The sequence below is a fragment of the Euleptes europaea genome, chromosome 2 (assembly GCF_029931775.1).
Source record: "Euleptes europaea isolate rEulEur1 chromosome 2, rEulEur1.hap1, whole genome shotgun sequence".
Classification (NCBI taxonomy): Eukaryota; Metazoa; Chordata; class Lepidosauria; order Squamata; family Sphaerodactylidae; genus Euleptes; species Euleptes europaea.
Window position 1 is genome coordinate 14,912,936 of NC_079313.1, and position 71,788 is coordinate 14,984,723.

The following is a 71,788-nucleotide window of genomic DNA, read 5'->3' on the forward strand; positions in this document are numbered from 1 at the left end:
TTACAGAATAAAACTTTGATCCTGCTGCAATGGCCGCCAGAATTTCATTGTATTTTGCAACCACGAGGGCTACTGGAGGGGTGACTGCATTAAGGGCATGAAAATCGACTGTCATCCTCCACGTGACTCCGTCTGCTTTAAGGACAGGCCACAATGGGGCAGATAGACTGCATTGGGAGGATGACGTTCCATTTCAAGAGTCCCTGAATGGTTATGCCTATTCCTTCTTCTGCATCTGCAGGGTACTTGTACTGTCTTTGGGGAGGGGATCTTTCCCTTCTATGTGTCACGCCTCCCTGGCGCCGCCGTCGCCCTCGGGGTCTCTGCCCTGGAGGAGGGTCTGGCCAGAGGAGCCTCCTCGGCCTCAGACCAGTCCGAGGGGGAATCGGAGCTTGCCTCCCCCTCGGATGCAGCCAGGTTGCTCTGAGCCAGAACGGCTCCTACCACCCAGTGCTGCTGCTACTCCTCCTTGGCCCAGGCTCCTCTCTGGCCTTATATCCCCTCCAGGCCAGAGAGGTCCCGCCCCTTCCTCCCCTAGCCCCGCCCCTGACATTCCCAAATAAGGGTTGCGGTCGGGTCACATGGCTGCCTCTGAGGTAGCGGGCCGGCCCGCCCTCACTTGCCCCGCCCGCACCCGTCCGCAGCTCAGCTGTTGAGCGGGGCGGGGTGCAGGAGCGCGCGCCGTCTCTGCCGCGGCCGGCGCCGCGGCTGGGCGATCGCCGGCGTCGTCCCCTGGGGGCCCTGGGGGCCCTGGGGAAAAAAAACAGGGCTGAAACGCGGTCGTCACGCCGGCTGCCAGTGGGGCTGGCCACCCCGCCTTCGTCTTCCCTCCCTCCAGCGGTGAGTGGCGCCCCCCCGCAGGGTCTGGCAGGGTGGCTTATGACCCGGGCTGCACAGGGGGCTCGTCCCGGGACACTATGAGCGTGCAGGCGCCATGGACCAAGCCACACTCTGCCTTGTCTTTGATCCAGACCTCCGGGAACTCCTGTGCTCAAGAGTCCTCCATGATCGGGGTCAAAGGGAAGGGGGCTTTCATGGCGGCACAGCGATGCACCACATTTATAAAATCGGGTCCTCCTGGGATACGCCATAGGAGTCCGTTGGCTAAGTCAATGGTGAGCCTCATGTCCTTCAAGAAAGGTATCCCTAAGATTCCTTCATCTTCTCCCCTGTTCTCACAAGCCCTGATGGTGGACTGAATGGTTCCCACTTTAATGGGGATGTCTGTCCATGTCTTTGCCTTATGACTGCCTCCCGTGAAATCAGAGAGGCTGATTTTTGTTATGGTGGGCTGCCCCATATGGGCTAGCCTTGGGTGCAGTACATTGAGTACTGCCCCGGTATCAATCAAAAGGGTGGCAGAGTGCGCCATCCCAGGAGTCCCAACTCCTGCATCTCTTTCCTGCTCTATCTTAACAAGGGATGCAGTCAGTCTCTGTTTCTCGAGTGCCAAGCTTCGCGTTTCCGCAGTTAGCTGTTGTACTCGGGCAGTGAGTTGTTCGGCTTTGTCATACACTCCGCCCATTTCTTGCAACATGGCTACACTGTCTTAGAAGGCTGTAAAGATCCCCCATGCCATGTATCGATCTTTATTCGAGGAGGAGGGTTTGTTCTTGTCACAGAATACCTGTAACACTTCCTTTAGAGTGGCCAGGGGATCAGGACCTTTAAAGGCACCTGCTTCCCATGGACATTCTCCTTTTTTTGCCAGCCATTTTTCCAGGCGTGGGAGCCCAGGCTGTCTTTTGAACATGGTTTCGATGGAGTTCATTTTTAATGGGAACGGACTTGTTGTAGCCTTGATGGAGTAGTTGGGGTCTTGCAAAAAAGGGGGGGTTTCTGTATTGAGCAACCTAACCTCTGTTCTCTCAGCCCATACGAGCAACAGGGAGCCTTTCCTTAGCCTGCCTGTGCCTTGCGGTATGATGAAGAAAGTGGGGGGGGAATCCTGAGCAGCTGTGCTTCAGCTCACTCAGCCCTTGTGGGCAACAGGGAGCTCTCCTTTGGCCTGCCTGTGCCTTGTTCCTCGAGGTCTTTGTCTTTGGGTAGTCCTCACCCTAGGTGCTTACACTCACCTTAACTGCATTCCTTGTCAGGAGCGAGTGAGACAGTCACAGTCAGAGCTTGGCTCTGCCAGAAAAGAAGAGTGCCAGATCCACCTGGATTGTTGCATTATTGCTCCCCCTCATTGGGAGGGGCCGGCTACTCACCAGATTGCTGAGCATGACTCCACTCTTAAGAAGTTTCAAAAAGTTCCAACAAGACTTACTGTAGACAGTTTCAGAACGAAAGGAGAGAGTTTTTCCTACGGAATGTTCCTAAGGGGAATATTATATTTGCCTATGCGTAGTTTGTGCAGATGTCTAGGTGCGATCCTACACTACAAAAACCCAATCAGATGGTTTGGAATGGGGAGTCTCGTTGCCGAGATTTGATTCCCAAGACTTCACTGAAACGACCCACTTGCGATGTCAAAGATGGGCGTTTTGATCGTTCAGTTGAAGGAGGTGAAGGGGGAAAAGCCAACCCACAAGATAGTGCTCGCTAGAGCCAATCACCCAGTCGAACACATACACACGCTCTTGTGCCAAACCTTTGAGTCTCGGAAATTTCTCCTATGTGCACTCCGGAATACACGCATGTCGACTCACATTATATTCAGACGTGCAGGGTTATGCCCGCATTCTCCACCAATTCTGTTAGCCAAAATGCTCGGTTATTAATATTATGGGGGAAATTAGCATTCAATAACCGGCAGGGGCATAACCTTGGGATCTTAACCTGTGTCTACAGGAGTCCAATCCGAGACCCAATAAATGAGGCGAAGGCAAATGGATTTTAGTTTCAAACATTTACTTATTAATAAAGTATGTGCACAAGCACTCAAATAGCATACACACACCAACATACAGAGTCTAGGAGCAAAAGAGAGGAGTAGAGAGACAGTTGCCAATGTGGCAGGCCCTGATGACGGGTTATACTGCACCTGTCCTGAAGCAAAGTTGTCCTGAGTTCCGTAGGTTAAAATACTGGGAAAGTGGGGCAAGGAAGAGGGGTTCCCAGTGACTCGACCAGCGAGGCGGGAGGGGTGTGTGACCAGGCTGCGCAAAACCCGAATCACAGAGTGTTGGCAAGAAAGCCAAGGGAAGAACTAAGGTACCCTATGGACGGTGGGGACCCCAGATATACCTTTTTCGTGGGGCTGGGTAATGGGATTACCCTCGTGGTTCCCATTGTGAAACAAAAGGTGACAAAGAGATTAATGATCGGCTGCCAAAGTGGGGAAATGGAGCAATTGAGTAAACTATGCTGTTTCCATTGATTTGCGCAATTCTGGGAGGATCGGGAGTCGCTTGTAGATGGGATTACTGCTCATACACAAAGATGCACATCGCTGTCTCCGGGTGTCAGGCTGCTATCTCGGTTTCGTTATTGCCTCTGTCTCTGCGCTGTATTGTCTGCCCCCCAAGGTCGCATACCTAGGCCTGGGAACTCAGCTCCTGGGAAACTGTATTCAGCCTGTGCGTGTAATCTCCCGCCTTTCCTGCCTTATAATATCTCCCAGCTAGTGAGCCTCTCATAGCTGTCATTTTATTCGTTTGCACTGTATGCCTATTTGACCAGTAAAAGCCATCTGTTTGGACTCTATATGACTTTGTGGTGATTTCTGGTTCTGTGGGCCAAGGGCTGACATTATGACAGCTATCCCTTCTCTTCACCATTCTACTAGCCAGGCTGGAGCCCAGGGGGGTTCGCCTGCCACTTGGATGGGAGCTGTGCAGCTCTCCAGGTGATCTACACCCTGGAGCCCTTCTCTGAGGATCCTACTCTGTTACAAGACTTAATCGCTGAACTTTTCCGGACGACCCGAGAGGTTTGCCGCTTGAGGGGACTGGTACAGGAACAGTGGCAATCTCTTAAAGGACGTCTCTGGATGTTAACGTCGGAGGATACTGATGCTCGTCTAGATCTTCAGGACTTGGATCAATTACTGGACGATGCCCGATTGGCGACTGAGGATTTACAAATATTAACTGGACTTTTGGATAATCTTATTTCTCGAGAAACTCTTTCTACCATGGCGGGAGCCCCGCCGGAGGGTTTTTCCCTGATCCCGGATGCAGCCAGCTGTCAGGCTGAGGCCAAGCGAGTCGCTATTAGCACCGCTCTTCTCCTTGTGGAATGTACAAAGGACACCCCGGTAGCCACCTTGGCTCAAGTTTTGACCTCGACTTTTGGAGCCGAGGCACCCGCACTGGCGGTTCGAGTACAACCTCTGCTGGGCGGGGAACCCGACCCCCTACTCGCACTCCTGGAAACAGAACTTTTGCCGCGCATTACGGCAGAGACTGCCCTAAGACTTGAGAACGCCAAAGTTCTTGCGGATCAGCAAGCCGCCGAAGCGGCTAAGGTCGCAAGAGAGAGAGAGGCTGCAGAAGCAGCCAGGGCGGCTGCAGCAAGGATTAGGAATTTGGCGAACGTGGACACGCGCCCCAAGGACAATGTACTAGGGCTATCGGGTCTGTCTTATTCCCCGGCGTTTGTCCCGTCGCGCGCAACCCAACGCGCACGCCGTTTGGCTGACCGACGTCGAGACTCAGGAGAGTCTGAAGACGAGGATTTATATGGGGATAGCTCTCAATGGGCCACAAGCTTCCGGACCAGTAAGCCTCATCTTACTGGTGGCCCAAGTGAGGAGGTTCATCTCTTACGAGCCCAGAATCGGGAGCTCTCCGACCGTGTTGATCAACTCCAGGAAGTAATGGAACTTATGCTTCAAGAGAACAGGCAATTACAACAAACCCTGATAGCTCAGAGACAGCCCATTCCGATACCGGGTCAGGGGGTACCCGTACAGCCACCCGCTAATGTGCCTGCCCCACCCTTGCCTCCTGGAGCTCCCGTTGCTCCTCCGCCCGGACCACCCGTGCAACCACCCGCTAATGTGCCTGCTCCACCCTTGCCTCCTGGAGCTCCTGTTGCTCCTCCGCCCGGACCACCCGTGCAACCGGGTCAACCTGCGCCCGGCCCTTGGAAGCAACTCAAATTGAGGACTACGTATGACGGATCTCTCGAGACTTTGCCTTGTTTCTTGCATCAAGTGGACAGTTATATGCGAGAACAAGGACAACTTTTCCCCACGGAAGACAGCCGGGTGCGTTACGTAGCTTCCCTTCTGACAGGTAAAGCGGCTGACTGGATGGTCCTCCAGTTTGACACCCGCTCTCGTGCTATTCGTTCCCTCAACAACTTCATGACTGCCCTGAGAAGGAGGTTTGAGGACCCCTTCCTGGGGGAAAGAGCCAAAACGGAACTCTTACAATTAAAACAAGGCTCTGCTACAGTTCGAGAATTTGCCGATGAATTTCAACGACTGGCAAGTAAAATTGTAGGTTGGCCCGAGACCACCCTGATCCATCATTTCAGGGAAGCCTTGCATCCTGACATTCTGAACTGGTCTTACATGCGAGGCGATCCCGATACCCTCGAAGACTGGATCCTATTAGCCGAGGAAGTGGAAAGCCGCCGACGCTTCATTTCTCTCGTCCGTCAAAAGCACAAGGAAAAAGGCACCCAAAAGCCTCAACCCAAGGCACCACTGCTCGTCCCACGAAATCCCCCACGTCCGCCCCAGGAACGTGAAGCCCGATTTCAGAGGGGTGCCTGTCTTACTTGCGGAGAAATGGGCCACTTTGCAGCCGTTTGCCCACGCCGCCAGGAAATATTTCGTCCCAGCACGACAACCCGCGCCCGAGGTCGTCCACCACGCAGAGGCACCGCGGCCACCCGCAGCGCAGCTCCGGGAAGACCCACACCCTCTGCACTCCATGCCGGGGACCCAGCCTCCCTGCCTACTACCAACGACCCCGCCGGGTCTCGGATTACAAGTGCCCCATTGGGGGACGATTTTCCCTCTTCGGATGAGGAAAATCCTTGGATTTCTCCAGCCTTAAACCTGGAATCTCCCCTCGACTTGTCAAAAAACGGCTCCGGTCTGTGGTGAATGGAGCGTCTCCACAGACCTCTCAGGATCTTCCTATCAAACCGAATGCTCCTACCAAAATCAAAGACGTGGACTCCACCGTCTACGTGGATGCAGTTTTACAGCAACTTAACGGTGGCCCACAAATCCCCGTCAAAGCACTAATTGACTCCGGTTGCTGTCGCACTCTCATAAGCGAAACCACTTTTGCTGCACTCAGAGCCGACTCTGAGGCTTTACCCGCCCCCGTCCAATTTGCCCAAATGGACGGAAGCCATTTCCAGGGGGGTCCAGTTGATCACCGCACCATAGGGGTGGCAATGGGAATTGGTTCCCACTGGGAACAAATAGACTTCACTATGGCCCCTATCCGATTTGAAGTGGTCTTGGGAATTAACTGGATTAAAGGACATAGTCCCAGTATTGATTGGGAAACAAACACTATCTCCTTCGCTAGTCCCACCTGCGACCAGCATCGGCAAAACTTTGCTCTGCTATATCCGCCCGTTCCAGCATTAACCTCTACTGCCCCAGCACCACCGGCTCTACCCGCTGTATACCGGGACTTTGAAGATGTCTTCGACCTTAAGGAATGTGATGCCTTACCCCCCCACCGGGCCTCAGACTGTGCGATTGAAGTGGTAAAGGACTGCACATTAACCAAGAGTAAGATTTACCCTATGAGCGCTTCCGAGCGCACTGTCCTCCGGGACTTTTTGGACAAAAACCTCGCCAGAGGGTTCATTCGCCCTTCGAATGCCCCAAACTCGGCCCCCGCGTTTTTCGTCCGGAAAAAAAAGGGCGACCTTCGCCTGTGCATTGACTTCAGAAAGCTCAATGCGGTTACCCAGACCAACGCCTATCCTATCCCATTAATATCCGATATTTTGGGACAATTACAGGAAGGCCGTGTGTTCTCTAAATTAGACTTGGTGGAAGCTTACTACCGAGTCCGTATCCGCGAAGGGGATGAGCACCTCACTGCCTTCTCTAGCTGTTTCGGAATGTATGAATTCCTTGTGATGCCGTTCGGATTAAAAGGGGCCCCGGGGGTCTTCATGCAACTCATCAATGAAATCCTACATGACCTTCTATATCGTGGGGTGGTGGTCTACTTAGATGACATTCTCATTTATTCGAAAACTATGGACGAGCATGTGGCTCTGGTCAGGGAAGTTCTGCAACGCCTGCGTAACCATCAACTTTTCGCAAAACTAGCTAAGTGCGAATTTCACCAAAGCAAACTCACGTTTTTGGGATACATCATCTCCCACCAAGGTCTTCGCATGGACCCCGCCAAAGTCCAAGCCGTCCTCGATTGGACTCCCCCCACCAACCGGAAGCAAGTACAGCAATTTCTGGGATTTGCAAACTTCTATCGAGGATTCATCCCTAACTTCGCCCAGGTGGCTCTACCCATTACGGACCTACTGAAAACTAAGGGAAAAGTAAGCTCGGCTGCCTTGCCCTCCGCGAAAATCCTATGGACTGAGCAATGCCAAGCCGCCTTTCTGGCCCTCAAACGCCTCTTCACTTCGGAGCCGGTGCTACAGCACCCAGACCCAAATCAAATGTTCATTGTGCAAGTCGATGCTTCCGATGTAGCCATGGGAGGAGCTCTCCTCCAGCAAGGACCGGATGGTCTTCTTCACCCTTGCGCTTACTTTTTAAAAAAAATTGCGCACGCTCAATTAAACTGGCCCATCTGGGAGAAAGAGGCCTCAGCAGTTCATCATGCACTGACTCTATGGCGACAATTCTTGGAAGGGTCTAAAGTCCCCTTTGAGGTTTGGACCGATCACAAAAATCTAGCTGCCCTCACGGGGTCCCATAAGCTATCGGCGAAACAACAACGGTGGGCGGAGTTCTTTGCGCAGTTCCGTTTCACCCTGAAGCACATCCCTGGGAAGCAGAACGTTCTTGCGGATGCCCTCTCCCGTTTACCACAATATCCGGTAAAACTCGAAAGACCCACCAACTCTCTGTTCACCCCTATGCAACGTGGGGCTCTACCTATGCTGGCTGTACAAACTCGATCCCAGCATCAGCACACCTTACCCAACGTACAAGCTCCGCCAGCCCAACCGGCTGCCCAGCCGCCACCGCAAGAAACCGGAGTTCCCGCCCTTCCTACCCCTCCGACCGCCCAGCCGCCTGCAGTCTGCGCGCCGCCGCACGTAAGCACTAGCCCCATAACTGTTTCTAAGATCTCCATGGCCGACGGGGGGGCCCCCTCCAAAATCCCCATCTCCGAGTCCTTTTTAACTGTCCTTCGGGACCAGTGCCTTTTAGAACGTTCCGCTCATACCCTACCTCCTGGTGTTTTGGAACAAGGAGGATCCTGGTACAAGGACTCGAAATTGTATGTCCCCAAGGCTCTCCGGAAGGACGTTTTACATTTAGCCCATGGAGCCAAAACAGCTGGGCACTTTGGGTTTCTGAAAACCCTTCACTTATTGCGCAGACAGTTCTGGTGGGGGGGAATGCGTTCCGACATTGACTCCTTCATCCGCAGCTGTCCCGTTTGTGCCGCTGCGAAACGATCGCAGGGCAAATCCCCGGGACTGCTACAACCTCTTGAAACGCCCAGCAAACCTTGGGAAGTGATTGCTATGGACTTCATGACTGATCTCCCTCTCAGTGGGGGTAAAACTGTGTTGTGGGTTGTTACTGATTTGTTTTCTAAGCAAATACATTTGATTCCATGCGCAGGGATCCCCTCTGCTCAGAAACTGGCCCGCCTCTTCGTGACGCATATCTTTCGTTTACATTCGTTTCCGCGTAAGATAATTTGTGACCGCGGAAGTGGTTTCGTTTCTAAGTTTTGGAAAGCTTTCCTCAAGTTGGTGGGAGTGGAACAAGGGTTGTCTAGTGCATACCATCCTCAAACTGATGGTCAAACTGAACGTGTCAATGCTGTACTTGAATGTTATTTACGCTGTTATGTTAACTACCACCAGGATAACTGGGTGGAACTGTTACCTTTAGCAGAATATGCCTACAATAATGCCATGCATCAATCCACAGGTTTTAGCCCATTTTTTGCTGTGTATGGACAAGATTTCAGTCCCATCGCTCCTGCAGATGATATAGAGGGGGAGGGGAACCCCGACATTGCCTCCTGGGCACACGCCCTCCGTACCACTTGGCCCTGGCTCGTTAGCAACCTCGACCGGGCCAAACGTAAATACAAAGCGCAAGCTGACAAACATCGCTCCCCCGGGGGTGATCTGCAAGTGGGTACTTTGGTTTACCTTTCCACCAGAAATCTCCGTTCCACCCAACCGTGCCATAAGCTCAGTGCTAAATACATTGGCCCTTTCCCCATCACCCGGGTCATAAACCCTGTCACGGTGGAACTGGCTCTCCCCAAATCCTTGAGGCGTGTGCATCCTGTTTTCCACATTAGCCTCCTCAAACCCCATGTTGCTTCTCCACAGTGGCATCCGGACCCACCTCCTGCGCAACCCATCATGGTGGAGGGGGAGGAACACTTCGAAGTCTCCAAGATCCTTGACTCCCGTGTTCACCATGGCAACCTGCAATATTTGGTCCGTTGGAAACATTTCCCCCCTGCCTATGACGAATGGGTACGCGCACGGGATGTCTCCGCCCCCGACCTCGTCGACGCCTTTCACATTGCTTACCCAGATAGGCCAGCCCCCTTGCGAACTGGGAGGGGGCCTTGAGGGGAGCAGAATGTCAGGCTGCTATCTCGGTTTCGTTATTGCCTCTGTCTCTGCGCTGTATTGTCTGCCCCCCAAGGTCGCATACCTAGGCCTGGGAACTCAGCTCCTGGGAAACTGTATTCAGCCTGTGCGTGTAATCTCCCGCCTTTCCTGCCTTATAATATCTCCCAGCTAGTGAGCCTCTCATAGCTGTCATTTTATTCGTTTGCACTGTATGCCTATTTGACCAGTAAAAGCCATCTGTTTGGACTCTATATGACTTTGTGGTGATTTCTGGTTCTGTGGGCCAAGGGCTGACACCGGGGCACGTTACTTTGCATAGCCGGAGGAATGCTGTTTCGCTGTTATCTCAACGTCTTTCGATGGCTCGCTAATCAAGTAAACAGGCAGGAGGGGTTGTTGATGGTGGCTGCGTGCTGACAGCTCCCTGCGAGATGGCTTTCACTGGAACGGGGGCATACAGGAAAATTGATTCCCTCTGGTTCACTCGAGGGGTTGACCTGGCCGTTTGTTCCTTGACTGCCGGTTTGCGGGATGATGGGGTACTCTTTCCCAGGTGGCTTCAGGCTTGCCGCTCGCTCTGGAGAGGCGGAGGCACGCATCAGCTGGGGTTGCCATGACCAGTCTGGGAGATTGGCAACCCATTTTGTAACAGGGGCTCCCCCGAAATTTAGGGGGGCTTCAACAAATGATCTTAAGACAGCTGATATATGCTTGCTGATTTTAATAATTCTTAATAAACACACAAATACATACTAGCAAACAGGAACAATGCCCCAAAGAATCATGGAAATTGTAATATGATACAACGGGAAGGTAGGACAAGACTGTGTTTCTGCTGCCACTGTAACTGAGCCCCTCATGTGGGCACTGTTTGCCTGGGGGGGCTCAGCCCCCCCTGGCCAAGTTGGGGGGGGCTCGAGCCCCTCTGCCCCCCCATAGTTTATGCCTATGTCTGAAATGGACCTCCAGTGGGAGAGCTCAGCCACAGAGTGTGTGGACTTTGCTCTCCCGGGTGGGTTCTTGTGCAAAGTGCTCACCTTGTGATATTTCCATAGGGTTGCTAGGGTCCCTCTTCGCCACCGGCGGGAGGTTTCTGGGGCGGAGCCTGAGGAGGGCAGAGTTTGGGGAGAGGAGGTACTTCAGTGCCATAGAGTCCAATGGCCAAAGCGGCCATTTTCTCCAGGGGAACAGAGCGCTATCAGCTGGAGATCAGTTGTAATAGCAGGAGACCTCCAGCTACCACCTGGAGGTTACTACTCACAAGAAATAGCAGCACGTGGCCCAAACCTATCTCTATATTTTACAAAATAGACACGCAATATATACAAGATAAACAAACCTCACTATAAGTATCTAACTACACGATACAAAAACAAATGTACAAACACAGCAATACAATGTGCACTGTAAGTCACACCCCTTTAGAAATCCAAGGCAAACCAGATGCCAATGATGGCTGTTATTGAAGAGCACAATCCTTCATATCAAGTGAGAAAACTCCTCCGTGTTTTCTGTGCCGCATGAGAAAACCAGCTGGCGAAGGATACTTCTGGCTGCTAACTGTTGCACAGTTCAAGGACTTAATAAAGATCAGTTGTAATAGCAGGGTATCTCCAGCTACTACCGGGAGATTGGCAACCCTACATTTCCACCATGCCATAGGCCCAATGTCACGCCATAGGCCCAATGGTAGGGTTGCCAACCTCCAGGTAGTAGCTGGAGATCTCCTGCTATTACAACTGATCTCCAGGCGATAGAGATCAGGTCACCTGGAGAAAATGGCCATTTTGGCCATTCCTCCCCAAACCCTGCCCTTCTCAGGCTCCACCCCCAAAATCTCTCACTATTGCCCAACCCAGAGCTGGCAACCCTAGGTGGAACTATCTATCAAATGGGAGTTGGGACCTGCGGGACCGGCTCAGTTCCGCAGGGCCTGCAAGACTGAGATTTTCCACTGGGCCTATGGTTGAGGGCAGCGACGGTTCCAATCTAGCTGCCCTCCTTGCCCCTATCCTTCTCCCTTTCCCTTTCCCATGGTTTCCCTCCTTTCTTTCTTCCCTTCTACCTTTCCTTCTTCTCCATCTTCCTGCCTGATTGTTCTCCCCATCATTATTGTTAGTATTTGTTGTATAGGGGCACTGTCTTAAATTTTCAGTGTTTGGTAAGGATTTTAGATGTTAGCCTCTACGTTTGCATAGGGTATTTATTAAATTGTATATTTTATTGGTTTTTAGCCACCCTGAGCCTGACTTCGGTTGTAGGATTGCCAACCTCCAGGTACTAGCTGGAGATCTCCTGCTATTACAATGGATCTCCAGCCGATAGAGAGCAGTTCACCTGGAGAAAATGGCCGGTTTGGCAATTGGACTCTATGGCATCGAAGTCCCTCCCCTCCCCAAACCCTGCCCTCCTCAGGCTCTGCCCCAAAAACCTCCCGCCAGTGGCGAAGAGGGACCTGGCAACCCTACCCGATGGCCATTTAAAAAATTATCTTGCCACTACTCTGAGGTGGTGGGAACAGGATCTTAGGCTGGGGGAATTCCTCCTTCCCCCACCAAGGGACTGGAAACTCTGGTTCCAGCATGCTTGTTGGTCTTACACTCAAGTGCTACACCCAACTGTTCCTGAGGCTCAACTGTCAAATTGGGCTCCTTCACTTTATTAGGGCTACCAACCTCCGGTAATAGCTGGAGATCTCCTGCTATTACAACTGATCTCCAGCCAATAGAGATCAGTCCCCCTGGAGAAAATGGCCGCTTTGGTAACTGGACTCTATGGCATTGAAGTTTCTCCCCTCTCCGAACCCCACCCTCCTCAGGCTCCACCCCCAAAAACCTCCCACCGGTGGCGAAGAAGGTCCTGCAACCCTACTACTTTATACCACACGTGGGTGCCATTTTGGATTCCAGTGTTCAGCTTCACACAGGCCCAAGTTCAGCTAAAGTCCTGCTCTCTTACTCTGTCTGCCCAATGGACAAGCACAGAATCACACAAACACGTGTGCCTCCAGCTGCAGTGCAAATAGAGCACACCGCTATTGAGAGATGTGATTATTTCTCTCTTCTAAAATGGCCATGATCACAGTCATTTTTACTGAACCCCTGAGGTTTCCAACCCACCAAGCTCTTGACAAACAAAAGTCCAGGTGAGGACAAAACCTGTTTGTATTAAGCGTGTCATAAATATGCAATTTCTGTTTCTGAGAGGGTTGGAGTGGGCAATGAGCACCTTGACATGGTATGCTTTCTCCCAACCATCTGGAAGTCAACACCCTTGACTGCTTCAAGTTTCATGCAGTTAGTTGGTTGCTGATCTGGGAGGAAAATTTCTTCACAATGGAGCTGTGGTGGATGCTGCTCTTGTCTTGGCTGCCTCAGGCTATGCACAGAACACTGAGCATGACCCGGTGCCTCTTGGCCAGACCCTTTCAGCTGCAAGAAGAATATCACCGGCCAGGAGACCTCATTGTTGGTGGGATTTTGCCCCACCTCAATACTAGAGCGATACGTGCATCCTTTGAAACACCTCCTAGGAACATCCGTATTGTGCGATAAGTTTCTCTGGGACTCGGGCTCTGGGTTGGTGCCTTCCAGTCCTGTGAGCAAATTCCACTGGCACTTCTAGAAACGGACACCTGGGTTAAGCAGCAAAAGGTTGAATCTAGTGTTAGACGCTGAAAGGTTCCATGGAGACAGAGCTGACCAAGAGTTCGAGTTCCGTGTCAAGAATCTGGAAAGGACTAGGACTGGGGTGTCGAACTCACTTGTGATGAGGGCCGGGTATGACATAAATGTAATTTGGTCGGGCCGGGCTATGCCTGGCCAGCCCAGATTGGGAAGGGGTGTGTGGCTGCCTTGGAGGGCTCATGGGCTGGATAAGAGCTCTCAAAAGGCCGGATCTGGCCCCTAGGCCATATGTTTGACACCCCTGGTCTAGGACATGAAAATGAGGTGAAAATGATATTGCCCAACTTTCAGTTATTTATAATTAAATTTACATGTAGTGATTCCAGACAAAGCTCTAAAAGAGCAGCAAAGTCTGTTGAATAGTTTTATGTGGACACCGAGGAAATCGAGTTACTGCTCGAGATAAATGGAGTCATGACAGGATGAAAATCCCAAATATTAAAGTTATATTATGAAGCACTGAAACTGATACGGATTGCTACATGAGTTGCAGATAAAACAGATTTTTCTAATTGAACAATCCTTTGATGGAATGCCTTTTTCTGGGTTAAGAAATTTGATAGATACAGTTTATGACTGGGACAATTTCGTTCTTAGTGGCCTAATGCAAACATGGGATTGATATAGAAGAAAGCTGTCACTTTGCCACCTCCCCACCCCACCATGAAAGAACTTGATAAGATTCGAGGGTTTCAGCTAAGGTCCCTGTCAAAATGGGAGAGGCCTTTTCTCAACTCTTTCAAGGGTTTAAAACACACTAATAGAGTAATGTCTTTTAATTCTATTTCCATAGCTAATAATTTCTGGATTTCAGTTTACATTTCCATGTGAAGAGGTTTCTGTCCTCACAATTTTGTAACGGGAGGTCTCTGGGGGGGACTTACGAGGTTTAAAAAATTATAATTCAAGAAGACAATCTTGTCTTCTCTAGGATACATAACATACTATTGGATGTTAAGAGTAAAGCTAGGGGGGAAATTAAATACATGGAACAAGCATCTTGGCTGTGAAATTGGGGGAAATCAAATACATGGAACAAGCATCTTGGCTGTGAGATTGTGATGTTTTTTAAAAAAATATACAAACAGGTTTTCTTTCTCAGTATGTCTTCTTTTTAAGGAACATATAATGAAAATGGATTATCAGTGCAATTTAATGCTGTGGAAATTGGTGTTAGATATACAGTACCTTTGAAATACAATAACTTTGCCGGTATATGCTGGTTTTGTAAATCTCCCTGGGCAGATATTTTTTTTTACACGTAGAGTTCATGTGAATGAGCTAGCACATTTTAGAAAATGATAGTACAGTTGCTGAATTTGGGAAATGAGTAGTGGAGTTCAATTTAGGCCAGAGTCCACGCTGTGGCATTATGCCCCAATGATCTTCACAAAATATCAAGTCGCTTTGAACTGATTTTTTTACTAGACACTGGAAGTTGGAAAGCTCTCCTGAGATGCAGAACTGGTTTGCTAAAGTAAAGGAGAGGTATGTCTTAATTTGGCTTACCAACTTGCAGAAATATCCAGATGTTAAATAAATGAAGACATTAGAGCAGTGATGGCGTGCCTTTTAGAGACCAAGTGCCCAAACTGCAACCCAAAACCCACTTATTTATCGCCAAGGGCCAACACGGCATTTTAACCTGAATACTGAGGTTTTAGTTTAGAAAAAAAACAACTCATACATTAACAGCTTTTGTCTTAAAAGAAAAACACAATAACAGAGCTTTCAATGATACAAACAACTTTTTATGGAAAGGTAAAAGTTTGCATTTGGCATGCTTTTGAACAATCTAATCCAGCTCCTGTATCTCACAGTGGCCCACATCTATAATAAGGAGGTAGCACATACCCATCAGTGCTAGTAACCCATGATGGACTTTTCCTCCAGAAATTACTCTTAAAGGCATCTAGGCTAGATGCCATCACCACATACTGTGGCAAGGAGTTCCACAGGTTAATTATATGCTGGCTAAGTGGGTGTTCCTCTTTTATTGAGCAGAGGGAGAGTAACTGGTCCTCCGCACCCCAGCAGTGTCTTTTCTGGTGGCTGTCTGCTGGTGTTCTTTTGCTTCTTTTTACATCGTGAGTCCCTTAGGGACAGGGAGCAGTTAGAAAAGTGAAATATAAATACTATCAATGATAGTAATACTGTGCAAGATTGCATTTATTTTTTTATTAAGCCAGCAGGATCCTAGTTGGATGGCTGCATCATGCTGTATTTCATGAACACTCACAGCTATGCAAAATTCTGCATGCACTTTTTTCCCAATAGGATTGGAGAAGCAATTCTGTTGTTTACCTTTAAGATCATATAAAAATTAGTTTTGTGTGACGTTCTCAAAAGCAAATCAAAACAACAAAGCTTTTAAGCAGCTGGCTACACAGTAGGATTCTTAGGTTCAAGAGTTTGGCAAAAGCGTAGTAAGTTACAAAAACGTTACCCGTTCCAAAAGCGATGATGCACATCACATCAGTTCAGCATTCAATAAATGTTCCAAGAGTTCCGTTTGGCATATCCCTGCCCCAGGAATCAGATGGATTGATGGTATCCGACATGCTGTTTGCGTGTCCAGACCACCACATGCACAGTTGTGTGTGTTCCTCTTTTATTTTCCAGGATCTTGGGGGGGGGGAGTTGAAACCTCACTGAGATTCCGGAGATGCCAACTGACTGAAGATTGATGACATCCGGCTTGCAACAGAAAACACCAAGGTGACAACAAGTGGTCCGGCGGATGGGGGAAGCATTTTCATTTTTTACCAATGTTAATTGAGCCGCTTCCTTGAATGTCTTGCAGTTTGATTTCCCCAGCCAGGCTGAAGACCTTGACCAAAGATTTTTCAGCAACAAGGAATTGGGGGGGGGGGTCCCATTTCCTTGACACGCCTTACCCCAGACAGGGGAGGGAGGAAGCACTCCCATTGGGCTGCTGGGCAGAGGGGCGGGTGATGTGAGAAATACCCTCAGGCGTGTGTGGAGAGGGGGAGGGGAGCAGCTCTGGCTTTCTAGTAACAAACTCAGGCGAACTCTGTGCTGGGGTGACTGTGCGCGTGCCCACAGAGAGGGCTCTGGGTGCCCAATATGACAAGCGTGCCATAGGTTCGCCATCACGGCATTAGAGTATCCAGCTATACAGTGGATGAAGGTTCTGGCGATATGGAGATATGAAATGTTTTCCATTCATAATGGCATTTTGTTTTTTTATATAAGAGTTGGTTATTATTGTGATATTCGTTTGTAAGGCTGGACACAATGTAAATTATTTGGGGTGTTTCAAATAATTATATATTTTGTATTTTTTTTTCTTCTAATATTAAAAAGTACTATTAAAAATAACATGGCCACTGGGCTAGCCCTAGGGATGTGTTAGTGTGTGCACTCGTGTGCCTGACTAAAATCCAAGCGTCTCCTAGTATTTGTCTTCTCCTTTGAAGCACAATAACTCCCCTTTTATCATATGTACTTGGTGTGTGTGTGATATCTCTCTAGGAGCCGATTCTTTTCTTCACATTTGTTGATGTTATACACATCCTGAAAGGCTGGACACCATACACAAGGTGTAAGCTGTGAGCCATGTTTTAAGGCACATGGACAAACTATTTTAATATAAAGCCACACTGAACAAAAGGCTTTTATATATAGTTTTTACCTTGTACAACGTATATGTCAGGATGTGTATTGTAAAGTTGTATATGTACGACCAGTGAGGTAGGCCTGTAAAAGGCTGAAATGCATCTGGTCAGTTTTTGGTCATTTTATGCACTAACTTCCATTGTTATGTGCTGGTTATATTTGTGACTATGTTTGTGCTTTTTAGGAAGCCTGTATATTACACCCTGTGTTTTTTAATACAATTGTGCACAATATATGATAAAATAGATTTAGTGGTTGCTATATTACATATTGTTTAGCTCAACCCCCTTTGGTTCCCCCTGACTTTTAGGTTGAGTGTCTTTGATCCCCCTTCTCTTTAGTTGCCTCTAGGAACTTCCACTGATCACCCCAGGCTTTGGACAGAGAGCCGGGCACCCTGGATTAGCCAGGAGCCCTCTTTTGTGCTTAACGGGTGTGGGGGGGAGGAAGACCAAAAGGCCTTTCGTTACACCCCCTTGTTCTGCCATCCCCCCTTACCAGGTGCCTCTTATTGCAGGCAAGTGCCCAAAAACTTCCAACAGATCCTGGCCCTCGTATTCGCCATCAACGAGATCAACAAGGATCCTGCACTCCTCCCCAACGTCACGCTGGGCTTCCGCATTTTGGAGGACACCTACTTTGAAAGAATAACCTACCAGGCTGGCCTGGCATTTCTCTCAGCACAGGGTCAAATGGTCCCCAACTACAGATGTAGCAGAAAGGAAGAGCTGCTGACGGTCGTTGGAAGCCTCTACTCCAGGATCTCACTTCAGATGGCCTTCCTCTTGGGCCTCTTCAAGATCCCACAGGTATGGGCATTCTTCTGGGGTGAGAAGTGTGTGATCGGGGAGCGGCATGAACATTTAGCGGAGGCAATGGGGCTGGCCAAAGGGTCATGTGAGAGTGGAGAATCAAGACCTTCAGCAATGTATTTGCTTTGATAATAATGTGAATTTCCAATCAGCACTGATTAGAGTGTCAGACTAGGATCTGAGTGACCTGGAGTCAAATCCTTACCTTGCCATGAAACATGCTGGGTGACTTACGGACAGTCCCTCTTAGCCTCACTTATGTCACGTGGCTATTATTGTGAGGACAACGTGGCAGAGACCAGAACCAAATAAGCCACCCTGAACACTTTGGAGGAAGAAGAAGAGTTGGTTTTTATATGCCGACTTTCTCCACCACTTAAGGAAGAATCAAACCGGCTTTCAATCACCTTCCCTTCCCCTCCTCACAACAGACACCCAGTGAGGTAGGTGGGGATAAGAGAGTGTGACTAGCCCAAGGTTACCCAGCTGGCTTCATGTGAAGGAGTGGGGAAACCAACCCAGTTCACCAGATTAGCGTCCGCCGCTCATGTGGAGGAGTGGGGAATCAAACTTGGTTCTCCAGATCAGAGTCCACCGCTCCAAACCACCGCTCTTAACTACTACACCACTCTGGCTCCATGCTGGAAGGGGAGGATAAAACTGTGCTCAGTAGATTGACTGAGAAAAAAGGTTTCTGTCAGGAGGAGGTGACATGATACATACATGTGAAACATGTGTTTTTATGCCCTTCTTATGGCCTTTATAGAGGATTTTTATTTTGGCAGCCAATTAATGTGGCTAAAGGAAAAATGTGAACACATGAAGCAGCCTTATACTGAATCAGACCCTTGGTCCATCAAAGTCAGTATTGTCTACTCAGACCGGCAGCGGCTCTCCAGGGTCTCAGGCAGTGGTCTTTCACATCACATACCTGCCTAGTCCCTTTAACTGGAGATGCCGGGGATTGAACCTGGGACCTTCTGCATGTCGAGCAGAGGCTCTACCACTGAGCCACGGCTCCTCCCCCAAATATGGAACACTTCACGAATTTGCTTGTCATCTTTGTGCAGGGGCCATGCTAATCCTCTGTATTGTTCCAATTTTTAGTATTTGTTCTGCCAAAGCGAGCACGTATACTCATACACGCATGCTCATACACAGGGGTGCTGAGATGTATTTGATAACACACGTTAGCGGCTCAAGCAAGATTAAAAAGGCGATGTTTAGCACTTTGCTAGTAATTAAAAGCGATAATTCCACAATGTTGGTCTTGCACCTCAGTGACTTGGGAGGGTCCCGTTCTGCGTTCTGGGAGGGTCCCTTACAGTCTCTCCACCCTAAGGGCACACCTTTCCCAGATTTAGTGGCTGAGGCCCCTAGCAACCACCCTCTCCCCAACAGGTGTCCTTCTGTCCATGATCGAGCCACAGGAATGCTGCATCTAGCTGGGTTCTCACAAGCATTTCGTAAAGGCATCTTGCCATTTCCCACCTTCCCAGATGCCACCCTAGAGGGGTGTCACGGATCGAGGGGGAGAACGACCTTTCAACGAAATTATGTCCGTCAGAAATTGATGGTATACAGAGGCTTGGTGAGGTAAAAGTTCAAAACGACAGATTTTATTCATAAAAGCAATGTAGGGTGATTTAAACAGGCAAACTTGGTTTCAGAACAGTAATAGGTTGGTCATAAACCAACAAGTAAACTTCACACTTAAATATATGTACAGGAGAGGATTGGTTGTTTTCAGATGGTAATGCTAATTTCACTTCAGAATGCTGGATACTTGTTTTCATTGAGCTGCTTGCTTTAGTTTATCAGTTACCTGTTCAGATTTCACTTGAGTTAACTTAAAACACAAGGTTGCTTCAGTTTTCTAGAGTAAGAAACTCCACGAATCACTTCACCAGTTGAATCCTTAAACTGGAGTGGGTTCACTTTGGATAATTCTCCTCAACCCTTTACGGATCCCTCAATTCGCTTGAGTTGACTTCCCTCTCCCTGGTTTTGAGGACTCTCCTTCCCTCAGCACGATCTCCCAATTTCAGTACCAAGACACATTCTATACACTCAGAGTTAATGTCCTTATGAACCAGTTGCTGACCCTGTCTTGGTCAAACAACTTAAATAGGGTTCCTTCGAATTTAACTCCTGAGGACAATTCCTCCTCAAACAGCCCACAGTTCTCAGAAGCTGCTTAGAGCTCTGTCCATACTGAACTCCGGTGCTGAACAGACTCTCCTTCCATGATTTCTGAATGTTACCATTTCATTTGCCACTACCAGAAATCCTTAGCTGTCAACCAGCTGTCTCCTAACCCAGAGCAACTTCCTCGATTCTTTTATTCTTCACAAAGGGTTTCTTCATTTCTGCTTCCAGGGCCCATCTGGTCGCATCGCTGAAGCCAGGGCCTTCCTTGCCTCAACCATTTCAGCCCAGATACATCAGTAGACTGGCCTCTGAGATAGAAAGATCTAGCAACAGAGGTGATTTCTTGAAAAGGAGGGGTGGAAATCCCACCACCAGGGCACTGGATTACCTCCACAGCCCTGATTTTTTTTTTTTGGAGCCCTGAAGATAACTGCACAACATTTAGAAATTGTGTTTCAACTGAAAGTCTTCCTTCCCTCCACCAGCTCGGTTATGGCTCATTCATCCCTGTTCTGAGAGAGAGCACCGTCTTTCCTTCCTTCTACCGGATTGACCCCAGCGAAGTGCCACAGTATTTCGGGCTAATCCGCTTACTTCTTCATTTCCACTGGGACTGGATTGGGATTGTCGCTCCAGATGATGACAATGGTGAAAATTTCATCCAGGCCCTGATACCAATGCTTGCCCAGAACAACATCTGTGTTGAGTTCACTAAAAGGACCTTGTCTGAAATGAAAATATACTATACATATCCCATGCACTATATGAAGCTAGCTTTAGCTGTTTTGCAGAGTCAGGCCAACGTTGTGGTTGTCTTTGGCGACTCCAATGTCATACGAAATTTAATCAGACCTCTTTTTTCATACAAGAAAAAGACTGGAACCTCACTTGGAAAGGTCTGGATTGTGACGAGCCAGTGGGAATTTGCTGCAGAGGGGCACCTCTTTAGCTGGAGGGCTTTAGAGGCCTTCCATGGCGCCCTGTCCTTCAGAAGCCACACAAATGATGTGCCAGGATTCCACAGTTTCCTCCAGGCTTAAGATCCTTACCAGCCCCAGGGAGATGTCTTCCTTAAAGAGTGGTGGGAAGTTGTATTTATATGTATATTTAAAAAAAACATCATTTTATTGGAGGCTTTAAGAACTGTACAGGGAAGGAGAACATCAAGGACCTGACACCTTCCATATTTGAAATGAGCATGACCGACCACAGCTATAATGTCTACAATGCTGTCAATACTGTGGCGCATGCACTTCATGCCATGTACACATTTGGATCAAGCCGTTCAGTGGTGGGGAATGGCAGGAGGCTTTTGGATGTCCAGCCATGGCAGGTAATGTCCTGTTTCCAATATGCAGCTCTTGTGTCGAGGAATGGACAGCCCACAGGGGCCGGCAGCGTGTCACCGGAGAAGGATCAGTGCTCACTAGCACTACCCATCTAAAAAAAACTAAGCAACCTAGTGTGTTTCCGCTCATGGCTTGCCATTTCCTCAGTCGTAGAGAAGATTGAGGAACACTAGCCGCAGGATTGTTTTCCTTGTGAGGAGAAAATAGCATAAGTTCCTGTTATAAGTATGTCTTTGTTCAATGCTTGAGACCACCCAGGGTCCCCATTCTCCTAAGTGAGGCAGTCTCCATCTCTTAAGGTGACCTCTCTGGGCTAGGGTTGCCAACCTTCAGGTACTAGCTGGAGATCTCCCGCTATTACAACTGATCTCCAGCCGATAGAGATCAGTTCCCCTGGAGAAAACAGCCGCTTTGGCTATGGGACTCTATGGCATTGAAATCCCTCCCCTCCCCAAACCACGCCCTCCTCAGGCTCTGCCCCAAAAACCTCCCGCCGGTGGCGAAGAGGGACCTGGTAACCCTATCTCTGTCCCTTGGCGTCTGGTGGAGGTAGCGTTGCCAGGTCCCCCCTGCTTTGGTGGAAGGGCCAATTTGTGAGCGTGCAGCATGAGCACACAATAATGTTGCTGCCAGGGTAAACCCGGAAATGAAGGGGACTCTCCAGCACATCCCTAAAACCTCTATGGCAACTATAAAGTTTTTGAAGGAATGTGCTAGAGTGTCCTCATCAAACCCTGAAGTGGCAGAGATGCTCTAGCATATGACTCCTAAAACCTCTATGGTTTCCATAGAGTTTTTTTGGGGGGACGTGCTAGAGCATCCCTCTTGCTTCCTGGTGTACCTCAGAAGGGACATTATTCGGCCAGCTGAGGGGCGGCAGGCAGGCCTGTTCATTAGCAGGCAATTACCATTAACTGGCACCTGGCAACCCTAGGTGGAGGGGGTTTACAGCTTCCACACACCCCCACTTGCTGCCCATCTTTCATGGACCCTAGCCGGTGCTACAAGCAGAGTCTTCCTCGGCTTTCTCTTGCTAGGCTGGTTATCTATCACTGAGTCTGCATGGCCAGCTCCCCTTCCAGGCCTCTTGGATGGGCATTTGTTTCCTTCATTTATAGTCCACCTTTTTTGCTGCCACTCAAAGCAGACCACACAAGTGAAAAACAAGGCAACAAGAACAGTATGCAATGCATAGTCAACAATGCAATAAAATTGGATTACACATTTAGAAGTGTGTTGTTTTCATGGGCTGACTTGATTGCCCAGTGTCCTTGATGGCTAGCCTTCCATGGATTCACCTGGGCTCCCATTGCTGTTCACGAGTCTGTGCTAGCAAAGTCATACTTAGATGAGGAGCTATCAGCACCAGGTTGGCTTCTCATCCCTTAGGCTTTCTCACCGCAGCAAGAGAACTCTACCCATTTACATAGACAAAACGAGAAGGGGACGACCCTAGACATTATATAATGGGAGAGCCAGTGTGGTATAGTGGTTAAGAGCGGTGGGTTGGAGTGGTGGACTCTGATCTGGAGAACCGGGTTTGATTCCCCACTCCTTCACATGAGCGGCGGACTCTAATCTGGTGAACCGGGTTGGTTTTCCCACTCCTCCACATGAAGCCAGCTGGGTGACCTTGGGCTAGTCACAGTTCTCTCCAAACTCTCTCAGCCCCACCTATCTCACAGGGTGTCTGTTGTGGAGAAGGAAAGGTGATTGTAAGCCAATTTGATTCTTTCTTAAGTGGTAGAGAAAGTCAGCATATCAAAACCAACTCTCCTCCTCTTCCTCCTCCTCCTTTTTCTCCTCCTCCTCCTTTAAATGCACTCAAATGCAAAGAACATGCACTCCACCCTCCTCAGTTTCCTTCTTGATACCCAGATCCACCAACTTAAACATTTACTCAATCTCTAATCCAGTTGCTTCCAGCCTCCATCCAAACATATGGAGTGTGTGTCATGGGAACTAGCTATCATGAGAGACACCTCCACCCAGAGAGAGACATAGAGAAATCATGTAGCCATTGGTGCCCACTGAAAATTCAACCTTGGCTTTTCAATCAAGGAAAGGACTACAAAAACCATTATCTCTTCTTGTGGTAGCCCAGAGAGAATGTCCAGAAAACCAGGCCCCTAATGGTCATGACCAGTTACCTCATTTTCTAAGTTTCCCTTTCATTTCAGATTCTTTCTACTTTGAGGAACACCCACTTCAACAACAGTGCCGGAGAGGAGGTGTTTTTTGCTAGAAATGACGAGAGAACAGCTGGCTATGATATTCTGAACTTGGTCTTCTTCCCAAATCAATCTTCAGCTCTAGTGAAAGTTGGAAGGATGGATCCTAGGGCTCCCCCAGGCCGAGATTTTATCATCAACACAGATGCGATTGTTTGGGCTACCCAGGTAGAGAAGAAGTCAATATTCTTGGGTCAGGGTAGAGAAATGTGCTGGTGGAACCCTTGGGAGCATAAAATTGTATTTACAGGACAGACTAAAGACCAGCTTAGTTCAGATTCTGGTCTCCAGAATGGTAACATTTTTTCTGAAGCTCTGTGTTAGTGGTTGTAGTGAAACCTGCATACTTCCTAGAAAGATTTGGTCCTGATAATCTGGCGAGTCATTCCACCATGCAAAAGAAACCCCTTTTCAGTAACTCTTTAATGCAAGAAAGTCATCCCACTGTTTCCACACAAGTATTTTGCTCTGCCTCTGCTTCCTTACTGCCGTCAGAAACAGCCATACGATGTCGTGTATTCTTCATCCTATTTCCTTGTCCTTCTCTCTCCCTTTTCCTGCAATCTTTCCCTAATCTGCTTTGCTATGTTGCTGTTGTTTTGAAAGATCATGGTTACAGCAACTTTGGAGGCCATGTGGACAGAAAGATGCATATTTTTCTAGACCACGCCCACACTTGTGCCATTTGTATTACCTTGCTCCCCACTATGGATGCCAGCCCTTCGCTGGCAAGCAGCTGGAGTATTTGGGAGCAGAGAAGGAAAGAAACGCAATCACATGCTGCTGCTGCTTCATTTCTGGGCGAGTTCTTGAAAGGGACATAGACACCAAATGAGCCTCAACGGGAAGGGTACTGTTACGGCAAACTCAGTATCTGGATTTTAGAATTTAAGACACAAAAACCTCGGACCACTTTTCTTGGTAAAAACAAGATTTATTTAGCAATTGCTAGTCCCAGCTTTTTACTCTTGAGAGTAATAAAAAGAAAAGCTCGGCCCCGAACAAAGGTGGGCAAGAGCTTTTATTATCTTTGGTTACTTCATTATACATTCGTTAAAATACGTCACTTATACATTATACTAATGATTGGTTTACACCTTTTCTGCTAAGTTATTGGTTGATTAATATGTAATTCATTTTATTGTCGAAGGCTTTCACGGTCAGAGTTCATTGGTTCTTGTAGGTTATCCGGGCTGTAACCGTGGTCTTGGAATTTTATTCCCTGACGTTTCGCCAGCAACTGTGGCAGGCATCTTCAGAGTAGTAACACTGAAGGACAGTGTCTCTCAGTGTCAAGTGTGTAGGAAGAGTAATATATAGTCAGAAAGGGGTTGGGTTTGAGCTGAGTACTGTCCTGCAAAAGTAATGTGCTAATCATTGTCCTGTAAGTATCAAGATAATGTGCTAATGAGGGTATGTGTCAGCTCTTGACCCAATGAACCAGAAATCACCACAGAGACAGTCAGAGTCCAAGCAGATGGCTTTTACTGGTCAAATAGGTATTACAGTGCATATAGAATAAAATGACAGCTGTGAGGGTCTTGCTCGTTAGTTGGCAATATAAGGCTTGAAAAAGGCGGGTGATTACAGAACACACAAAGCATAAACAGAGCACACTTTCCCAGGAGTAGCGTTCCCAGGCTTTGGTATGTGAAGCTGTCCTTGAGATCTGGATGGTTCAGCAAAAGAACAGAGGCAACAGAGAAACCGAGATAACAGCCTGACATCCTGCTCCCCTTAAGGCCCCCTCCCATCCTGCAAGGGGGCTGGTTTGTCTGGGTAGGCAACGTGAAAAGCGTTGACGAGCTTGGGGGCGGAGACATCTCGTGCGCGAACCCACTCGTCATAGGCAGGGGGGAAGTGTTTCCAGCGAACTAGGTATTGTAAAATTCCATGGTGGATACGGGAGTCTAGGACCTTGGAGACCTCGAAATGTTCTCCCCCCCCCCACCATTATGGGCTGCTCGGGAGGCAGTTCTGGATGCCACTGTGGAGAAGCAATATGGGGTTTCAGGAGACTGATGTGGAAAACGGGGTGCACACGTCTTAAGGTTTTGGGGAGAGATAGTTCCACTGTGACAGGATTTATGATGCGAGTGATAGGAAATGGGCCAATGTACTTAGCGTTGAGCTTATGGCATGGACGGGTGGAACGCAAATTCGTGGTGGATAGGTAGACCAGGTCACCTACTTGTGGATCCCCACCGGGGGACCGATGCTTATCGGCCTGTGCTTTGTATAAGCGCTTGGCTCGGGCAAGATTGCTAATCAGCCATGGCCACGTAGTGCGGAGGGTGTGTGCCCAAGAGGCAATGTCGGCATCCCCCTCCCCTTCCACATCCTCTACAGGGGGGATAGGACCGAAGTCCTGTCCATAGATCGCATAAAACGGGCTGAAACCAGTGGACTGATGTACAGCATTATTATAAGCATATTCTGCAAAAGGTAACAGTTCTACCCAATTATCTTGGTGGTAATTGACATAACAGCGCAAATAACATTCGAGTACAGCATTAACACGTTCGGTCTGGCCATCCGTTTGGGGATGGTATGCACTAGACAATCCCTGCTCCACCCCCACCAATTTGAGAAAAGCTTTCCAAAACTTTGCAACAAAGCTACTGCCGCGGTCGCAGATTATTTTGCGCGGAAACGAATGTAGTCTAAAGACATGTGACACGAAGAGGCGGGCCAATTTCTGAGCGGAGGGGATCCCTGCGCATGGAACCAAATGTATTTGCTTGGAAAATAAGTCAGTGATAACCCATAGTACAGTTTTTCTCCCGCTGAGAGGGAGATCCGTCATAAAATCCATAGCAATCACTTCCCAGGGTTTGGAGGGAATTTCAAGTGGTTGCAGCAGTCCTGGGGGCTTGCCTTGAGATCGCTTGACTGTGGCGCAAATAGGACAGCTGCGAATAAAAGAGTCAATATCAGAACGCATTCCCCCCCACCAAAACTGTCTGCGCAATAAGTGAAGGGTTTTTAGAAACCCAAAGTGCCCTGCGGTTTTCATTCCATGGGCCAAGCGTAAGACGTCTTTTCGGAGCGCTTTGGGTACATACAATTTTGAGTCTTTGTACCAAGAGCCCCCTTGTTCAATAACACCAGGAGGCAGGGTTTGATTAGAATGTTCCATAAGGCAGTGTTCCCGCAGGGACTTTATGAAAGAATCAGAGACGGGAACCCCCCCCCCTCGTTCAAAATAGTAGTCGGAGCAGGTAGGGGGGTTGGCGAGGGGGAAACGCTTACGTGTTGCGGTGCGTAGACTTTAGGCGGCTGGGCGGCCAGTTGAGTTGGAGGAGTCGGAGCAGGAGCCATCGTGGCGTCCCGTCGCGGAGGAAGGGGAGCGGCCGGTAGGGTTGGAGGAGTTTGCCCGCTGGTGACTGTGTGTTGTTGCTGGGTCAGCGTTTGGGATCGGGTTTGTACAGCCAATACGGGCAGGGCTTCTCTTTGTGCAGGCATAAATAGAGAGTCAGTTGGCCGATCGAGTTTTGCTGGGTATTGAGGCAATCGGGAGAGAGCATCCGCGAGAACGTTTTGCTTTCCTGGGACATGCCTCAGGACAAAACGAAACTGAGCAAAGAATTCCGCCCAACGTTGTTGTTTTGCGGATAATTTATGGGTTCCTGTGAGAGCGGCCAGATTCTTGTGATCGGTCCAAACTTCGAAGGGGACCTTGGACCCTTCCAGGAACTGCCGCCAAAGGGTAAGAGCATGATGAACAGCTGAGGCTTCTTTCTCCCAAATAGGCCAGTTCAATTGGGAGTGCGCAAACTTCTTAGAGAAATAAGCGCAAGGATGAAGGAGACCATTAGGTCCTTTTTGCAGCAGGGCCCCCCCCCATAGCTACGTCGGAGGCATCGACTTGCACAATGAACATTCGATTAGGGTCTGGGTGCCGTAGCACCGGTTCTGATGTGAAAAGCCGTTTGAGAGCTACAAAAGCGGCTTGGCATTGATCAGTCCACAGTATTTTAGCGGAGGGCAATGTGGCAGAGTTTTCTTTACCTTTGGTTTTTAGAAGGTCGGTGATGGGCAGTGCTATTTGGGCGAAGTTTGGAATAAATCCGCGGTAGAAATTAGCAAAGCCCAGGAATTGTTGTACTTGCTTGCGGTTGGAGGGAGGTGCCCATTCGAGGATGGAACGGACCTTGTCCGGGTCCATGCTAAGGCCATGGTGGGAGATTATGTATCCCAAGAAAGTTATTTTGCTTTGGTGAAATTCGCATTTAGCCAGCTTGGCGAAGAGTTGGTGGGTGCGTAGGCGGCGTAGAACTTCTCGGACCAATGCGACATGCTCGTCCATGGTTTTCGAATAAATGAGAATGTCATCTAGATAAACCACCACTCCGCGGTACAGCAAATCATGAAGGATTTCATTGATGAGTTGCATGAAGACCCCCGGGGCCCCTTTTAACCCGAAGGGCATCACAAGGAATTCAAACATTCCAAAGCAGCTAGAGAAGGCAGTGAGGGGTTCGTCCCCCTCTCGGATGCGGACGCGGTAGTAGGCTTCTACCAGGTCTAATTTAGAAAAAATACGTCCTTCTTGTAGTTGACCCAAGATATCTGAAATTAATGGTATAGGATAGGCGTTGGTTTGAGTAATTGCATTGAGTTTTCGGAAGTCAATGCAGAGGCGTAGGTCGCCCTCCTTTTTTCGGACAAAAAACGCGGGGGCTGAGTTGGGAGCATTCGATGGGCGAATGAACCCTCTGGCAAGGTTTTTGTCCAAAAAGTCCCGAAGCACAGTGCGCTCGGAAGTGCTCATTGGGTAGATTTTACTTTTGGTTAATGTGCAGTCTTTCACCACTTCAATTGCACAGTCGGTAGCCCGGTGAGGGGGTAAGGCATCACATTCTTTAATGTTAAAAACATCCGCGAAGTCTTGGTATATTTCAGGGAGGGCAGGTGTTGATGGGATCTCGGAGAGTAATGCCGGAGCGGGTGGAGACAGCGTTGCAACTTGCTGTCGGTGTTGATCGCATTTAGGATTGTTAAAGGAGATTGTGTTCGTGTCCCAATCGATACTGGGACAATGACCTTTAATCCAGTTAATTCCCAGGACCACCTCGAATCGAATAGGGGTTATGGTAAAGTCGATTTGTTCCCAGTGGGAGCCAATTCCCATCGCTACCCCTATAGTGCGATGATCAACTGGACCCCCTTTGAAAGGGCTCCCATCCATTTGGGCAAATTGGACGGGGGCTGGTAAAGCCTCGGACTCGACTTTGAGTGCTGCAAATGTGGCTGCGCTTATGAGAGTGCGACTGCAACCAGAGTCAATAAGTGCTTTAACGGGTAGTTGGGGGCCACCTTCGTGATGCTGTAGAATGGCGTCTACATAAACGGTGGTTTCTACTTCCTTTACTTTAGTAGGAGCTGTCGGTTTAGCAGGAGAATCTGCAGAGGTCTGTGGAGACGCTCCACTCACCACAGACCGGAGCCGTTTTTTGACAAATCAAGGGGAGATTCTAGGTTTAAAGCCGGAGAAGTCCATGGGTTCTCTTCGTCCGAAGAGGGAAAGTTGTCCCCCAATGGGGCACTTGTAATCCGAGACCCGGCTGGGTCAGTTGATGCAGGCAGAACGGATGGGTCTCCAGCGTGGAGTGCAGAGGGTGTGGGTCTTCCCGGCGCTGCGCTGCGGGTGGCCACGGTGCCTCTGTGTTGCGGTCGTCCCCTAGCTCGAGTTGCCGGGCTGGGACGAAAGGGTTCAGGGCGGTAAGGGCAGACCGCTGCAAAGTGGCCCTGTTCCCCACAAATGAGGCAGGCACCCCTTTGAAATCGGGTTTCGCAATCCTGGAGTGGACGCGTCGGCTTCCGTATAGCGGGGGGTGGTGCCTTGGGCTGGGGCTTTGGGGCGCTTTTCTCCTTGTGTTTTTGGCGAACAAGGGAAATGAAGCGCCGGCGGCTTTCTACTTCTTCGGCTAATAGAATCCAATCCTCGAGAGTATCGGGATCGCCCCGCATGTACGACCAGTTCAGGACATCAGGGTGTAAAGCTTCCCTGAAATGGTGAATTAGGGTGGCCTCGGGCCAGCCCACAATTTTGCTCGCCAGTCTTTGAAATTCGTCGGCAAACTCTCGGACGGGAGTAGAGCCCTGTCTTAGTTGTAGCAGTTCGGCTTTGGCCCGTTCCCCCAGAAAGGGGTCCTCAAACCTTCTACGTAAGGCAGTCATGAAATTGTTGAGGGAACGGATAAAGCGGGATCGGGTGTCGAATTGGAGCACCATCCAGTTGGCCGCTTTGCCTGTCAGAAGGGAAGCTACGTAGCGCACCCGGCTGTCCTCGGTAGGGAACAATTGTCCCTGTTCTCGCATATAACTGTCTACCTGGTGTAAGAAACAGGGTAGAGCTTCAAGAGATCCATCATACGTCGTTTTCAGCTTGAGCTGTTTCCAAGGACCGGGTATGGGTTGACCCGGTTGTACAGGCTGACCCGGTTGCACAGGTGCTCCGGGTGCAGGTAGAACGGGAGCTCCGGGAGGTGGAGGTAGTGCAGGAGGTTGGACTGGTCCCCCTGACCCGGGACGGGCTGTGCTTGGGCCATCAGGGCTTGCTGCAACTGCCTGTTGTCCTGCAGCATTTGTTCCATTAACTCCTGGAGTTGATCGACACGGTCGGATAACTCTCGATTCTGGGCTCGTAACAGGTGAACATCCTCTCCTGGGCCGCCGGTACGATGAGGTTTACTTGTCCGGAAACTCGTGGCCCATTGAGAACTGTCCCCATATAGGTCCTCGTCTGCAGACTCTCCGGAGTCTTGGTGTCAGTCTGCAAGGCGGCGTGCACGTTGAGTTGTGCGCGATGGGACAAACACCAGGGAAAAAGACAGACCTAACGGAGGGCCGCTCTTTACAGTGTCCTTAGGGCGACCGCCGGTCCGTGCACGATCCGCAGCCAACTGTAACTCCTTATCCCTTGCGGCTTGGGCTTCGGCCGCCGCCTTAGCCGCTTCAGCAGCTTCTTTATCCTCGAGAACCTTTCGGGCTTCGAGTTTCAGAGCTTCAGTTGCGGTAACGTGCGGTAAAAGTTCTGTTTCCAGGAGCGAGAGTATGGGGTCGGGTTCCCCGCCCAGCAATGGTTGTATCCGAACCGTGATAGTGGGTGCGTCGGCCCCAAATGTCGAGGCCAAACGTTGGGCCAAGGTGGCTACCGTAGTATCCTTTGTACAATCCGCAAAGAGGAGGGCCGTCTGGACAGCGACCCGCTTGGCTTCAGCTTGACAACTAGCTGCATCGGGTATCAGGGAAAGACCTGAGGCTCCTGCCATGGTACCTTTTCCCAGGGTAGTAGGGGCCGTGAATGGGAGAGACTCACGGGCAATAAGTTCGTCCAATAATCCGGTTAGTACCTGTAAGTCCTCAGTTGCCAGCCGGGCATCATCCAGCAACTGATCAAAATCCTGGAGATCTAAACGAGTATTAGTATCATCCGAGGTTAACATCCAGAGAACTTTCACTAGAGATTGCCACTGTGTCTGTACTAGTCCCTCCAAGCGGCAAGCCTCTAGAGTAGTCCTAAAAAGTTCAGCGACTATGTCCTGTAGAAGGGTAGGATCCCCACATGAGGACTCCAGGGTTCCAGGAAGTAGTAGTCCCGGTTCACTCGGAGAGCGACCTCCTAGCTCCTATCCGAGTGGTAGGCGAACCCTCCAGGGCTCTAGCCTGACTAGGGGATCGTTGAAGAAGAATTGTAGTGATAGCTGTCATAATGTCAGCTCTTGACCCAGTGAACCAGAAATCACCACAGAGACAGTCAGAGTCCAAGCAGATGGCTTTTACTGGTCAAATAGGTATTACAGTGCATATAGAATAAAATGACAGCTATGAGGGTCTTGCTCGTTAGTTGGCAATATAAGGCTTGAAAAAGGCGGGTGATTACAGAACACACAAAGCATAAACAGAGCACACTTTCCCAGGAGTAGCGTTCCCAGGCTTTGGTATGTGAAGCTGTCCTTGAGATCTGGATGGTTCAGCAAAAGAACAGAGGCAACAGAGAAACCGAGATAACAGCCTGACAGTATGGTATGTTAATATGGAACCATTGTATCCTGAAGTGATCTGTTAATGTGTGTAATCCAAAACTAATCTGCATGGCTATTGTTGACTGTTGCCTTTATTAGTCTGGAGGTTTTCAGAACAGGAAGCCAAGCCTTATTCATTCTTAAACTCTCCTCTTTTCTGTTAAAGTTGTGCTCATGTTTATGAATTTCAATAGCTTCTCTGTGCAATCTGACAAAATAGTTGGTAGAATTGTCCAGTCTTCCTGTTCTGAAAACCTCCAGACTAACAAAGGCAACAGTCAACAATAGCCATGCAGATTAGCTTTGGATTACACACATTAACAGATCACTTCAGGATACAATGTTCCATATTAACATACCATACCCTCATTAGCACATTATCTTGATACTTACAGGACAATGATTAGCACATTACTTTTGCAGGACAGTACTCAGCTCAAACCCAACCCCTTTCTGACTATATATTATTCTTCCTACACACTTGACACTGAGAGACACTGTCCTTCAGTGTTACTACTCTGAAGATGCCTGTCACAGTTGCTGGCGAAACGTCAGGAAATAAAATTCCAAGACCACGGTTACACAGCCCGGATAACCTACAAGAACCAATGTAATTCATTTGTCCATTGGCTTACTTGATACAGACATTCCATTGGTGAATTATAAAACAGAAATGACATGATTGGTGGAATAAGATTGTGTATAGTGTCCATTGTTTTAACACCTGGCATTTCTATCTAGTTATAATTAATCTTTTCCTCCCTAACAGTTCCCAGACATCTTGTCGGTTTTACTCTGTTTGTCAACCTTGGAAGAACAAGCAATATTGTATAGTTATCTCTTCTTGAATTCTCTTTTGTCTGTCTTTAACTTCTAAATATATTTTTCCAGAGGCCCCCTGATTTTGGAGTTCAGTAATGCTTTCTTATTTATTTATTTTTATTGTTAGAGGCCTGTTGGTTTTCTAAAAGCCTGCTATTTCAGTACTTTGCAGGTGAGGTGCCACCACCGAGAAAGCCCTGTTTTAGATGGCAGCAGCTGCCTCGCCTCTGAAGTTGGGGCACAGAAAGCAGGGCTTGTGAGGAACATCTTAACTGGTAGCCAGACTGTATGGGGGAGGTGGTCTTTCAAGTACCCCAGCCTCAAGCCATTCTGATTCTTAAAGCTGAGAGCCAGTACTTAGAGCAGTTTCTGGAAACAGCCAAACAGCTGGTGTAGATTGGTTCTTGTAGGTTATCCGGGCTGTGTAACCGTGGTCTTGGTATTTTCTTTCCTGACATTTCGCCAGCAGCTGTGGCAGGCATCTTCAGAGTAGTAACACTGAAGGACAGTGTCTCTCAGTGTCAAGTGTGTAGGAAGAGTCAGAGAGGGGTTGGGTTTGAGCTGAGTACTGTCCTGCAGACATAATGTGCTAATCATTGTCCTGTAAGTATCAAGATAATGTACTAATGAGAGTGTGGTATGTTAATATGGAAGCATTGTATCCTGAAATGATCTGGTAATGTGTGAAATCCAAAGCTAATCTGCATGGCTATTGTTGACTGTAGCCTTTGTTAGTCTGGAGGTTTTTCAGGGCAGGAAACCAAGCCTTATTCATTCTTAAACTCTCTTCTGTTAAAGTTGTGCTGATGTTTATGAATTTCAATGGCTCCTCTGTGCAATCTGACAAAATAGTTGGTAGAATTGTCCAGTCTTTCAGTGTCTTGGAATAAGACCCTGTGTCCTGTTTGTGTCAGTCCATGTTTAGCCACTGCTGATTTCTCAGGTTGGCCAAGTCTGCAGTATCTTTCATGTTCTTTTATCCTTGTTTGTATGCTGCGTTTTGTGGTCCCGATGTAAACTTCACCTCAGCTGCAAGGTATACAATATACTCCTGCAGAGGTGAGGGGGTCTCTTTTGTCTTTTGCTGATCGTAGCATTTGTTGTATTTTCTTGGTGGGTTTAAACAGTGTTTGTAGGTTATGTTTTTTCAAAGGTTTCTCCATCCTATCAGTGACTCCTTTAATAAATGGCAAGAATACCTTTCTTATGGGAGACTGTTTTTCCTGAGTTTTCTGATTTTTGTTTGGTTTAATGGCCCTTCTGATTTCATTCTTGGAATAGCCGTTTGCTAGCAGTGCATGATTTAAATGATTAGTTTCTTCCTTGAGAAACTGTGGTTCACAGATCCGTCTTGCACGGTCCATTAATGTTTTGATTATTCCTCTTTTTTGTCGGGGGTGGTGGTTGGAGTTTTTGTGTAAGTAGCGATCTGTATGAGTTGGTTTCCGGTAGACCTTGTGACCTAACTGAAAGTTTGTTTTACGGATGACAAGGGTATCAAGAAATGGGAGTTTACCCTCAATTTGCTTTTCCATGGTAAACTGAATGTTTGGATGGATATTATTAAGATGGTTTAGAAAGTCCATTAATTTTTCTTCACCATGGCTCCAAATGGTAAATGTATCATCTACGAATCTGAACCAGACTGTAGGTTTGTAAGGTGCCGATTCTAATGCTGTCTTTTCAAAATATTCCATGTAAAAATTTGCTATTACTGGACTGAGTGGACTTCCCATAGCTACTCCATCAATCTGTTCATAAAATTCTTGATCCCATAGGAAATAACTTGTGGTCAAACAATGGTGAAATAAGGCTGTTATATCTTCTGGAAAAATCTGGTTAATCAATGAGATTGTGTCTTTTACTGGAACCTTGGTGAAGAGGGATACAACTAGGGCTGTCAATTCGGTTCGGTCCGAACTGAAAATCAACCGAATTTCCCCTGATTCGGTGATTTTCAGTTCGGACGGATCCGTACTCAAATCTGGCGGGCAACCGGGGGGGCCGAATTCAGCGAGTTCGGGAGTTCGCGAATAAATTCGGCCAATTCGCCCCCCCCTTCAGGGGAGCCCGCTGAAGGGGGGCGGGCTGCCCTTTAAACTGATCTGCGCCTCCCGGCCGGGAGGCACACATGAGTTTAAATGACAGCCCGCCTCCCTTCAGCGGAGCCCGCTGGAGAGGCGCGGCTGTCATTTAAACTCATCTGTGCCTCCCAGCTGGGAGGCTCAGATGAGTTTAAAGGGCAGCCCGCCCCCCTTCAGCAGAGCCCGCTGCGCCGCTTATCTCACAAGGTGTATGTTGTAAGGAGAGGAAGGGAAGGAGATTGTAAACTAGTTTGATTTTCCTTAAAAGGTTGAGAACATCAGCGTATTAAACCCAACTCTTCTTCTTCTTATGTTGCATGTTTAGTATTTATAAATATGTAGCATTGTTAAACAACTGGCTATATTTCAAAGACATTTTGATCATTATGGAGCAGGAAACTCAATCTTGCCATCAAGTCCCCTGTCCCAGTACCTGGAGGTTGGCAACCCTAGCGGCTGGCCCCGGGTCACTCAGCAGGCTTTATGTGGAGGAGCTCAGAATCGAACCCATGTATCCAGATTAGAGTCCGCCACCCTTAACCACTACACCACTCTGGCTCTCTGGTTCCTAACTAGCTGTTGGTATTACACTGATATTCAACTCGACCATTAGGGTTCCCAGTTCCAGGTTGGGAAATACCTGGAGATTTGGTAGGGTGGAGCCTGAGGATGGTGGGGTTTGGGGAAGGGAGGGGCTTTAATGGGGTATAATGCCATAGACTCCACCTTCCACGGTGGCCATTTTCACCAGGGGAACTGATCTCTGTCACCTGGAGATCAGTTGGAATAGATCTCCAGCCACTTCTTGGAGGTTGGCAACCCTATTGACCATACCCAAGTCCTCCTGTGGCTCAGCCATTACACTAGACGCAACTAACTTTGGTTGAAGATTGAACTCCCATTTGGATTTCAGTGCTCAGCTTTGCACAGGCTCAAGTTCAGAACCTGGCAGCTAAGGTCAACTCCCAAAGTTTGTCTGCCCTGTGAAGAAGCAGGGAGTCATGCAAACATGTTTTCTTCCAGTTGAGGTGCAAAGGGAACCCAGAGCCACTCAGCTGAGATTATTTCTGTCCTCTGAAATTATAACAATCACAGTCATTTTTGCTGAACCCCTGAGGTTTTCTACCCCACAAGCTCATAACAAAGTCCATAAATATGCAATTTCTGCTTCCAAGTGGGTTGGGATGGGCCATGAGCACCTTGACATCATATGCTTTCTTCCAACCATCTGAAAGTCAACAGTCTTGATGTGCTTCAGGTTCCTTGCAGTAATTTGGCTGCTGATCTGGGAGGGAAGATTTCTTCATGATGGTGCTGGTGTGGGTGCTGCTTTTCTCTTGGCTGCCTCAGGCTATGCACAGAACACTGAGTGTGACCCAGTGCCTCTTGGCCAGACCCTTTCAGCTGCAAGAAGAATATCACCGGCCAGGAGACCTCATTGTCAGTGGGATTTTGCCCCACCTCAACACCGTGGTGATACGTGCGTCCTTTGAAAAACCTCCTAGCAACCGGTATACTGGACAGTAAGTTTTGCCAGGAGTCGGGCTCTGGGTTGGTGGCTTTTAGTCATGAGAGCAAATTCCACTGGCACTTCTAGAAACAGACATCTGGGTTAGGCAGCAAATGGATGAATCTAGTGTTAGACACTGATAGGTTCCATGGAGACAGAGCTGACCAAGAGTTCAAGCTCAGGGACAAGAATCTGGAAAGGACTAGGACATGAAAATGAGGTGGAAATGATGATATTGCCCAAATTTCTGTTAGTTATAATCTATAATCTAAGACCCAACAAGAGATGGATTGACTCTATAAAGGAAGCCACGGCCCTCACTTTGCAAGATCTGAGCAAGGCTGTTAAGGATAGGACACTTTGGAGGACATTGATTCATAGAGTCGCCATGAGTCGGAAATGATTTGACTGCACTTTACACACACACACACACAATCTAATTTACACGTAGTGATTCCAGACAAAACTAAAAGAACAGCAAAGTTTGTTGAATACTTTTATCTGGACACCCAGAGGAAATCAAGTTACTGCTCGAGATAAGTGGAGTCATGACAGGATGGAAATCCCAAATGTTAAAGTATAAAGTGTCAATCTCTAGTATTTGCCCAGTAGAATGTCGAAGTGTTAAATTGCTGACAGATATGTGTAGTTTTAGCTATTAGGACTATCCTGTGTTTATCAAAATCATCTTTATATAAATTTTATTCTTTTGGTATTTAATGCTTCCTTTATATACCTACTGGTCGTGGACTATAATAATAAAGAACTGAACTTAACTGTACATATTAAAGTATAAAGTTAGGAAGCACTGAAATTGATATGGATTGTTAGGTAGGTTGCAGATAAAACAGATTTTTTTTGACATTGGTATTGAACAGTCTTTTATTGGAATTCCTTTTTACTGAGAAAGAAATCTGATAGATACAGAGTTTATGACTAGGACAATTTAGTTATTAGTCTTTTCATTCTCTCTCCATAGCTAATAATTTCTAGATTTCAGTTTACATTTCCAGATGAAGAGGTTTCTGTCCTAAAAATGCTGTAATGGGATGGGAAGTCTCTGAGGGGGACTTATGAGGTTTTTTAAAAAAATGTATTTCAAGAAGACAAAATTGTCTTCTCTAGGTTACATGGCATATTACTGGATGTTGAGAATAAAGCTAAGGGAGAAATCAAATGCATGGAACGAGCATCTTGGCTGTGAGATTGTGATGATTTCTAAAACTACTTACAGTATATCCAAATGGATTTCTTTGTATGTCTTCTTTTGAAGAAAAGTTTAATGAGGATGGATTATCAGTTGTATCTAATGCCATGGAAGTGGATGTTCATTATACAGTGCCTTTGAAATATAGTGACTTTGCCTAGAAAGTGGCAAGATGAAGGTAGAGGTAAGGGTTGTCTTCTCCTCGCTTTATCTCTGGCTAAAAATACATTTCAACCCTAAGAGTCTTCTTCCACTGATTCTTTGTGACACCTTTAGGTCAAAGTGGATAATAGCCATTGAAGACAAACTAAATAACCTGGGTTTTACCCCCCCTAGCACTACTTCAGTTAGGGTGGGATCAAGCTAAGTCAACCATAAACCAAAGGGTTAAAGATATCGAGCGACAAGCAGATTTATCAAGAGTGCCCCTATTTATGGCTCCCCCACTCCAAATTTATCCTTGCACCAGCAGCATATCTCCGTTATTTAGAGATAAACAAATATAAGAGGGCTTTTACCTTGGTTAGATGCGCAGCCTTACCTTCTGCTATGTTAGAGGGGAAATTTAAGAAGATACCCAGGGCAGAGAGACTCTGCCCCTGTAAATCTGGGGATTTAGAAACCACTGAACATGTTCTCCTGAACTGTAACTTTTACACAATACCTCACTCTAAGTTTATTGAGCCCCTCATACTGAGAATGGGACTCGACAGGGAAAGAGAAAAGATCGAAAAGCTCCTACAAGGAGATAATCCTTCAATCACTTCTCTGGTAGCAAATTTTTGTGTGGCAGCAATGAAAATTCAATGCCATAGACTCCTAGTCCAAATGGCAGATGTAGCTTGGATGTTATTTATTTTATTATTTTTACTATTTTTTTGTCTGTAAGACTATTTTAGTCCACGTATTTTGTTTTATCTGGCCAAGGGCCATAAATAAACTATCTATCTATCTATCTATCTATCTATCTATCTATCTATCTATCTATCTATCTATCTATCTATCTAATAACCTATCTATCAAACTAAATCTATCTATCTATCTATCTATCTATCTATCTATCTATCTATCTATCTATCTATCTAGTGACTTTGCTGGTATATGTTGGTTTTGAAAATCTCCCTGGGCAGATTTTTTTTTATATGTGGACAGATCTTTTTATATATGTGGAGGTCATACGAATGAGCTAACACATTTTAGAAAATAATATTACAGTTGCTATATTGGGGAATGACTAGTGGAGATCCACTCTGGGCAGAGACCATGAGGTTGAATTACACCTCAGTGGTCTTCAGAAAATATCAAGTTTTGAATGGATTTGATAGTTTTGAATGGATTTTTAAGAGACATTGGAAGTTGGAAACCTCTCCGGAGATGCAGAATTGCTTTGTTAAAATAAAGGAGAGGTATGTCTTAATTTGGCATATCATCTTGCAGAAAAATCCAGATGTTAAAAAAAAGGAAACTTATTGTATCCTATTATACAGTGGATGGGGGCTGTATAGGGCTGTTGAATTTAAAAAAATTCGGTATAGTTCGGATTCGGCTGAATTCGGCCCGTTTAGATTCAGGATATGCCGAAGTCCGAACTCCCCCGCTTCGGGTCCGTGCAATTCGGCAGGAATTCAAAGTTCGGAAAAAAATTCGGCTGAATAAAGCCATTAAAAACACAACCGCGCCTTTCCGTGGCTCTGGGGGGGCATTTTTGGGGGTAAAGGCCCCAAACTTTCAGAGGAGCTTCAAAGGACGCTTCTTGAAAGACCCCCCCAAGTTTTGTAAAGATTGGGTCAGGGGGGGCTGAGATATGGGCCCCGAAAGGGGTCCCCCCACCCTTAATGTGTATCTCCAGCAGAGCTTGCAGCCCACGCACAAAGCTCCCAGCCCCGACAAACAGCTGAGAGTAAGGGCGGGGCAGGTGTGAAAAAATTTGCAAAGCAATACAACTGCAAAGCAACACAAGCACACAATGCAACACCTTTGCAACAGTGCAAAGCAACACCTGACACCTGGGAGTTTGCAAACCATGGAAAGGGACAGAGGCAGCTAGCTATGCATAATGAGCAGGAGGGGGTGGAATTTCTACTTTTGCATTGGACTTGGGACCAGGCAGATGCATTCTTTAAGTCACCATTTGAAAACCAGTTTTGAGCAAGCATCAAAATAACCTAACTGATCTTATGAATGAGGGAAAACCTGAAGACACAAAACTGAAGCCCCCCCCACTCAAACCAGGGTGGGGTGAGAGAGATCCAGAAGGCCTTTTTGTTACACCTCCTGTTCTGTCATTCCCCCTTACTACGTGCCTTTTATTGCAGGCAAGTGCCCAAAAACTTCCAGCAGATCCTGGCCCTCGAATTCGCCATCAACGAGATCAACAAGGATCCGGCACTCCTCCCCAACGTCACGCTGGGCTTCCGCATTTTGGAGGACACCTACTTTGAAAAAATGACCTACCAGGCTGGCCTGGCATTTCTCTCAGCGCGGGGTCAAATGGTCCCCAACTACAGATGTAACAGAAAGGAAGAGCTGCTGTCAGTCATTGGAAGCCTTAACTCCAGAATCTCTCTGCAGATGGCCTTCCTCTTGGGCCTCTTCAAGATCCCACAGGTATGGGGATTCTTCTGGGGAGAGAAGTGTGTGATCGGAGAGCAGCAGGGTTGCCATCCTCCAGGTGGTAAAGGGAACAAAAAACCTATGCTGAACTAGTAAAGACTAAAGGGAACAACAGCCTGTGGGCTCTATATTAATAAAACTTCAACTGAAGTATAAACCATACACCAAAGGTCTTGTATAGTATATCAGTAACTATAATATACAAAAGGTATTAAAGTCATACCCCCGGGTATTATGATCATACCACATTAACAACAACATAAATAACATAAGCAACATCAAACAAATAATACATAATGTCAAGGCTCAAACAAAACAAGACAGGTCAAACTCCGTGTTTAACCCACTTGGAATTAAGGTCTTAAAAAGAAATACGAACGTCATTTTGTGTCTCAAGAGAATCTTCTTAATGTCTTAAGCCTGAAAAGGTTTGGGACGGAACTGCCAGAGGACAAAAAATCTAAGGTCTTGATCTGTGTGGCCATGGTAAATATAATGTTCTACTACTGAAGCCTCTTTAATCCAGGCCCTGATCCTGGCTCTGTGTTCAGTTGAAGTTTTATTAATATAGAGCCCACATGCTGTTGTTCCCTTTAATCCTCCAGGTGGTGGCTAGAGATCTCCTACTATTACAATTGATCTCTGGGCGACAGAGATCAGTCCACCTGGAGAAAATGTCTGCTTTGGAAGGCAGATTCTATTGCATTATACCCCATTGAAGTCCCTCCCCTCCCCAAACCCCACCCTCTTCACTCTCCACCTCTAAAATCTCCAGGTATTTCCCAACCCAGAGCTGGCAACCCTGGGGAGCGGCATGGACATTTAGGGGATCCGTTGTAATAGCGGGAGATCTCCAGCCACCACCTGGAGGTTACACAATCAAATATATCAACGTATTAAACTGTTAGTTATACAAAAATATAAGTACCTACTCAAATGCAAGAAGTTTTTTTAATCAGCAACCAATAACATACAACATTTGGTGAAAGACAATTCCTAAACTATCTATTCTATTATATACACTATTTACTGTAATGCCAATAAAGGTACTGTTTACTGTTTATATACACTATTTACAATATTTACAACAATACAAAACGCCACTTAAACAGAAGAATAGCTTAAGGAGCATTTGCTTGTAATAACATGAACAATGCATGAACCGTTCATTAAATACCAACTCGCGCAACACAGGCGCTTTGACACAGTGGACGCCGTGTAGTTTAGGAATTGTCTTTCACCAAATGTTGTATGTTATTGGTTGCTAATAAAAAAAACTTCTTGCATTTGAGCGCGTACTTATATTTTTGTATAACCACCTGGAGGTTGGCAACCCTATTTCCAACTGAAAAGTCTTCCTTCCCTCCACCAGCTCGGTTACGCCTCATTCATCCCTGTTCTGAGAGAGAGCACCGTCTTTCCTTCCTTCTACCGGATTGACCCCAGCGAAGTGCCACAGTATTTCGGGCTAATCCGCTTACTTCTTCATTTCCACTGGGACTGGATTGGGATTGTCGCTCCAGATGATGACAGTGGTGAAAACTTCATCCAGGCCCTGATACCAATGCTTGACCAGAACAACATCTGCGTTGAGTTCATTGACAGGATTGAGTCTGAAATCAAAATATTCTATACACATATCATATGGTCTTTGGAGCTCGCTTTACCTGTCTTGCAGAGTCAGGCTACAGTTGTGGTTGTCTATAGTGACTCAAATGTCATACGTAATTTAATCATGCCTCTTTTTGTATACAAGGAAAAGACTGGAACCTCACTTGGAAAGGTCTGGATTGTGACAAGCCAGTGGGAATTTGCTGCAGTGGGATACTTCTTCCAGTGGGGGGCTGTAGAGTCCTTCCACGGTGCCCTGTCCTTCAGAGGCCACACAAGTGATGTGCCAGGATTCCGCAGTTTCCTCCAGACTTTAGATCCACACCAGCCCCAGGGATATGTCTTCCTTAAAGAGTGGTGGAAAATTGTATTTACATGTAGATTTAGAAAACCAGGTGATTTTCCTGCAGGCCTTAAGAACTGTACAGGGAAGGAGAATATAGAGGACCTGGCACCTTCCCTATTTGAAATGAGCATGACCGGCCACAGCTATAATGTCTACAATGCCGTCTATTCCGTGGCGCATGCGCTTCATGTCATGTACACATTTGGATCAAGACGTGCAGTGGTGGGGAATGGGAAGAGGCTTCTGGATGTCCAGCCATGGCAGGTAACATCCTCCCTCTGAAATGCGGCTCTTGTGTCGAGGAATGGACAGCCCACAGGGGCTGGCTGCTTGTCACCAAAGAAATGTCAGTGCTACTGACCCATCCAAAAGAAACTAAGCAACCTGGTGTTGCTTCGAAGGGGCTGTGGCTCAGTGGTAGAGCATCTGCTTGGCGTGCAGAAGGTCCCAGGTTCAATCCCTGGCATCTCCAGTTAAAGGGACTAGGCAAGTAGGTGATGTGAAAAACCTCTGTCTGTGTCTCTGGAGAGCCACTGCCGGTCTGATGGACTGATTCAGTATAAGGCAGCTTCATGTGTTCATGTATTGCCTTTCATGGCTTGCCATTTCTTCAGTCATAGAGAAGATTAAGGAACACCTGCCACAAGATTGTTTTCCTTGTGAGGAGAAAATAGCATAAGTTCCTGTTATAACTACTTCTTTGTTCAATGCTTGAGACCACCCAGGTTCCCTGTTCTTCTAAGAGAGGCAGTCTCCTCTTTCTGCCCAAAAAATGCCCCCCAAAGATCATTACGCTCAGCAGGTAACAACTTTCTGGTGGTCCCTGGCCCCAAAAGTGTCCAGCTATCTTCGACCAAGGCCAGGGCCTTCTCAGCTCTGGCTCCTGCCTGGTGGAACTGGGGTTGCCAAGCTCCAGGTGGTGGCTGGAGATCTTTTGGGATTACAACTGATCTCCAGGCAACAGAGATCAGTTCACCTGGAGAAAAGGGCCACCTTGGAAGGTGGACTCTATTGCATAATACCCCACTAAAGTCCCTCCCCTACCCAAACCCTGCCCATCTCAGGCTCCGCCCCAAAAATCTCCCACCAGTAGCGAAGAGGGACCTGGCAATTAAGATCGATTAGACACACACACAAATCTCCTAGTCAAGTACTAACCAGGGCCCAGCCTAGGGTTGCCAACCTCCAGGTGGTAGCTGATGGGCTGAAACCCATTAAAGACAATGGGTTGCCTGCCTTGGAGTGTTAAACGGAACAGAGAAAGAGCACCTATTCAACTGGCATAATGAATTTCCAAGACTGATGAAGGAGCAAAGCGAAATGGGACAATACCGGAAGCCCACCTCTGTTTAAACCTTGGATTCCATTGTCATCGTGACTGCAATAGACAGAATCAAATGGTGCAATATCTGTTTTGATGGAATATTGAATTTCATGTATGCAAAACACTGCATGTTTGATAATTGTGCATAAGCAACTGGCATCACAGAATGCATGAGCAATTGTAGATTGCAAGTTTGTATGTTATATGCTTATAGAATATAACTGTATTGAAAAGCACTTGTCTTAGTCATATGTGCTGATAATTTTGTAATAATAACATCCAGGTGGTAGCTGGAGATCTCCCGCTATTACAACTGGAGAAAATGGTCTATTGAAGCAAATGGTCTCTCTGGCAATTGGACTCTATGGCATTGAAGTCCCCCCTCTCCAAACCCGGATCTCCTCAGGCTCCACCCCAATTGCCAAAGTGGCCAGGCAAACTGATCTCTATGGGTTTCTCTATGAGAGAGAGAGAGAGAGAGAGAGAGAGAGAGAGGGGGGGGGGGAGAGAGGGGGAGAGGGGGAGAGGGAGAGAGGGGGAGAGGGGGAGAGGGAGAGATAACCTACCCATTAGTACCCACTGAATGCATCCTTGGCTTTTCCATTACTAAAACAACCATTGTCTCCTCCTGTGGTGGCACAGGCAGTATGTGTAGGGTTGTCAACCTCCAGGTGGTGGCTGAAGATCTCCCACTATTACAATCTCCAGCCAATAGAGATCAGTTCCCCTGGAGAAAATGGCTGCTTTGGCAATTGGAATCTATGGCATTGAAGTCCCTCCCTTCCCCAAACCCCACCCTCCTCAGGCTCAGTTCCCAAAATCTCCAGGTATTTCCCAACCTGGATTTGGCAACCCTAAGTATGTCTGGAGGACCAGGCCCCTAATGGTCATAACCAGTTACCCCATTTTCTAAGGATCTCTTTCGTTTCAGATTCTTGCTGCCTTGAGGAACACCCACTTCAACAACACTGCTGGAGAGGAAGTGTTCTTCGCTGGAAATGATGAGAGTTCAGCTGGCTATGATATTCTGAACTTGTCCTTCTTCCCAAATCAATCTTCAGCTCTGGTGAAAGTTGGAAGGATGGATCCTAGGGCTCCCCCTGGCCAAAATTTCATCATTAACACCGATGTGATTGTTTGGGCTACCCAGGTAGAGAAGAAGTCAATATTCTTGGGTCATGGTAGAGAAAGTTGCTGGTGGAACCCTTGGGAGTATTAGATTCCATTTACAGGACAGACATCTGTCCCAGCCTCACGGTTGGGCTATGTTTCACTCACTCGCTCAACAGCCATTTGTGTAGGGTTGACAGCTCCAGCTTGAGAAACACCTGGAGATTTTGGGGTTGGAGACTGAAGAGGACAGGGTTTGTGGAGGGGAGGGACTTCAATGCCATACAGTCCTATTGCCAAAGTGGCCATTTTCTCCAAGTAAACTGATCTCTATCGGCTGCCGATCAGTTGTAATAGCAGGAGATATCCAGCTAGTAAATTGTCGGCAGCCCTAGGAGACGGGGAGTATCCCATTGCCCAGCTAGACTGAAAATTGTCTCCTTGTGGAAACAGACCAGGTTGCTTCCACATGGAGGGTTGATACCAGCTTGGCACCAAAACTGGAATGTTTTGGAATGTTGTCTGCTAATTGTCCATGACCCAGGTTTTCCCCAGGTTCGCTTCTGCCTTTTCCAAACCTGGTTTGATATGATTGCTTCAGAGGGATCTCCATCAAAAGAGGTTTGCATGTTGTATGGATGGGTTAGGTGCTCACTTTTGCTCACATTGGTGCTATTTTACTTGCCTCAGGTGTCCATTTATTCATTCAGATTTCCACGATACCTCTTGAGAGAGAGCCTGCTCAGGGTGGCTTACATATAAAAGCATAAAGAACATATAAGTTATTAACTTATTAAATATTAAATATAATATTTATGACTGTTAAATATTATTATATATTATATATTAAAGTGATTTATATTATTTATCGAAAAATAATCTACTAATTGCCCAGCCAGAGTACAAAGACAGTGCAAAAGTTTATATTCTAATAAATTACAAGACTGGGTAAAAGGAAATATCTTGGGCTGGTGCATAATAGAGAGTAGGGTATCCCACTGAGGAGAGTAGAGAGAGTAGGGTAGATGCCAAATGAGCCTCAAGGGGAAAGGTACTGTTTTAGTTGGTGGGAGCAGCCTCACCTCTAAAGGTGGGGCACAGAAAGCAGGACTTGTGAGGAACATCTTAACTGGTAGCTGGACTGTATGCGGGAGGTAGTCTTTCAAGTACCCCAGCCTCAGGTCATTTAGGGCCTTAAAGTTGAGAACCAGCACTTAGAACTGTTTCTGGAAACAGATTAACAGCCAGTTCTGCACAGTTCCGCACAGGAGAAATATGTGTGTATGTGTGTGTGTTAAGTGCCAGCAAGTCGTTTCCGACTCATGGCGACCCTATGAATCAATGTCCTCCAAAGTGTCCTATCCTTAACAACCTTGCTCAGATCTTGCAAATTGAGGGCTGTGGCTTCTTTTATTTAGTCAATCCATCTCTTGTTGGGCCTTCCTCTTTTCCTGCTGCCTTCAACTTTTCCTAGCATGATTGTCTTTTCCAATGACTCGTCTTCTCATAATGTGACCAAAGTATGTCAGCCTCAGTTAGTCATTTTAGCTTCTAGGGTCAGTTCAGGCTTGATTTGATCTAAAACCCACTTTGTGTTTTTAGCAGTCCAGGGTATCCGTAACACTCTCCTCCAAAACCACATTTCAAAAGAATCTACTTTCTTCCTATCAGGAGAAATACATTCTCTATATCCTGTCCTTGGGCTGTTCCACATGCCGACCTTACTCCAGATTTTTGGTGTGGTCAATCTCCAACGTTTGAGATCGGCTTGGTAACAAAACCTCCGCTCCTCCTATATTTCACCACAACTTGAAGGTTTTTAAAATAATGGCATTTAATATATTGGTATAACATTATAATCTTATAGCAATTGCCATTTTAAAAAACAAACAAACCCAAAAAGGACTGCGGCAGGGTGGGGAGGGAGGGGAGGTGTCCTCAGGGGGCTGAGTCAAGATAATTGTCGGGAAAACTACTGTGTGGATGCTCTGTTGCAGCAGCAATGAGAGCTCTGTGGAGAATCATCGGGGTGTGGAAGCAGCCCCACTCAATTGGAAAATGTCACCAGTTCTTCTTTCTTCCTCTTAGGACCTGCCTTCTTCCAGGTGTGTAGAGAGCTGCTCACCCGGTTCCAGCAAAAAAGTTATAGAACAACAGCCGCCTTGTTGTTATGAATGCGAACTTTGTCCGGAAGGGACGATTTCTAACCATACAGGTACCTCAACGAAACTCCATGTTAAAAAGGCAAATTGCTGGACACTGAGTGGATTGCAAGGGGTCTAAACATCAGTTAGGTTTAAACTCCGGAGTTATGAATCATAGAATCAAAGAGTTGGAAGGGACCACCAGGGCCATCAAGTCCAACCCCCCTGCACAATGCAAGAAATTCACAACTACCTCCCCACCACCCCTAGTGACCAGAAGATGTCCAAGATGCCCTCCTTCTCATCATCTGCCTAAGGTCACAGAATCAGCATTGCTGACAGATGGCCATCTAACCTCTTCTTAAAAACCTCCAGGGAAGGAGAGCTCACCACCTCCCGAGGAAGCCTGTTCCACTGAGGAACAGCTCTAATTGTTAGAAATTTCTTCCTAATGTCTAGATGGAAACTTTGATTTAATTTCAACCCGTTTGTTCTGGTCCGACCTTCTTGGGCAACAGAAAACAACTTGGCACTACCCTCTATATGGCAGCCCCTCAAGTACTTGAACATGGTTATCATATCCCCTCTCAGTCTTCTCCTCTTCAGGCTAAACATACCCAGCTCCTTCAACCTTTCCTCATAGGACTTGGTCTCCAGACCCCTCACCATTTTTGTTGCCCTCCTCTGAACACGTTCCAGCTTGTCTACATCTTTTTAAAATTATGGTGCCCAAAACTGAACACAGTACTCTAGTTGAGGTGTAGCCAGAGCAGAGTAAAGCGATACCATCACTTCGCATGATCTGGACACTATACTTCTGTTGATGCAGCCCAAGACTGCATTTGCCTTTTTAGTTACCGCATCACATTTCTGACTCATGTTCAGTGTTTGGTCTACTAAGACCCCAAGATCTTTTTCACACACACTACTGCTCAAACAAGTCTCCCCCATCCTATAATTATGCATTTGATTTTTCCTACCTAAATGCAGAACTTTACATTTGTCTTTGTTGAAGCGCATTTTATTAGTTCTAGCCCACTTCTCCAGCCTGTCAAGATCATCCTGCATCTTGGCTCTGTCTTCTACCATATTTGCTACCCCTCCCAATTTAGTATCATCTGCAAATTTAATAAGCATGTGTGTCTGCCTTTTAATAAGAATGTGTGTCTGCCTTTTAGATTATAATGTATATGTCAAATAAGGAGCTACAGCTTCCTTCTGGGGGCCCATGGAAAGCCCAGCCCTGAAACCACCACCAATAACCACCCATAGTGTGTATAATGAAAACACTCATTGTCTAGTATAAACTTTGAGAGATTTCCTCTTTTATTCACTGCATTCAGTTTTGGGATATAATCTGGATAATCTGTTCTAGACTTTGTTCCTGTTATGTTTTATTTGAGCCTCTCGGCTATGAATTTTGAAAACTTTTCATCTTTGTCAGACACTTTTTATGTAGAATTTCAGCCTCCATTCTTATCAGATACATTGCAGGAGTAGAAACAGAGGGACACCGAAGGGAATTTGCACCCTTAGATTGACACTGGTGTTTCTCAAAGATTTTGATATGGGATCCATTTCTACGTGGGGTGCCCTTTCTTTGGAACCCCCTTGCAAGGTAACTTCAAGCTACATCCCTCCTTTTCAAGTTAGAATGCAGGAATTTCTCATAAATTAATACTGAAGCAGTTTCTATTCTATGTTTCTGTGATGGAGAGGCTAGGTTCCACCTCTCCCTAAGAGCAACTGCTGGCAGCTGGAGTGAGAGGAATGCATTTGTTTAGGATCACGAAGTGTGTGTGTGTGTGTGTGTGTGTGTGTGTATGTGGGGAGTGATTTGAGTGTCCTTCCCTAGGGAAAATGGCTTTTAAGTAAAGAGAGTGATCCCTAACCAGTTCTTAGGGAAATAGTTGTTAAGTAAAGAAATTGATCCCTAACCAGTCCTAAGGGAAATAAGATCCTAATTAAATAAAGTGATCCCTCACCAGTTATTAAGGAAGAAAACTGGAGGGAAATTGTGCATTTGTTCCTAACTCCTCCAATTTAAGAATTATTGTTTCAAGACGCTTATGCTTATTCAATTTAGTAGTGACTGCCAAGTGAAATCTATCTCAGTACCAATCAAAAAGTATCAACACATGTTAGCGAACTGCATCAGATACATCCAGGTCACAAAATATTTATTGTTTGTAAACATCTGAAGTTTCCTCATTCCGTTGTCTTGTTATCTGCTAGGTTTATTTTTCTGAAATCTACTTGCTAATCTGACTTTTCCGTATCCTCCAAAAGAGGCAAATAAAACAATTTTGAGTTTTTATTTCAATTAGCCACTCTTGTGTCGTATAGTCTGACTTTTATAAAGAAAGCGATTTCTTTGGTGGATCCCTCAACCATCTTAAGTGTGGGACAGAAAACAAAAAAACACCAGACAAGTCATAAGTCTCTGAAGTGATAGTGGTGGTGGTGAGGAAAGGAAAAACAATGAAAAACAAAAGAAGATCCATCATAATTGGTGGCAGGTTGAGGCCTTCCAATGACTCTACTGGTGACGGCTGCATGTTTAGTATTTATCAGTATATATAGCATTATTGCAAAACAGGCTATATTTCACAAACATTTTGATCATTATGCAGCAGGAAACTCAATTTTGCCATCGAGTGTCCTATCCCAGATTCTCTGTTCCTATTCCTCTCCCCTGGCCTTGTGACCCACCTCTGAGAGAGTTGTAATCCACTTTCACTTTTGACATATAGCAAGGGAACCACTAGCTGGACACTGTATCATTCCATCTGCATGGATGTAGGCTTAACTGAACGCTACACACCATTATTTGCATTGTGCTACAGATAATTCATTTGAGGTTGTTGGTTCCAGATGCTGATCGGTGTGTCCCATGCCCAGAAGATCAATATCCAAACAAGAACAAAGACCACTGCTTCTCCAAGAGCATCAACTTCCTTTCCTATCAAGAGATTTTAGGGATTGTTTTGGCTTCTCTTGCTCTCTTGCTTTTTCTGATCACAGCTGCAGTCCTGACAACCATCATTAAACATCAAGACACACCAATCGTCAAAGCCAACAACAGAGAACTCACCTACGTCCTCCTCATCTCACTCTTGCTCTGCTTCCTCTGCTCCTTCCTATTCATTGGTCACACTACAAAGGTCACCTGCCTTCTGAGACAAACTGCTTTCACTGTCATCCTCTCTGTTGCCATTTCTACCATCTTGGCAAAAACCATCACAGTGGTTCTGGCCTTCATGGCCACTAAGCCAGGAAACATGGCCAGAGACATGTTGGGGAGACAAGTGGTAAACACCATTGTCCTGGCGTGTCCCCTCCTTCAAGCTGTCATCTGTGGCATTTGGCTAGGAACCTCTCCCCCATTCCCCAACTTGGACTTCCATTCCTTGGCCAAGGAGATCATAATGGAATGTAATGAAGGGTCAGTCGTCATGTTTTACATAGTCCTGGGCTACATGGCATTTCTGGCCCTGGTCAGCTTCGTGGTGGCTTTCCTAGCCAGGAAACTGCCCGACAGCTTTAATGAAGCCAAATTTATCACCTTCAGCATGCTGGTCTTCTGCAGCGTGTGGATCTCCTTCGTGCCCACCTACCTGAGCACTAAAGGGAAGTCCATGGTGGCCGTGGAGGTCTTCTCCATCTTGGCTTCTGGGGCTGGCCTCCTGGGTTGCATCTTTCTTCCCAAATGCTACATTATTGTTATGAGGCCTGATCTCAATAGCCGAGATCATCTCCTAAGGAACAAAAATTACAGGCACCTAAATTCTTGAATAGTCACTGCTTGTTCAAGTTATAGTTCACTATAGCTCCTCATGCAGGCTGTTAAAATGACTGAAGAATGAACAATTTTTAAAAATTTCAAGTTTCAGTTCATTCTTCTCATGTAGTTCATGCTTCTAATGCAGGCTGTTAAAATGATTGAAGAATGAATTAGTCATTCAGCTAGAAATCTCGCTGAAGTATACATACTTTATTTTATTCAATCCAAAAAGAGAAACATTACAATTATACAGCTATAGGCTCATGACATCACATATGCCAGGGGTGGGGAACCTTTTTTCTGCCAAAGGCCATTTGGATATTTATAACATCATTCGTGGGCCAGACAAAATTACTCATGTGTAAGCTTAGCACCTGCCAGAAGCATCTGGCAAGGATAGGAAACTTAGCAATGTAGAAAGGATTATTTGTTTTACCTCCCAGTGAATCCTACCCTTTAAGTTTAGCTAGTAAAGATTGTTTTTACTAAGACAAACGACTTTGTTTCTTTCGTGCATGTGTGTGACTGATCTTACCTTTCAATAAGCCATGACCAACGATCCTATCCCTCTGAATGGTAGCAGTATTAATTAAGAACCCTAACAAAATAATTTCCAAATATTGGCAAATTGAGCAGCAGACCAACCTTTCCAGGTCCACATGAACCTGCACAATGATATCTTGTTTGTTGTTCATGTGAACCATACTTCATGTTACCATGTTTGCAATGACTCTCATAAGCTTGTAAAAAGGTAAAGGTCCCCTGTGCACCAGGTCATTCCTGACCCATGGGGTGACATCACATCCCGACGTTTACTAGGCAGACTTTTGTTTACGGGGTGGTTTGCCTGTGCCTTCCCCAGTCATCTTCCCATTACCCCCAGCAAGCTGGGTCCTCGACCTCGGAAGGATGGAAGGCTGAGTCAACCTCGAGCCGGCTACCTGAAACCAACTTCCATTGGGATTGAACTCAGGTCATGAGTAGAGCTTGGACTGCAGTACTGCAGCTTACCACTCTGCACCACGGGTCTCTTAACTCATAAGCTTGAGGAAACCCTTAATAGTTACCACAGTCCCAAAGATGGCCAATTGGTCCTTCCATTTCTGTGCCAATGCTATTCCCACTGCTATAACCAATTGTGATAAAATATTACTTTTGAGGCAAATTCAGACTAGTTGGGCAGTCATTTAATGAGTAGATCTTCAGTGGACAATTAAATGCATGTTGCAAAATAACTTCAATTTCTTTTTGAGCATTATTCTAGCGTTGCTGTTTTTTTTAACAACTGGGAAGATCCACCATTGCCTTCCTACTCTTTCAACAAATTTCTGGACCTCCTGAGACTCTGGTCAATCTTGCAGGGGTCAAATACCAACAATAAAGCATTTTTAAGCAATTCTCTCTGATCCCAACATTTAATGATACTTTCAGCTTTCCATCTTTCCAAGATCGGTAAAATGAGTACCCAGCTTACTGGGGGTAAAGTGCAGACGACTAGGGAAGGCAATGGCAAACCACCCCGTAAACATAGACTGCCTAGTAAACATTGGGTTGTGACGTCTCCCCATGGGTCAGTAATGACCCAGTGCTTGCACAGGGGGACTACCTTTACCCTTTTTAAAAACGCTATAAAATGCTTTCTCCCATTCCTTTAGTGAGATGTGCAGACCTAGATCAATTTCTGACCCAGTTTTACTTTTCCACTTTGACTCACCATCCTCCTGAAACCTGGATGCATGTTTTCCTAAAGCCCTTTAGGATGACTCTGCTTATTTTCTCAATACCAGTTAAAGGCCGAAATACATTCATAGTCCTTCATAACCGCAGTATACCATGTCTCAATTGAAGATACTCAAATATGGGGATTTGTCCTTAAAATATACTTTTCAGTTACTCCAATCTTTAAAAAATTTATTATTAGTTTAATTTCCTCCTCTTCAATTGGTCTGCCTAACCAACTGAGCTTCAGAGACCTGTGGTATATACATCTGCCTTACACATTTACAAGTTTCTGTTTCTCAACCACTTTTGAGGCATATAGATCAGTAAAAAAATCTTCCAAACTCTTGTGAAATAGTCCCAAGTGTATCTAAGTGTGTAACAATCTATGGACATTCATAGCTCATAGGGGTGTGCAAAAAAAATGGTAAATTCGGATCTGCGTATATTGGAGGCAATTTTCCCCAGGATTCTGAAACATTCTCAAATCCCATACCGGTATGCAATATTTTTTTTCGGGAATCCGAAAAAAATTGGCTTCATTATAAGGTACAAGGTAAAGGTCCCCTTTGCAAACACTGGGTCATTCCTGACCCATGGGGTGACATCACATCCTGACGTTTACTAGGCAGACTTTGTTTATGGGGTGGTTTGCCAGTGCTTTCCCCAGTCATCTTCCCTTTACCCCCAGCAAACTGGGTACTCATTTTAACGACCTCAGAAGGATGGAAGGCTGAGTCAACCTTGAGCCGGCTACCTGAAACTGACTTCTGTCAGGATTGAACTCAGGTCATGAGCAGAGCTTGGACTGCAGAACTGCAGTTTATGACTCTGTGCCACGGGGCTTGGTTGGCTACATTATACTCTCTAGGAAATATTTCCATGGCTCTGGTGGGGCTGTTTTTTATGGTAGAGGCACCACATTTTCAGCATAGATTCTGATGACTCTCCTTAGAACCGTGTTGGCGAACCTATGGCACGCGTGCCGACTCTGGCACGTGTAGCCCTCTCTGCCGGCACGCGCCCGGCTGCCTCCACTCAGCCCCCGGGAAGCAGCCTTCCTTTCCCTTCCCAGGCTGGAGGCGAGGGGTGGAAGCGCAGCTTTGCCTGGCCCTGCGCCATGGGCGGTCCGCAGCAACTCCGGATTGGCTCCTTACGCCCGAGGTCGGACTGGGAAGAGCTTCAGAACGGGGGGCGGGGAACAGCGGGCGAGCCGGGAGCAGTCGCCCCCAGGGACCCCCGGGGTACGCGGCCTGCCCCCCCCGACTCCTGTCCCAGACGGAGCCCCGGCCTCATTGACCCGTAGTAGTCCGGTGGCTGCTGGGACACAGCTCCTTGCAAGGGAGGCCGGGCCCGCCAGCCCGCTGCAAAAGGCCCCCGAAGGGGGAGAGAGAGGCAGTCTCTCAGAGAGAGGCAGTCTGCCGAGTTCCTTCCATGAGGCAATCCGCCATAATCAATTCGTAACAGTCCTTGCAACTGGACTGGGTCAGTGACTCTTTGCATCTTATGCTACTATGCTACCATTTAATTAGAGAGATGACAACAACAATTTTGTAAAAAAATAATAATAATCCTTTATAATTCATTACAGAAATTACCTAGCTAGCTATAAATAATTCAGACAAATAAAGCCAGCACTGCAGCATTATAATTAATTAAGAGCTGACGAAGTCACCGAAACGTGTCCTGACCGGTTACACGTCCCCACGCTTGACCCCCTTCCAGACCCGACCCAACTTGAGACGGCTCTCTTGCCTCCGCAAAAACCACCGTTCAACACCGGGTCTTTTCCCTGCTCATCAGAGGCAGCGCGTTTCTCGCGCTGTATGTTCTCCGCGCCTCAAACAGGGATTGGGGTAGAAATTGTTGTGCTGTTTCATGTTGTATTCCCACCTAAGAATCGCTGATAGCACTATTGTGCAGTTTATTTCTGTGAATTAAGTTATAATTCTTACTATATCCTTGTTTCATAATTTCTGTTTTGTACCTTTCCTTTTGTATTTCGCAATCAGTTTCTCAACAGCAATGATGCAATGCTGTACTGTCATGTGAATTACTGAGTACCGATTAGTTTCTACATTGTCTTAATGCTTGGTCTGTTTTTGACATTGTTTATTTGCATCTATTGCCGGACAGATTCCTTCTGTTTTCCATATTGATGCCTTTGCATAAGTTTGAGTTTGATACACAATAAATTGTTATCAATGGAGACGTACAATTTCCAGCCAATTTAATTACAGTTTCCAACTTGAGCCCACGTGCTGCTCTTTATCTCAGTCTCAACCTCCAGGTCCTAGCTGGAGATCTCCTGCTATTACAACTGATCTCCAGCCTCTAGAGAGCAGTTCCCCTGGAGACAATAGCCGCTTTGGCAATTGGACTCTATGGCATTGAAGTCCCTTCCGCTCCCCAAACCCTTCCCTCCTCAAGCTCCAGCACCAAAATCTCCAGGTATTTCCCAACCCAGAGCTGGCAACTCCTCCAAATGAAGCCAGCTGGGAGACCTTGGGCTAGTCACAGCTCTCTCAGCCCCACCTACCTCATAGGGTGTCTGTTGTGGGGAGGGGAAGGGAAGGTGATTATAAGCTGGTTTGACTCTTCAGTGGTAGAGAAAATGGGCATATAAAAACCAACTCTTCTTCTTTTTCTTCTTCTTCATCTACCCTTTAATCAGGTTGTGCACCTTTACTGTGTGAATTACACTGCCAACTATTGGTAAACACCTTTCTCTGCTGTGAAATCTTAAAGAGCCCTGCCAGTTGGGGGAGACAATCCTGGCCAAGATGGACTAACGGGCTAACTCCACAGAAGGCAAAGTAAACCAGAAATGAAGAGACACCTTTAAGACTAACAAAGTTTATTCCAACATAAGGTTTGGTAGATCGCACCTGTAAGCACTTGTTCCCGATGCACTCCCAAGCAACACTCGCAGACAGGAAGTCCGAAATAGAGTTGACTTTAATGGAGCCCGCACAGGCATACAGAGCTTGCAAAAATAAAAAGGCAGGAATGGAGCAAAAGGGACATACAACAGAATATATGGGGGAATAGTTCATATCATGGTAGTACAGGTTGGCATGGTAACCCCTCAGTCCGACAGGCCAGGCTCCCACGAGCTCCCGCAAGCCTCAAAGCCTAAGAGGAATGCGATCATTAGGAAAACAGTCCTTAAGCACAGCAGAGCATCTGTGTGAAACCAAAACTATCCCTAAACGCAGAGAGCAGGCCTGACAGCACCTCAGTTCTTCAGATGCATATGAAGTGGATCACTGTTTAACAGATCTTTAAGACCACAATCACAAAAAAAAAAAAAAGAGGCACGAGGATTTGTAGCAGAGAGAGAGAGACCTGTTGTCAATCATCCAGGTGTGAGTCCCAGTGTAAGAGACTGGAACAGATGTGGTTGTTAAATTTAATGAATAGCGAGAGAGGTAGGGTTGCCAGCCTCCAGGTACTAGCTGGAGATATCCCACTATTACAACTGATCTTGCCCTCCTCAGGCTCCACCCCAAAAATCTCCAGGTATTTCCCAAACTGGAACTGGCAACCCTAGAATGAGGTCAGAGGTTCCAGCCTCCGACGGGGTGTATTTGCAGAGAGATGAACAGTTCTTACTAAGCCCTATTATTCAAGGGTCACGCAAAAGGCCCCGGTTCAGTCCCCATCACATGCAACTCCAAAAGATCTAGAACAGGCCTCTCTCTGCCTGTGACACCAGAAAATCTCTGCCAGGCATAATAAATAATTGTGGTTTTGAGGAGTTGGACCCTTTCTTTCTTCCTGGCCAAGTTCTACATCTCTGAGTAACCTAGACTGAGAGTAAGAGGAGCCACAATTGCTTATGGATGCTCTTGTGGCAGTCCCTGTTGTAGTTTCAAACTTTTTGCATGCCTTGGTTTTTTGGGTTTTTTTGGTTTTTTTCCCATTCTGACTGTTAGGCCGTTTATGCTTGGTAATTAGCAGCGCGTTCCAGGCTGAAGTGCCCCACATTTTTATTTCTTCACGCTGAACCGTCATTCCAGACGTCACTGCGAAGCCGGCGCATACCTGTTTCTCATTTCTTAAGAGCCCCTTTAACGTGACAATTTGTATTTGCTCCGCCCCTGCATCGAAGCATTCACTGAAGGAAGCATGAATAATCACAGCCCCGGCTTAGCTGGCTTAGCTATGCAAAGGACGATGGCTAACAGCTTTGCAAATGAAGGAATGAAGGAGCAGGCGAGTGGGGGGTGGGTGCAATTTGTTTGCCTTTCTCCTCTTGCATCGGGAACATGAATAGTTATTTTAAAGGTTGGGTTTAAAAAAGGAGCTTTGAGCGAGCATCAAAATCAACTCTCCATAAATGCCTATGCCTTCCCAGTGTTGGCCCTATTTCAAAACCAAATGTCGACAAGCCACGAATGTTTGCCCTGTTTGGTGTGGAATCCAGCTGGTAGCGTCTAGATACAGGACTTGGAAGCTGGCTAAGACATGTAGTGTACAGATAAGACATGTGGCTGCTTTATTCCACCACCTCTGCCAAGGGAGGTGGGGCTAGCAGGGACGTTCTTGGAATGGAGGCAATGTGCAAACAGAATACTGCACAAAGTCAATGCTAACTCTGTTTCCAATCAAGCATGCAGCTGTTGGCTGAAGCAGGAAGTCTCCTCCTTGTGGCCCATTATTGCAGAAACTCAAATCACACATCAACCCTGGGAGGACTCATGGGGCACCTAGTTTCCAAGCTCTACAGGGGAGCATAAGGCAAGTCCTTTTGGATCAGACCAGCGGTCCATCTAGTCCAGCATCCTGTTTCACACAGGGGCCAACCAGTTACCAGCAAGGTCACTTCAGCTGTGCTCATTAAAAGGTAGCATATCAAGGAGAAGATTAGACTAGACTGTAAGAACATGTGAGCACTTGTCCCCGTGGTAATCCCACAAACAACATCCACAGACCAGTAGTCCAAAAGAGAATTGATTTATTAGAAAACCTACAGGTATTCAGAGCTAACAGGTAAATTGGCACGAATGGGAACTGGTAGCACAGTACAGGGTCTATATGGGAAAGCATTAGTCACAACAAGTCATGGCACCCCCCTCCTAACGAGGAGCAGTTCCCACGGGAGATAGCGCTGGAACAGGAATTCAACAGTTAGCAGGCTCAGCCTTGAGATGCACCTGGTGGAACCGAAACCAAAACATTCTCAGTCTGACAGGCTGCTGAGAGCAATGGAAAGCAGGCCTGACATCCTGCCCTCCTTTACTCCCCCCCACTGTTCCCCCACTGTTCCATTCAGGGGCACTGGTTTGTGAGGGTAGGCAGTATGGAACTGGCGGACCAAATGGGGTGCAGACACATCATGTGCATGTACCCACTCATCATGAGTGGAACCGAAATGTTTCCAACGAACTAGATATTGGAGAGACCCATGACGGATACGCGAGTCCAAGACCTTTGCAATCTCAAAATGTTCCTCCCCCCCAACCATCACCAGTATTTCAGGAAGTGGTTCAGGATGCCACTCGGAAGAATGTTCATGTGGTTTTAGCAAACTAACATGAAAGACAGGATGGATCCGCCTGAGTGATTTTGGGAGTGAAAGTTCCACAGTCACTGGGTTAATGATACGAGCAATGGGGAAGGGACCCACGTACTTGGCACTGAGTTTGTTACACGGGCGGTGGGACCGTAGATTTTTGGTGGACAAATAAACCGTGTCCCCCACTGAGTAGTCCTTGCCTGGTGAATGATGTTTATTGGCTTGAGCCTTTGTTTACGTTTAGCTCGCTCCAGGTTTCGTACCAGCCAAGGCCAGGTTGTCTGAATCGAGTGTACCCAGTCAGCAACACTGTCACCCCCCTCCACCCTGGAGACATCGTTATGGCTTATGGGTCTGAAGTCTTGCCCATAAACAGCCCGAAAGGGGCTAAATCCAGTGGATTATTGTACAGCATTATTGTACGCATATTCAGCAAAGGGTAACAATTCAACCCAATCATCTTGATGATAGTTAACATAACAGCACAAGTAGTACAGCATTCACTCGTTCTGTCTGGCCATCGGTTTGGGGGTGGAAAGCACTTGAGAGACCTTGTTCAACCCCCACTAATTTTAAGAAAGCTTTCCAAAATTTAGCCACGTAGTTACTTGTCCCCGTGGTAATCCCACAAACAACATCCGCAGACCAGTAGTCCAAAAGAGAGTTGATTTATTAGAAAACCTACAGGCATACAGAGCTAACAGGTAAATTGGCATGAATGGGAACTGGTAGCACAGTACAGGGCCTATATGGGAAAGCATTAGTCACAACAAGTCATGGCACCCCCATCCTAACGAGGAGCCGTTCCCACGGGAGATAGCACTGGAACAGGAATTCAACAGTTAGCAGGCTCGGCCTTGAGATGCACCTGGTGGAACCGAAACCAAAACATTCTCAGTCTGACAGGCTGCTGAGAGCAGGGGAAAGCAGGCCTGACAGAACATAAGAAAAGCCATGCTGGATCAGACTCAGGCCCATCAAGTCCAGCAGTCTGTGCACACAGTGGCCAACCAGGTGCCTCTAGGAAGCCCACAAACAAGATGATTGCAGAAGCATCCTGCCTGTGTTCCACAGTACCTAATATAATAGGCATGCTCCTCTGATACTGGAGAGAATAGGTATGCATCATGACTAGTATCCATTTTGACTAGCAGCCATGGATAGCCCTATGCTCTATGAACATGTCCACTCTGCTCTTAAAGCCTTCCAAGTTGGCAGCCAACACTACATCCTGGGGCAGGGAGTTCCACAATTTAACAATGTGTTGTGTGTTACTTGTTTTGAATCTCTCACCCTCCAGCTTTAGCACATGACCCCATGTTCTGGTATTATGAGAGAGGGAGAAATGTTTTTCCCTGTCCACTCTCTCCATACCATGCATCATTTTATATTCCTCTATCATGTCTCCCCTTAACCTCTATCATGTCTCCCCTTTCTAAGCTAAACAGCCCTAAGCGTGTTAACCACTTCCCCTAACATGTTAGTTTTCTGTGTAGGTAAAAGGTAAAGGTCCCCTGTGCAAGCACCGGGTGACGTCACATCACGACGTTTCCTAGGCAGACTTTGTTACGGGGTGGTTTGCCAGTGCCTTCCCCAGTCATCTTCTCTTTACTCCCAGCAAGCTGGGTCCTCATTTTACCGACCTCGGAAGAATGGAAGGCTGAGTCAACCTTGAGCCAACTACCTGAAACCAACTTCTGTCGGGATCAAACTCAGGCCGAGAGCAGAGCTTGGACTGCAGTACTGCAGCTTACCACTCTGCGCCACGGGGCTCTAGAGGTTTTTTTAATTCAGTCATATGAGCTCCTACCTGCAGTGCGAAGTGGTACAACCCAGGTGCCAGTTCATAAGAACTAGGCGCATGATTGCGCATGATTGACGCACAAGCACAAGAGTTTGTGTTAACAATAACTCCTTCTGGGTGGCTTCTTGCAGCTAAACCTCATCCGATAACATTGCCTCTATGACCCAATGTGTTTTCCCAAGCAGTACCTCACACCTAAAACCAATATTCTTATAATTTGTTACAGAATGAGGGTATTAATTATTTTTATCATAATTCATTAGCATAAAAGGTGCCTTGCAATAGTAATTTTAATGTCGTTTTCCATCATGTTTGGGAGCAATCAAGATGAGGAAGAGGCCATGTGGATTTGAACCTAGGGTTTCCCTTTTTCACGGCCATCACACTGGTGTGAGGGTCTGTATGCCTTGTCTTGTATGCTTGTATGCTCCCCCCCCCCGGACTCGTAAAAGCAGTTCAGGTCTCTTGACCTTCCTTGGTTCAGGCTCAGCGTGTGACGGGCCCCAGTTGGAATGTCTCTCCCTCTTCCCACACCCCTCCCTTGCTGCTCTTACTGACTCCCTTTCACCACTGTGGCCTTGGTGGTTGATAGTACTAATAAGCTCTGAGTGCTTTTGATGTTTAGTACCATGCACTATTATCTCGTAGGTTCCCATAATACACGTTTGACATCTGCTTTCCTGTAGGGGTTATAATTCTGTCTTTGAGAATCTGAATTCACTTGCAACTTTTCCAGTGTAAGACTTGTACCACCTGAAGCTTTCAATAAAGATCCTTGTTTCTGCATGACAGCCTGAGCAAGTGATTTTATGGAATTTGCACAGGGAGGTCAGGGACTCTTACATTAAGTTGCAAGTCCTGCCGCGTTGACCTGCTCCTGTACCGTTCCTGGACAGCTATGGCAGGCAACGGGGACGCGACAAAAAGGACGATGCTGTACCCAAGAAGCCTGTTCTACCCCCTTCGGAAGGGAAGTCGACTGGGAAGATGCCCAGTGGAGCTGACTCCAGATCAGGTTTGGGAACAAAGCCCAAGCAAACTCGCTTGGAGAGCTGGCTGGAAACTCCCAAGCATTGGTCGCTCTCGAAGAGTGACGCGCAGTCAAGACGGACTGTGGTTCACGGGTTGGGGTTCGAGGACGATCCCGCCCGAAAGGAAGCCCTGCTGCTTCACCAGATGGATGAGGAGCGGCTGCGCTGGCAGACTGAGCGCCAGGACTTACTGGAACGGATGGATACTATGCAAGCAGTGATGCTGGAGATGGCCCGGGCCATGGATGAACTGAAAGTTCAGGCTCCACCCGTGGCTCCGCTGGACGGAGGACAACAGCCCCCCGTGGCCCCAGCACCTCCCATCTGCCCCGCTCCACCGGCTCGCAGAGATTTGAAAATCACGTATGACGGGTCGAGTGACCAGCTAACGTTTTTCATGGTACAAGTGGACGTTTTTATGCGTGAACAGGCCCAGACTTTTACTTTGGAAGACTCCCGGGTCCAATACGTCGCTTCTCTCCTACAAGGGGAGGCGGCCGCCTGGATGGTACAGCAGTATGAACTTCGCTCCCCGGTATTGCAAAGCCTCGATGACTTCATGGTCGCCCTTCGACACCGCTTTGAGGACCCGCATTTGGGTGAACGAGCCAAGACTGCCTTGCAACAACTACGCCAAGGGACTAAGACTGTCGCACAGTATGCAAGCGAGTTCCAGTCGCTCTCGAGTCGAATTTTGGATTGGAGCGAAGCTACCAGGGTGCAGTGTTTCCGCGAAGGGTTGAACCCGGAATTGCAACACTGGGCTTTCATGCAGGGCAACCCTCCCGATGTTGAAGGTTGGGTTCGCCATGCCGCCGACATCGAAAACCGAAAGCAACTGCTGCTCCTGTCCCGACAACGCACCGGGCGAGAGACCAAGACCCGTGGAGACAGACCCGGTGGTCCGAAGGACTCTCGACCCCCCTCGGGGGGGGACCCTCCATGGCCGAACGCCGCAGGCACTTTGAGAGCGGGGTCTGTCTCGTTTGCGGGGGGAAAGGACACTTTGCTTCTCAATGCCCCTCACGACCCGGACGTCCGGGACCGACTCGGCCAGCTACGACCGAACCTGAGAAGCCCCCTCCTGAGGGGCAACCTCGCCGCCGGAGCGGCGCACCGACACCGAGCTGACGCAGCACGCCCTTGGCCTTGCACGCTCGCACCGAGGTCGAAGCCTTGGACTCTGCCGACCCATCGAGGTCACGGATTACAAAGGAAGCCTTTGACTCATCAGAGTCACGGATTACAAATACCACAGCCGCTTCCTCCAGCGAAGAGGAGGACTGGGACCTGCCAGCAAAAAACGCCGTCGGTCTGCTGTAAGGGGGGCTCCTCAGCAGACCGCTCCAAACGTTGTGCACGGAGCTCCACTAATGGTAAGCGCTCAAGAGGACAATGTGTATGTAAAAGTCAATCTCTCCTTGCCAAAAGGGGGGCCCACGTTAGAGTTTACGGCCCTAGTTGACTCGGGTTGTGCCCGCACCATGATGAGCGAAGAGGCTGCCCAACTGTTGCGTGTTAAGCGGAAGCGGTTACCCGAGCCCATCCGTTTTTCTCAGATGGATGGCAGTGATTTTAAGAAAGGACCTGTAACTCACCGCACCACGGCGGTCATCATGGCTATAGGGGAGCATTGGGAACGCCTTTATTTTACTATTGCCCCCATTGTCGCACCTATTGTGTTAGGGATGAATTGGTTGCTGGGACACAATCCCTCCATAGACTGGGTTGAGCGAACACTCACCTTTCCCCACAACCCATGTGAACTTCATGACAAGGACCGAGTGTTGCACACCCCCGCGGCCGCCCTCGTAGGGGCCCCTTCCATTGAACTTCCATTGCCCCAACTTCCCAAAGAGTATTCCCAGTTCGCCGATGTGTTTGACGTGCGGGAGTGCGACGAACTGCCCCCCCACCAGGAAACAGACTGTGCCATCGAGATAGTGGGGGACGGCAAATTGTCTAAGGGAAAGGTTTACCCCATGAGTCCTAATGAAAAGGCAGTGTTGCGAGACTATTTGGACGTCAATTTGGCACGAGGCTTTATCCGCCCATCTAAGGCTCCATTCTCGGCCCCCGCCTTTTTTGTCAAGAAAAAGACGGGAGATTTGCGACTGTGTATTGACTTTCGTAGACTGAATGCTGTCACTCAGTCTAATGCATACCCCCTCCCTCTCATTCCAGACCTTCTCGCACAATTGAAAGAGGGGCGAATCTTCACCAAATTGGATTTGGTGGAGGCCTACCACCGAGTCCGCATACGAGAAGGGGACGAACCAAAGACTGCCTTCTCCAGTTGTTTTGGAATGTTTGAGTATTTAGTGATGCCGTTCGGACTTTCGGGGGCTCCGAGTGTGTTCATGCAATTAATTAATGAAGTGCTTCATGATTTATTGTTTCGCGGGGTGGTGGTTTTCTTGGACGATATTCTCATTTATACTAAAACCATGGAGGAGCATGTACAATTAGTGCGGGAAGTGCTGCAGCGGTTGCACGAGCACAAACTGTTTGCCAAGGTTTCTAAATGTGATTTTCACCAACCCTCCATCACCTTCTTGGGGTACATGATTTCCCATCAAGGCTTGGAAATGGATCCCGAAAAGGTTCGGGCGGTAATGGAATGGGACCCCCCCACCACGCGCAGACATTTGCAGCAATTTTTGGGCTTTGCTAACTTTTACCGGAACTTTATTCCCAATTTTGCCCAAGTAGCGCTCCCCCTCACCTCGCTCCTACGCACGAAAGGGAAGGGAGCGGGAGCCACCTTGCCCTCGGCTCGGTTGCAATGGACTTCGGACTGCCAGCAGGCTTTCGATACGCTCAAGCTGCTTTTTTCGTCCGAACCCGTTCTTGCGCACCCTGATTGTGAAAAACCTTTCGTGGTCCAGGTCGATGCCTCTGATGTAGCCATGGGGGGGGGGGCTCTCTTGCAACGGGACGAGAACGGTCAACTGAAACCCTGTGCCTGTTTTTCTAAAAAATTCTCCCAATCCGAAATCAACTGGGCCATTTGGGAGAAGGAAGCCGCTGCGGTTAAACACGCCCTCACCATTTGGAGACATTTTTTGGAAGGGGCAGAGATCCCTTTTGAGGTTTGCACCGATCACAAGAATCTTGAGGCTCTAAAGGGGGCTAGAAGGCTCACCGCGAAACAGATTCGGTGGGCACAGTTTTTTGCCAAATTCCGCTTTGTCCTGAAACGTGCCAGGGAAGGACAATGCATTGGCGGATGCTCTTTCCAGGCTCCCCCAATATCGCAATGACTTTGACCGGCCGGTGGATTCCCTGTTTACCCCCGAACAGAGTGGGGAAGTGTCGGGACTCGCAGTGACCACCCAGTCCCAGTCCCACCACCAGGATATTCCTCTCCTCAAGGGCATCCCGGAGACTTTCCAGCAGCGACTCCGGGACGCTTCTCTGAGGGAGGCGGATCAACAAGTCCTCCCCGCACAGCTCAACCAGCAGGGCTCCTTGTGGTTGCAAGGGGGTAAGTTTTATGTCCCCGAGATACTCCGAAAAGAGGTGCTGGGACTGGTTCACGGGGCCAAACTTGCTGGGCATTTTGGGTTTGTAAAAACTTTGCATTTATTGCGGTGTCAATTTTGGCGGCCAAGTATGAGGGCCGATGTGGAACTGTACGTGCGCAGCTGCCCCATTTGCGCCACAGCCAAAAAACGGATGGGGAAGCCCCCCGGACTCTTGAAGCCTCTGGAAACCCCGACCATGCCCTGGGAAGTGATCGCCATGGATTTCATCACGGATTTGCCCCCAAGTCGGGGGAAGACTGTACTGTGGGTAATAACAGACTTATTTACCAAACAGGTTCATTTTGTTCCTTGTGCAGGACTACCGTCGGCCCAGAAGTTGGCTAAACTGTTTATCAATCACGTGGTGAAGCATCATTCGATCCCGAGGAAGGTCCTCTCTGACAGAGGGGCTCAGTTCGTAGCCAAATTCTGGAGGGCCTTCCTAAAAGTCATGGGGGTGGAAGAACAGGGACTCTCTTCAGCCTATCACCCCCAAACCGATGGTCAGACTGAACGAGTTAATGCTGTTGTAGAATGCTATCTAAGGTGTTATGTCAATTACCACCAGGACGATTGGGTGGACCTACTGCCTTTTGCTGAGTATGCCTACAATAACGCCCCCCATTCCTCCACAGGTTTCAGTCCTTTTCACGTGGTGTATGGAAAGGACTTTGGACCCTTTGGCTCTCCTAACATCACTCCTGAGCTTGAGGGGGTGCAGGAGGTCCAGGATTGGGTTCAAGTAGTGCAAACCACTTGGCCGTGGCTGCAAAAGAACTTGGAGAGGGCCAAGCGCAAGTACAAAGACCAGGCCGATAAACATCGGTCTCCGGGGTGGGAACTCAAAGTGGGAGGGCAGGTTTACCTTTCCACCAAGAACCTACGGTCACTTCGGCCTTGTAAAAAGCTTAGTGACAAGTATGTAGGTCCTTTCCCCATCACCCGGGTGATCAATGACGTCACGGTAGAATTGGAACTCCCCAAGTCTCTTCGTGGGGTACATCCGGTGTTCCATATCAGCCTACTGAAGCCGTACGTCGCTGCCCCTCAGTTCCACCCCCTCCCTAAGACTGAAGTCCCTACAGTGGTGGGAGGGGAATCGCATCTTGAAGTTTCTAAAGTGTTGGACTCAAAACTGAAAAAGGGAAAACTGTTCTATTTGATACGCTGGAAGCACCTGGGCTCTGCCCAGGATGAGTGGGTAGCTGCTCCCCATGTGGCGGCTCCCCGTCTGGTTCGAGAATTTCATTCTGCCTATCCCGACAAGCCTCGTCCGCCCGGACTCGGGGAAGGGGGGCCTTAAGGGGGGCAGAATGTGAGGGTCTGTATGCCTTGTCTTGTATGCTTGTATGCTCCCCCCCCTCCGGACTCGTAAAAGCAGTTCAGGTCTCTTGACCTTCCTTGGTTCAGGCTCAGCGTGTGACGGGCCCCAGTTGGAATGTCTCTGTAAGGGTTCCTGACCTCTCTGTGCAAATTCCATAAAATCACTTGTTCAGTCAGACATGTAGAAACAGGGTTTCTTTATTGGAAGCTTCAGAAGAGACAGACCGCATGCAGATAAAAGTTGCAAGTGAGCTAGACATCTCTACTACAGAATTATATCCCCTACAGGGAAGCAAAAGGTCACACCTATGTTATGGGAAGCTACAAGATAGATGGGTACGGTGCAGACATCAATCGTCCCCAGGGAGCTAGTTAGGGTTATCTACTTTCCAAGGCCGGAATTGGCAAGAGGGAGTGAACCAAAGCACAGCCGGGGAAACACAGCAGGGGAGGCACTCGTGAGACATACCAGCCAGGGCTTGACAGATATGGCGCCTGAATTCAGGGAAGGCCAAATGGTCTGAACTGCTTTTACGAGTCCAGAGGGAGGGGGGAGTCGGGACACAACTATACACAAGGACACACAGACCCTCACAGTCTCTCCCTCTTCCCACACCCCTCCCTTGCTGCTCCTACTGACTCCCTTTCACCACTGTGGCCTTGGTGGTTGATAGTACTAACAAGCTCTGAGTTCTTTTGATGTTTAGTACCATGCACTATTATCTCGTAGGTTCCCATAATACACGTTTGACATCTGCTTTCCTGTAGGGGTTATAATTCTGTCTTTGAGAATCTGAATTCACTTGCAACTTTTCCAGTGTAAGACTTGTACCACCTGAAGCTTTCAATAAAGATCCTTGTTTCTGCATGACAGCCTGAGCAAGTGATTTTATGGAATTTGCACAGGGAGGTCAGGGACTCTCACAACTGGCTCCTCAAAAAGTAGGGTTGCCAACCTCCAGGTACTAGCTGGAGATCTGCTATTACAAATGATCTCCAGCCAATAGAGATCAGTTCAACGGGAGAAAATGGCCGCTTTGGCAATTGGACTCGATGAACTCGATGACATTGAAGTCCCTCCCCTCCTCAAACCCCGCCCTACTCAGGTTCTGCCCCAAAAACCTCCTGCCAGTGGCAAAGAGGGACCTGGCAACCCTATCAAAAAGACCAGCATTAGTTCCAAACATTCCTAAGGAGTTCTTGTAGGTTATCCGGGCTGTGTGACCGTGGTCTTGGTATTTTCTTTCCTGACGTTTCGCCAGCAGCTGTGGCAGGCATCTTTAGAGGAGTAACACTGAAGGACAGTGTCTCTCCTCTCTTCAGTGTTACTCCTCTGAAGATGCCTGCCACAGCTGCTGGCGAAACGTCAGGAAAGAAAATACCAAGACCACGGTCACCCAGCCCGGATAACCTACAAGAACCAATGAACTCTGACCATGAAAGCTTTTGACAATATTCTTAAGGAGATTCAAGAACCTGGACAGAACATGAATTCAGAGTTATAACTATGGTCCTCCAGAGCAGAGAAAATTTGGCTAGAATGACCTTATTAAATGCATTGTCCTGTTAATATCCTCGTGCTCTGCAAGGAATTATGGGGCAGCTGTTCCAAACAGGAAGGACAGGAAAGGCTGAAAACAAGCACAATGAAGAGCATGGTTATTCCTGCAGGGTTGTTAACGTGTTGCGATTACATTGTGGGAACGACTGAGAAGCGAGAAAGCATCGCGTGGTGTCACTGGCACAGACAACGAACCTCAGTTAAGCAGTAGCCACTGCGCCCAGCCCACAAGAGAGACTTCTGAGTTTTCCTAATTTGGCAGCCCTATGGCATCCAACGAGAGTTGGCACATGCTTTGTGGTGCTTCTACAAGTCAAAGAAACACTTGCATTAAAGAGTGGGGGGAGCTTGGAAGAAGTAGAAGTAGAAGTAGAAGTAGAAGTAGAAGTAGAAGCAGAAGCAGAAGCAGAAGCAGAAGTAGTAGTAGTAGTAGTAGTAGTAGTAGTAGTAGTAGTAGTAGTAGTAGTAGTTGGTTTTTATATGCCAGCTTTCTCCACCACTTAAGGAAGAATCAAGCCGGCTTACAATCACCTTCCCTTCCCCTCCCCACAACAGACTCCCTGTGAGGTAGGTGGGGCTGAGAGAGCTCAAAGAGAGCTGTGACTAGCCCAAGGTCATGAGTGTAGGAGCGGGGAAACCAACCCGGTTGACCAGATTAGAATCCGCCGCTCATGTGGAGGAGCAGGGAATCAAACCTGGTTCTCCAGATCAGAGTCCACCACTCCAAACCACCACTCTTGACCACTACACCATGCTGGCTCTCTTAACGGGAGGGTTCAAGTAACTTGGCCAAATCTTGATTTAAAAAAACCACTATCCCCCCCCTCTATTAAAAAAACCTACTTCTTCAGAGGTGGTAGCTTGGTTTGGCTGAAGGTACCCCCTTGTCCACATCTCTTGCTTGAAGAAGGGTCTTCTCCAGTGCACAGGGTCCAGGGTGGCCTCTCTCCACCAGAAGCTTTAGCCACCTACACATCAGTCTCTCTAAGCAGGTGCAAACAGCCATGTTCCAGGGAGCTGCACAGACAGAGGGACTCCTCAGAGCTCTTCGAAGATGCATGCTCCACCTTGGCCGTCGGAGCCTTTTCGTCAGCCAAAAACCCAGTCGCCAGGGAAGCTTTCTTTTGCGGACTGGGAGAACCCCCAGAAACCTGTGCAGCAAGTGAGAAATGCCAAGAATAAGACAACCAGTCACCTTCATACCACCCACCAGCAAGGCAATCTCTATGGTAGGATTCTGTGCTCACAGTACACGAGCACAGAATATTGCGTTGGCTAGAGACATTAGCATTTTGTGGGTGTACACAAATGTTTCTTAAGACAGCAGCTGCTATGAACTGGAAGAACATTTCCCATGATCTGGCCAGACCCCTCTCCAGGATTCAGCTTAGGGGAAACAACTCCTGCAGATTTACAGGAACAGTTGACGGTACACTGCACTGACTGGTCAGTAGCCGCGATGTCGAAGGCCATTTATGCAGGGTCGATTTTGATGCTCACTCAAAGCTGCTTTTTAAAACCGGCCCTTTAAAATGATGGTTCACGGACCCAGTGCAAGAGGAGAAAGTCAAACAAATTCCACCCCCCCTGTCTCGTCCAGCGCCTGGAGCTCGGCCCCCAGGCCCCTTTTGAGTAGTGACAACAGAACTCTTAATATCCAAAATATTACATCTTTATTATTTCTTCACATAAATGCATAAGGATTAATCTCTCAACTCACACATCGCTGAACAGGAAGTAGATGCAGAACATATCTAGAGTCTGTGAAAAAACAGATGAATTGGGAGCCTCCTTTCTCTTCTGTGGTCACGGTAGAACAAAGGATTTCAATTTACCCGGGCCAGAGGGAATTGTGGGAAGAAGAAGCTCTGATAGCCAATTAGCGTGCAGTTCAGAAACATCTGACCTAGTGTTGGTCTGGACTACATTTCCCACGATTCTAAGTCTTAAAGGGCTAACTACTACAAACATTTTCTATGTAACATTTCGCTTTCTGCTGGGGCAGCACACTCCCCGCCTGGAATTCTTATGAATTCCACTAACTGCATGCATACTATGGTTAATATAACAAGTCTAACTGGGATTATACAATACTACACACAACTAGGTTGCATAACCAAAGAACATGCACACGGTCTAACAGGATTCACCGGAATTATTCTTTGGCGCACAAAAGCACCACTTCAGTGATCGGTCTGGGAAGAGTCTTGGCGCCATCTGGTTTGATGACGCGTACTTCGACCTTGCGAACTCGCCCGTCTGCACTTGGCATGGCCTTCTCCACAAGTCCCATAGGCCATGCATTCCGAGGAGCTTCCTTGTCTTTCAACAGGACCACATCTCCCTCATGTAGATCAGGTGTAGAGGTTTTCCACTTGTGGCGGCCTTGCAGAAGTGGGAGGTATTCTTGTCACCATCGCTTCCAGAAGGTGTCAGCTAGCACCTGAACCTGTCGCCATTGCTGCTTGTGCAAGTCTTTAGCGACAAAGTCCCCTGGGGGTGCTGGCCAGTCTCCAGTCTTCTGCGTCAGCAAGGTGGCTGGTGTCAGTACCATCGGGAGGTCAGGATCTGAGGAAACAGGAACCAAGGGTCTGGCGTTGATGATAGCAGCAACTTCCGCCAGAAGGGTAGTTAGGACTTCGTGGGAGAGTGACTGAGTTCCCATCAGCATGGAATCTAGGATGCGACGTGCTACTCCTATCATGCGTTCCCATACACCTCCCATGTGGGATGCATGGGGTGGGTTGAATGTCCATGTACAGTCCTGGGAGATCAAGTAGGAGCTGAGGGCTGGATCAAAGTCTGCAGTCCCTCGTATCCCCAGCTCTCTGCAGGCTCCCACAAAGTTTGTGCCACGGTCAGAACGGAGCATCTTGATAGGTCCGCGCACAGCGAGGAATCGTCTGAGGGCGTTAATGACGCTGGAACCATCCAAGGACTCGATCACTTCAATATGAACAGCTCGTATGCTCAGGCACGTGAAAGGCACTGCCCATCGCTTGTTACAAGCTTGTCCTCCTCTCGTCCTGCGTGCAACTATGTTCCAGGGTCCGAAGACGTCGAGCCCTACGTTGGTGAAGGGAGGGTCCATGCTGAGTCGATCCGCTGGCAAGTCTGCCATCAGCTGGTGCTGATGCTTCCCTCTGAGCTTGCGACACTTTACGCACTGGTTAATGATGGCTGCTATGCATCGTTTTGCGCCCACAATCCATAGTCCAGCCGCTCTGACAGCGTCTTCTGTGAAATGCCGTCCCTGGTGGTGGACTGATTCATGATAATACTTCACCAAAAGGATGGTGATATGCTGCCGTGCTGGAAGGACGATGGGGTTCTTTACTGTTGAGGCTAGATCCTCTCTAACAAGGAAGGAGTAGAACATCTGCTGAATGTCGGCCATTACAGCTATCGCTTCCTTCCTGAAGCGCAGGAGAACACCAATCAGACTGTTGGTTAGGTCTGGTCCCGTGAGGAGGACCTTGTTTAATGAGAAACCCTGGAACTGCGCGCTGGCGTCGAACACTACTCTGATCTGGCTAGGTTTCTGTGGGTGGTACACTCCAAAGAAGGGAAGATACCAGCATTCTTCTCCCTCTTTCAGTGGTGGTGCAAGTTCAGCATGGGTATTCGTTAGCATCTTGTCCATGAAATCCATGAAGTGAGCCTTCATGTCTGGCTTGCGTGCTAAAGTCCTGCGCAGTGTGAGGAGTCGTGTTCGTGCCTGCTCGCGGTTGTTGGGTAGTCGCTGTCTGGGTGTTCGAAAGGGGAGTGGTGCGACCCAACTTCCTTCCTTATTCTTTTCGAGGTCTGACTCCATCAGCTTCAGGAACTGTTTGTCTTCAATGGACAAGGCTGGCTCATTGTCGTCCTTGGTCACCTGGAATACTGTGGAGCCTAAGGTATAGAGACCTTTCTCAGTGATTGTGAAATGATCCGGGCATGGCTTCCCATGAGAAACACGGCCATTGTCCAGGATGCTCGTGGCAAAGATGCTGACGGTGGCTGGGGTTTGGAGGCGGTCCACACACACGTTCCCCATGATAACCCATCCCAGTTCCAACTTCTGAGCATGCGGAGAGCCAGGAGGACCTCTGACTTGTTCGTGACATAAGAACAGGTCAGAACAATCCATTCCCAGCAGCAGCAGGATTTGCGCTTCGGGGTCCAGGTCAGGTATGTGGTCAGCAATAGGCCGCAGATGAGGGTGGCAGAGTGCGACATCTGGTGTGGGAATCTGTCCGCGGTCATTGGGTAGCGCATCACATTCTAATAGCGTTGGGAGATGGAACTGAGCACCACTTTCCAGTGCTTCAATCTGAAATCCACTGGCTGTCCTCCCCGCCGTGAGCTGGACACCAGCACACGTTTTGAGGGTGTACTGTATCTCGTCACCATCCAGGTGGAAGAGCTGGAAGAATGCAGGACTGGCTAGCGAACGATTACTTTGCCCATCGAGCACCACATACATCTTCACAGCCTCGTCAGGGCGTTCCGTGGGGAAAACTCTAGCAAGGCACACTTGATGACAGGTTCTCTGCTTCGTTGGAGCACCACAGATTCGAGTACACTGGGTGCTAACAGCATTGTCCTGAGTAGGGGCAGTAGTCACTGCCGTCGCCATTGCAGGGAGACTCGTTGCAGACTCCAGTGATGCCTGTGTGGTGGTGTCCATCATAGGGTGTTGTGACAAGATGAGGTCAGCATGAAGAGCTGTGGGATGCTTGTCGCTGCCACAGGCCGAACACAGAATGGTGATTGGACAATCCCTAGCCAAGTGGTCCTTAGACTCGCAGCACTTGTAACACAATTTGTATTCCTTCACTAGAGCCTTCCGCTCGTGCAGCCCTTTCTGCCCGAACTCTCTGCACTTATTGAGCGAGTGTGGCTTCTTGTGCAGTGGGCAGAAAGCTCCCACAGGCCTCTCCGTCTTAGGTCGCAGCGTGGCAGCTGAGACTTCTGTCTTCTGCACAAAGATGGTGGTCTTGACTTTCGTGTCTCTGGACGCCAACTTCTCTTCATAAGCTCCGCCGTAGAGTTTATCCAAACCAGTGTGAGGGTCAGTCCTGTCTCTCGCTGTCCTCCTAATGAAGTCAACGAGAAATGAAGAGGGGGGGTAGGCATTATTGTTGTTCACCTTGAAGGTAGCCACTTCTGTGCCCCACTTCTCTCGCAGCAAG

General features: G+C 47.7%; 1 protein-coding gene and 1 non-coding gene across 2 annotated transcripts; one reads left to right on the forward strand and one right to left on the reverse strand.

Annotated features, from left to right (window-relative positions):
- Positions 1 to 13,073: 13,073 nt before the first annotated feature.
- On the forward strand, positions 13,074 to 50,138 carry LOC130473143 (vomeronasal type-2 receptor 26-like). The gene is made up of 8 exons (XM_056844672.1): positions 13,074 to 13,146; positions 17,502 to 17,809; positions 20,449 to 20,664; positions 35,830 to 36,002; positions 39,512 to 39,803; positions 41,182 to 41,420; positions 46,306 to 46,415; positions 49,219 to 50,138. The coding sequence occupies exons 1-8, from the start codon at positions 13,074 to 13,076 to the stop codon at positions 50,136 to 50,138; spliced, it is 2,331 nt and encodes a 776-aa protein (XP_056700650.1).
- On the reverse strand, positions 18,838 to 18,943 carry LOC130474044 (U6 spliceosomal RNA). The gene has a single exon (XR_008933195.1). It is a non-coding gene; the product is annotated as a U6 spliceosomal RNA (small nuclear RNA).
- Positions 50,139 to 71,788: the final 21,650 nt, after the last annotated feature.

What these genes read in the sequence shown, in the direction of transcription:
- LOC130473143 (XM_056844672.1), top strand. Translation starts at nt 13,074, where the DNA reads ATGACCCGGTGCCTCTTGGCCAGACCCTTTCAGCTGCAAGAAGAATAT. An exon ending in GCCAGGAGACCTCATTGTTG is followed by an intron (nt 13,147 to 17,501) that starts GTGGGATTTTGC and finishes CCCCCTTACCAG; the next exon opens with GTGCCTCTTATTGCAGGCAA. An exon ending in GAGTTCATTGACAGGATTGA is followed by an intron (nt 41,421 to 46,305) that starts GTCTGAAATCAA and finishes GCCTTCTTCCAG; the next exon opens with GTGTGTAGAGAGCTGCTCAC.